Raw genomic sequence first — 63,574 nt, 5'->3', positions numbered from 1 at the left:
GCAAGATCTGGATGTGCTTTGTTCATTGAGGTTTTTTTTTATCACATATCGACTAATGACTTATGTTGCACTAGATAGTAAATCAGCACAGAAAATTGAAATGAGAGAAATGCATTGTGGGTCAATGTGGGAAGTCTGCTCTGGGCTGCTACCAAATTCAGTAACATCTTGCCATTTTTGAATACCAGTAAACAAAGTGACGCTCTGAGCTGTTTACATCTTTTGAAGTCTCTGACTTTTCTGTATTGTTGGTTTCCATTATTTAGATGCTTTTATCTCAAAAACCAGGTGCTTTATAAAAAAAAGCTATAAATAATTCTATAATTGATTCTCCTAATCTGAAGAAACAATGTAAATATGAAAGGAAACTATGATTGGTATTTTGTTCTTATTGTCATTCATTTGATAATATATAACATCACTTGAAACTAAGTTATATAATTGAAATCACTGTGATATAAATTATATTATTGGTCCTGCGTCATATACTGGGGTACCCAAGAGGGTGGTTTTGTTACAATTTTGATGTGCAGCATGGATTTCAAAACACTTTTAGAAGACTAATACTTGCTTAGAATGATTGTAAATGTGGGAAAAGGGGGGAGGGTAAATGCTCCCTACTTTGTGATTGTTTTTATCCCCGCACTCTCTCATTTTTAACCAATTTTCATTAAAAAAAAGGTGTCAAAATGCTCATGAACCACTTCAAATGAGGTAAAATGTTTGAAACATTTCACTTTTTTAATTTGTAACACAAAGATACCACAGTTTATGACACAGGACCAATTTTCAATGAATTATACAAATCCTTTTGTGTTTAAAAACACAAAATATACTTTGTTACAGACATGTGGTATCTAGTCAAACTGTTTTCCGTCTTGCAGAAAAAAAATGTTTTTCCATTTTTTCCCAAAAATTTGGCAATACCTGTTGTTGGATTTTGTGCAAGTTACCAAAATAAAACAAAATTACATGTTTTGACCCTGTTTAATGTGCAGATTTCAATTAGAAAATCAAGATGCAGTTCTTATGAAACTGAATTCAAACTGCTCCTTACAAAACAAAAACAATTAGGGCTATGATTTTTTTAATTAATTAATTACAGTATCATTATAATAATTCTTCTTGTCCAGATTTTTCTTCTTTTAATTACCGTAGTAGAGGACAGAAAAAAGCAGTGGTTCGTGCAATAGTTGTTCCATAGACACTTTCTATATTGTAACACATCTACAAATATGACTCCTGGCAGCTATTGCAGATGGGCCTTCTTGCACTAAGCTCTTAAGCCCGATCTTGACTCCACAACGCAGTGCGATGCGATGCTGTGATGCTATAAAAACTGTAATCTGAGCCAGGTTTTTACGAGCTCAGTGGTGAAAATTCTCATCGCGCAGTGGAAATTTCGGTCCACGATGGAGTTGAACAATGTTCAACTTTTTCGCATCACGCTGCTGGAAAATCAAGGTTGGTAGAATGACCTTAAAACGAGATGCAGACCCCACATGCTTTTAAAACATCGCAACATCGCGCGATGAAAATAAAATGTACATTTTAATTCCGTCGCGCGATGCTGCGATGTTTTAAAAGCATCGCATCGCGCTGCGAAGTGGAGTCAGGATCAGGCTTTATTCAGGGGTGTAGCCAGCATGCTTGGTCAGGGGGAGCAAAATAAAATTTCTGGGGCACAGACGAAAAAAAATTGGAGTTGCATCATACAATACATATACCGGTTTTGTATTTTAGAGAGACTACATGTCTTTGAGCTTCAAAAATGATAAATTGGGATGATGTGCATGCGTACCGGTAGCATTCAAAAATTTTATACTATTTTGGCCCATGATCTGGGTGAATTTTGGTGAAAAAAGGGCTCCTTGCTCCTTTTCTTTGCCTTCCAGATTTTCTCTTTCATTTTTTGTAAAAGGGGCACTTTTTTCTTTCATTTTTTGTCAGGGTGCACTTTGCCCCCTGTTGGCTACGCAAGTGTTGAAAAGTACAGAGATTCATATTTTGAACTGAAATCTGATGTTGATACTATAAAACCTCCAAATGAAGAAATCACTTGTGAAGAAAATTTTAAAGCTTCCATCAAATATTCAAATGACCAGCAAGTCTAGACTCCAACTAATAAATGCTTGGATTTTTCATGGTCTGTGGATTTCTCTAGATGTCTACCATTTTAAAAGTTTTTTTGTTTTTAAGCTTTTTGACTCCACAAGTACTTAACAAGTGCTTTCATCATGGGGTGCTCCCATCCACTATTCTTCAAAATAGAGACACTGAGATTTTATATCTGATCTTTAAACATTTTAACAAAGGAATAACTGCAGGATATAACACCAACTTTTCAGCAGGTGTAAAGCTCTTCAAAAAAGAGATCTTTTAAAAACCAAAAACTCAAACTACTTAAAAGTTGTTTGAGTTTTTGGCTCCAGAGTCCTTAAGTCAAGGATTACACATTGATGTCATTCTTTCTGAGCATTCTTCAACAGGATATGAACATTCAGATTTATCCCACAAACAAAATCATAATCAGTGAAACAAAATGTCAAAAATAATAATATTGCAAATTCTTCAGTTTGTGAAGTTTAAAAACTTTAGTTTGTGAAGTTGAAAAACTTTAGTTTGTGAAGTTTAAAAACTTTTAGTTTGTGAAGTTTAAAAACTTCAGTTTGTGAAGTTTAAAAACTTTCAGTTTGTGAAGTTTAAAAAGTTCAGTTTATGAAGTTTAAAAACTTTCAGTTTGTGAACTTTAAAACCTTTAGTTTGTAAAAAACTTCAGTTTGTGAAGTTTAAAAACTTTCAGATCGTGAAGTTAAAAAAACTTTGAGGCAAAACCCACAAAATTATGTATATTTCCACTTTTTGTTGCAATTCCCCCCCCAATTTACTTTTCCCCTAATGCCACCTCCCGAAAAAAATTCCTGGTGCTGCCACTGGTCAAAATGCCACAGGCCAGTCGGGTGTGTACTTTTTATTTACAGGCCATTACAGTTTGTCCACTCTGAAGTACAAGGTGACAACGCGCGTGTATACAGCGCGTAAACAGTGCGCAGTGCTGCGTCTCTGCTGAGGCATGCGTGCCTTCAAAGTCGGCATAATGTGTGCGTCTGCGTCGGTACTTTGTACTTCAGAGTGGACTGACTGTAGCATGCAAGTAACAAGTTACATGCCACTGGCATGCGTAAAAGTCCAGCCCTGGCAACTGCACGGATTGCATCCATTATTATGTAGATACATTTTTTGAATGCATAGTAGATTTCATATAATGTTAAATCTGTGATTATTTATTATTTGAAACAGCAAACCTGGTGAAAAATTATGTTTATTATAATTATAAGCTATTATATATACAAATTCCTGCCACTGTTTTTCTATGTTAAATCTCTGATATTATATCGAAATGCTCTCAAGCCTTTTTGACTCCAGAGTGCTTAGTATACTAGCATCACACAATGGGGGCACCATTCTTCACTGACTAGTTAAGATTATTGCGGATCAAAAGTCAGTGATGTGATCCTATGCTCCATGCCAAATCCTCAAGATCATACCAACTCAGATTTAAGTTGTATACTATCATGGACAGCACCCGCTGGTTATACCCCAATTAGTGCATATAATCAATTGGACCAACAATATATCCCAATTTGAAATCTCCTCCCTCATTTGTGAAATGCAAAAAACATTGGCGTCTTAAAATCGGGCTTAGACCTCTAATATTCCTTATTATAGGCTTATCATTTGTTATATAGCTGTTACCTGCTGTCTTTTCTCCAATTAGTGTGTATCATCTTAATTTGTAATCTCCTCTACATTTTTATTTTTCCTTGATTGGAAAAGATATTGACAGGTTGACACATTTGCACTTTTAAGCCATTTCAAAAAAAGATTTCAATTCAGAATCTTTTCCCCATTTTTATTATACTTAATTCTTAATTACTTCAGAAATTACCATCATGTAACATACTTAACACCCAATGTTTTTTCCACCATTATTCTTTCAGGGTGTCTCAAAGTGCAACAAAATTAAATCTACTGTCTTAAGGGATCTAGAATGAGCGTTTATGGCGTTTCGAGTATTTTTTGTGGGACATGAGAGCACCTCAGACGTATCGAATTGCATTCTGAAATTCACGATATAATACAAATTTTATGACAAATTATTAAAATTTGATATTTTTCAAATTTTTGATATATAACAGTCCTCGAAATAAATTTTATAAATCTAATGATATATTCTTAAAGTGTATGTAGCTGGGAGGAAAAGCCGACGATCAATTGAAAATTTTGACCTTTTATATTGAAAGACCTATTTTTTTTGGTGTTTTGGGAAAAAAAATCCATATCTTCAATACAAAAGGTCAAAATTTTCAATTGATCATGACGGCTTTTCATCCCACCTACATACACTTTAAGTATAAATCATCAGATTTATAAAGTTTACTTCAAGTACTGTTAAATATCAAAAATATCAATTTTAATGATTTGCCATAAAATGTGTATTACATTGCAATTTCAAAAATCAAAATTATTTGATATCAGAATGACATTCTTCATTATTCAGAATGCAATTCGATATGTCTGATGTGCTCTAATGTCCCGCAATAAATACTGTCCAAATGTTCATATCCCTTCCCTTAATTTCAAATATCTGTGATTCTCTGATCGATGAACAAGGTGTCCCATAAAAAGGTATTCTTAATAAATAATTTGTGCATTTACTTTGCCACCCAGAGTTGTTCTGCATGCTATACTACAGGGTGTCCCAAAAAAAAGAGGCCCCACATTGCACCCTCTTTTTCTCCTATTTCTGAAAAGTTGATCAAATATATTTTGGTACGTAAAGAAACCTTCAATCGTTAGCTTTAATAAACCAAAACAATTATTTCAATCGGCTCATAACTTTTGAAGATATGTCCTTTTTACCGGTGGGCTTATGGGTTATGGATTTTGTTAAGTGTCATTAATTTGGGCGAAATTGATGTGGGATGGGACTTCTTTTGCTATACTTGCAATTACTTATGTTTTTCTCGTTTCTTGCTTTCTTTTTATTGACAACATAAGTCATTTCTCTTTTTGGAATAAAAGGTAGCCTTGAAAAGGGCTGTTTAGTTTGTCTTTGGTTCTTTTGAAGTGAGTTTACTGTGCTGCTCTGCCCTCTACCTGGTTGCCTCTGTGACGAATACAGGTTATGGTAATATGGGGTTGCGAAGATGTTTGAAGCTAGCTGGTGATCCTCGCTTATAGTGAATGATTTCCCAAGAGTAATGCTATTATCTATCCATGTCATTAACCGTGTGTTTCGTTTAAATCTTTGATGTAGCCAAACCTCATCCGTGGACAGAGTGAAAAACGGGTACATTTCTTAAAGAGGGCATATCTTCAAAAATTGTGAGTCGATTGAAAGAATTGTTTTGGTTTATTAAAGCTAACGATTTAGGGTTTCTTTACATACCAAAATATATTTGATCAACGTTTCAAAAATAGGAGAAAAAGAGGGCGCAATGTGGGGCCTCTTTTTTTTTGGGACACCCTGTATTCTATGCGATTCTATTCATGTCATTTTATAATGTTAAAAAGTGAAAAAAAAAAAAAAATGATTTTACTGTGACTTTTATACGCAGAGAATTTCCAAACTTGGACTAAAATGTGCGATCTTTAATTGTCTGCCCTCAGAGTGGATCATTTATTCAATACACATATACCAATATTTCTACATAAATGTAATAGTTTGAAGTACTGATCATTTACATCACATAATTTGATAAACATCTTTAGACCTGAGAAAACTCCCCGGAAAACTCTCATAGCCACTACCTCCCGGTTACAGAACTACCACTGAAGGCTAATTTAACATAATATAACATAGGCCTTTATGATATACCCGAGTAATAATACCTGTACTTCCCGTAAACCTACCACTAGAAGCTAATTAACTGTATATAATATATTAGGGCTTGAATAAATAGACACCGAATAATGACAATGTACATGTGCAAATGGCACAACTGAACTATGTGTTACATGTATTTTGCCTCATACTGGAAATGACTCCATGGTTCATGCAGTTTACTTCTTTTCACGTGGTAACCAAGGAAACTTATCAAATTTCTCGCTATCAGATTGCATAACAAATTACATTCTGATATCAAATTTGATAGTATATGGTTTTGGTGCAAACGTCAGTCCGTATGTTCCTTTGAAGGTTATTGGTGGCGTATCGTCTGGTTTGACTAGTGAATAGCGGTGAAGAAGATGAGAGAAAAAGACAAACAACTCCATTTTTGCCAAGGTCTGACCAATGCAGATGCGGCGCCCTGTAAGGAAATGATATTCGTATTTTAAATGTTATATTTTGTATGTTTATCTTTAACTCTCCACATGATTTTTCGATTTAATGTTATAAAAGGTCAAAACTAAGAATTCTGGTTATTGAATAAGGATCATATGATATATTCAGATTTTAGAAGAAGCTTTTTGCATATTATGTCTGGTTTATGCAGGATAATAACTTCAGTAGAAGTGCTTTACGTCAAGATAATCGCAATTGACCGTGGAGTTATTGCATTTAGCTCTCGAGCCTACTGTCTTGTGCGATTATTTTGACTAATGCACTCTGGTCCGTAAATTATCCTTATCATACCATGCATGTAAGGTGGTATCGGTCAAATTATTTTTCGCTCAAATGAGCGCAAGAGATGGTGTGAGATTAGCCCCAGCGTTTTAGTGCACCTGGAGGAAAGTTAGCGGGTTCAGGTTCCCATATAAACACAGCCAAATTAAAAAGTCCCCACTAGTTCCATCCCCATTTAATCAGAATCTGATGAGTTTATGGCAAAATAATTAATATAATAATTTTCTATACATTTTCTTTCGAAGGTTGATACCAAATTTGATATCAAAAGTTTAATCATCGTGAGCATAGGAACCGTTGTTTGGAAATTTGTGCAATTTTAAAAATGACAAATTACGAATTGACCACGCAAAAGCTAATGCATGGTATCAGCTTATTACGTGGCCTGAAGCAACCCGTACAGGAATCATTGTACACTTGCCTGCGCACAATTAAAAGAGCGGGGTATTTGATTTGCATTTTGACATGCAAGGGTATACCTGTAATGAAAATGAAATTAGACCTCTCAGATGGGTAAACCTGCCGGCCTATTCAGGCGACGTAATTCTTGGCACTCACGCTAGCTCCCCCGCATGATACAACTCCCTATGTCAATTTTAAAATTGCAGGAATTTCCAAACAACGGTTCCTCACAATGACTAAACTTTTGATATAAAATTTGGTATCAACCTTCAAAGGGAAGTATATAGAAAATTATTATATAAATTATATCGAGAAAGTACAAATTTAAACAAAGTTCTCATGACTTACATTGTGTTATAATGCCGACTGATGTTGATTTTGTTGGTAGCGGGAGATTAGGTCATCTGATTTATATAAATTGTTTTGCCATAAAATGGGGATGGAACTAGTGGCGACTTTTTAATTTGGCTGTTTATATACACAACACTAGGGTTACTTTAGGGCTGTCATTTATTTTCGGAATGGGGGTGTCATGATTAGGCCTATACTGGGGTAATAAAATTTTGATACCAAAATTTGGGGGTCATAATTTTTTACACCAAAAATAGGGGGTTAGAAAATTCTTAAGAGCTTGTGACTATCTTCACACTTTTCATCCAAAGTTTTGTACAATCTTTAGTTATTTTCTTTTACAATCAAAATGTTCAAGCGCTGATAGGGGGTCATAAAAAATCAGCCCGCGAAAGGGGGTTATAAAAAATTGACTTCGGTCACCGACATATTCAAGACCCCCCTTTCGAACAAAGTTACAGCCCACTTATTGAATTTAAGCGGGCTTTAATTTAAACTATTTACTTACCGACTCCAAAAGGACAAACTTCCTCTCTTTCAAAATATTTTCCCTCATCATTGATGAACCTTTCAGGTTTAAATTGGTCAGGCTCTGGGAACATATTGGGATCTCTCATCACAGCATATAGATTTGAAACTATAGTTGCGCCCTTGAATACGGTATCCATGAAGAGAGGTATCATCACTGGCGGTATGAGAAAAGCCTAGTGGTAGCAAAGAAACATGTCGTTGTATCTCAAGAAGAGTTGCCCTGGTGTATGGCAGTTGCTCTTGATCAGAAACTTGTGGTCGTCGATTGCGGCCAACAGCTGCATCCATTTCCTTCTGAATTTTCTTCTGGATATCAGGATACGCCATCATGTACAAACAACACCAATCCAAAATCGTGGACATGGTGTCAGTTCCGGCATCAAACATCAGAAACAATAAAGCACGCATGTTATCCTCTTGGAGATATGAAAAGGGGTCATCTGGTTTCGGTGCAGCTCTCATTGCTTTCAGATACTCATCTATGAAATCCTTGGGGTTTTCGACATCGAAAATTGCCCGGTGTTCTTCAACACGTTTGTCAACGAAATCCAGAACATCTTTCATAAGATGTAGCATTTCTATAGAGTCTTTATTCGGATAGTATTTTGGAAGCAAGATAGACCACCCGCCCCCGCCAAGAAGGTGCACTACACGGAATTGGATTCACTAAGATAGCGGAAGTTTTCATCATCATAATCATGACGCTTTCCAAACACAACAGCAAATAATACATTTGTTGTACAGTTGACGAAGAACTGATGTGGGTTGAAAGGTTTGCCCGCGAGAGCATCCAACTCCTGCAAGAAGATCTCGGATTCCGCTGCGATGTTAGCCTCAAAGCTTCGCTTCCCGATGCCAAATCCTCGAAAAGTATGCAAAGCAAATTTCCTGTATTCGACCATGTGTTTATTCGAATGAACTGCAAGTAATTAAAAGTAATAATAATGGTGACATTTTAGGTTTCATATCACCTGCTTTATGATATTTGTAATATCATTAAAATAACAATCGATCAAATTACAAAACTGGTCCCTGGGGCAAGAGCCGGCTTTCTCGTTTCGTATTTAAGCATGGAGTAAAATAATTTGGGGAATTTGAAAAACAAGACAAAAACAAAAACTCGAATGACCCTGTAAGACCAAAACGCTCCTTTACCAAAACTTCAGAGAACTTTGAATGCACATTGATATATATGAAAAAGAACAATTACAAATGCACCATACATGCCCTTTAAAACCAGATTAAAGAATGCCCCTTTCACACCCCCTTACGACCCATTCTAGCAATCGCCAGTAATCAAACTCTGGTGGCGTTTTCACAATTGCTACCAGCGTCCAGTCATGGCTAGCGTGTCTGCCAAAAATATGTGCCCCCCCCCTCCTTTGCACAATTACTATATTTTCAGGAACCCAAGACCAGTGTAAGTCTTTTAAAAATTGTGTGGTTATATATACATAGTGCGAGCAGGAAATGTTGCATATTTGAATGTTGCCGTACTGTTTTCATGAGCCATAATAGAGCTTTTATTTTAAAGATTTGCTTGATCTCCCCTTTTGACTTTCCAAAAATGGCTTACCCCCTTCGGATTGGTCAGCCCCCCTTCCCAAATTTGCCCTCTCTCTGGGGCTCATAATTATTGCACAGTTACGTTCACTATTTTAGGTCATAACCTGGTAATATCAGCTGAAAATGGGTTTTAATTTTAAGACAATATAATCAATTTCATTTAAATAATTTTTATGTAAAACACCATTACGTTATGAACATAATAAATTACTTACATGTACTGCCAAATACTTTGTATTCAAACTCATTATTGTGCCCCTTGTTGCAATTTAGTGGATTATTGCTAGCTTCCTTTATGGTATCAAAATCATTGAGCACCACAAACACAAGTCCAAATAAGTCAAAACTGCAAATCTTTCCGTATTTCTGTCCCAGACGTGTTGCAAGCATATGTAACTCCTCTTTTTTGTAGACCATAGACCACATCAGCTGAGGAAGGAAGCCAATGATTGGGAAACGCCATGGTCCTGGTGGGAAATTGCGAGGTTGCTGCATCCACCAGACAACCAACAGAAACACAAACACAAACACCAAAACTGACTTCACATTCACCAAATCGTCATAGTAGTTAAAGACCATTTTGTTAAAGAAGCGTCAACAATTTTGTTTGAAAATTAAAATGTCCTTGTTAGAAGCTGCTAGTTTTCAGAAATATAGCAGATGCAGTGTTTGGAATTGGAAGGGATGTCGATATATTTGGCAATCACTTCCGGCAATCACTAGAACCACTATCCCCACTATCACTAGAACCACAGTATGTGAGCTCTGGTATCTGGCGATAGTTAACAATAATATGTACCTTCACCTTGCATTTTTCACACGATAATTGTATGACTTTAACATTAATAGAATGACGATGTTGGCCCACGCAAAGCCAATTTATTTAGAATAATTCTTCAACCATGGCATAGATTAATAAGCTCTAATGGTCTATAATAATACTTTCTTTAACCCAAATAACTGTTTTGAAAACATTTCAAAACCACTAAGGGAGCAGACATTATTTACACAGGGGGGAAGGATTTCAGGGGGAATGTAAAATTTTTTAATGAGCAAGAGGGGGTATTGTGAAATATTTTGCCAGAAAAGAGGGGGGAATGTTAAGTTTAAATGAAGAAATTTCATACAATATAGGGCGGATTTAGAGGGGTGCCCCTCTAGTTTTTTGCAGATCGGCACCTGGCTCTGTGTATTTTTGAAAATATAGCAGATGGAGCATTTGTAATTGGAAGGGATGTCCTTATATTTTGGCAATCACTCCCAACAATTACTAAAACCACTATCACTAGAACCACAGTATGTGAGCTCTGGTATCTGACGAAATAATAATATGCACCTTGGAATTGAACTTTCACACACTTGATTCCCGGACTTGATTGTATGACTTTGACATGAATAGAATGATGATGTATTCCCACACAAAGTGTGAAGTTTGAAAACGTTCAGTTTGTGAAGTTTAATAACTTTCAGTTTGTAAAGTTTAAAAACTTTAAGGTTCTGAAGTTTAAAATCTTTCAGTTTGTGAAGTTTAAAATCTTTCAGTTTGCGAAGTTTAAAAACATTCAGTTTGTGAAGTTTAAAAACGTTCAATTTGTGAAGTTTAAAAACGTTCAGTTTGTGAACTTTAAAAACTTTCAACAATTTACTACAAAACTGAATAGGCTGTATGAAATACCAAATGATTCCTCTGGCTCCAATGTTAATAAAATAAAACGAACATTTCAATTTTGAGAATTTGTCTGTGTTCTGGTCCTGCGAATCACTCAACAAATCTCGAGATGATTCTTGAAAAAGAAGTTTGCTTGCCAGTCTTACTTCCATCTAGATTTCACCTTTGAGTGTCAAAATGCCACACACCAGTCGGGTGTGTACTTTTTAGTTACAGCATGGAAGTACAAATAGACTACCTGTATGGGGGGGAATTTAACACAAATGACCATATAGGTATGCTCCCCCGGAAAGACCCCCCTTTTTGGATTTCGCAGCTCCGAAAGACTCCCTATATTTGACCAAAATAGAGCTCGAAAAGACCCTTGCTTTTGATAATTTCAGCTCTCAAAGACCCCAAAATTGCTTATTCCTCATATTTCTGTTTTTATCAGCCAACAGAGCTAGAGACCCTTGATTTTGACTGTTCGCAGCTCCAAAAGTCACCCATTTTACTTGTCCGCAAGTAAAAAAAAAACACCTTTTACCGGTAGGCAGTCAGCTCCCAAAGACCCACCACCTCAAAATTCCGGGGGAACATACCCACCAAAATTTTTTGATGTACCCCCCGGACTTGTACTTCCATGGTTACAGGTATGAAAGCTAAAGTACATGCCATTGGTATGCGTAAAAGTTCAGCCCTGGCTACAGCATACCACTGATTGCATCCATTATTATGTAGAATGCATAGATGATTTTAAATCTCTGATGTTACATCGAGATGCTCTTCAAGCCTTTTTGACTCCAGAGTGCTTAGTATACTAGCATCACACAATGGGGGCACCATTCTTCACTGACTAGTTAAGATTATTGCGGATCAAAAGTCAGTGATATGATCCTATGCTCCATGCCAAATCCTCCAGATCATACCAACTCAGATTTAAGTTGTATAGTATCATGGACAGCACCCGCTGGTTATACCCCAATTAGTGCATAATATCAAATGGACCAACAATATATCCCAATAATTTGAAATCTCCTCCCTCATTTTTGAATGCAAAAAAACATTGGCGTCTTAAAATCGGGCTTGAAATTTAAAGACCTCTATTGTATTCCTTCAATACTATTTGTTATATAGCTGCTACCTGCTGTGTATTCTCCAATTAGTGTGTATCATCTATATCTGAATTTGTAATCTCTTCCGTATTTTTATTTTTCCTTGATTGGAAAATATATTGACAGCTTGACACATTTGCACTTTTAAGCCATTTCAAAAAAGATTTCAATTCAGAATCTTTCCCCATTTTTATTATACTTCTGTTACTCCTTTCTTAATTACTTCAGAAATTACCATCATGTAACATACTTAACACCCAATGTTTTTTCCACCATTTAATATTGTTTCAGGGTGTTTCAAAGTGCAACTAAATTAAATCTACTGTCTTAATTTCAAATATTTGTGATTCTCTGATCGATATGAACAAGGTGTCCCATCAAAAGGTATTCTTAATAAATAATTGGTGTTTTTACTTTGCCACCCAGAGTTGTTCTGCATGCTATACTATTCTAGGCTATTCTATTCATGTGATTTTATAATGTTAAAAAGTGCAATACAGGGTGTCCCAGAAAAAATTACTGGGCGAACAAATTTGAACGTAAGTCGAGAAATAGACATCAGAATCCAAAAATCTAAACATCAGCGTGTAGCCCATCTTATTCTGCATCTCATACGCCAATTTCGCTGGAATCGGTTGACTGATCGCAAAGAAATGAGCGATTACATAACGCATGTGTCAATTCACTTCATTCCAAGTTTGAAAGAAAGATCATTCAACATAATACACACTAGTTGTTAACTGTCAATAGGCTTCATATTTTCTTCTGTGAAATCCTCGTTCTTTTTAAACAATCTGTTTCTTGCAAAACATTTAATTAGGTTTTGTTCAAATTTGAAAACCTGCACGATATTGAAAATGAAAGCTTGCATGTAAGATGATGCTCGGTACTTGTAAATATATAGTTTTCGTTAATGTTGCATAAAGAATTATTGCATAAAAGAATTCCAGCTGGCTTAAAATTTCTCACACACATTAATGTTTTTGGAATATTTCCAAGAAATTGTAATGCAAATTAGTTTAAATCTTATAAAACTTTAACAGTAATGATGTTGCATGGTATAAAAAATCACACGTAAAGCTGTAAGCACTTGACCATTATTATTCTTGTCTCAAATGTTCTTTGGAAAGTTAAAATATAACATATTTGCACAACATGAAGAATTGAAGTTGGAGAGCTTCCAGTTGCAGAAATCGAACAAACTGTTATTCATCATCAGTGAAAGCATGAATGACATAACACCGTCCGACTATAAAATAGATAATATGGACTAAATTTAATGAGGTACACACAATTTAGGCAGCGGGAGCGAGTATGAAAAAAGCGTCTGTTGATCAAACTTGGAATGAACTGAAATGATGCACACTTTATGTAATCGTTCATTTCTTCGCAACCAGTCAAACAAATCAAATAAAATTTTCGTATGTGATGCGCAACAAAATAAGCTATGCGCTACATTTTAAATTTTTTGATTTGATGTCTATTTCTTGACTTACGTTCAATTTTATTTGCTCGGTAATTTTTTCTGGGACACCCTGTATTCAAAAAAATGATTTTACTGTCCAAACTTGGACTAAAATCTGCGATCTTTGTCTGCCCTCAGAGTATCATTTATTCAATACACATATACCAATATTTCTACATAAATGCAATAGTTTGAAGTACTGATCATTTACATCACATAATTTGATAAATATCTTTAGACCTGAGAAAACTCTCATAGCCACTACCTCCCGTTAAAACAACATTGAAGCCCGGGGAGGGGGCCACTCAGCTATATTGGTGTACACATGCGTGAACAACGGTTTTAAAAACACCCCCTAAACAGGTTTTACCCTGTTTTTCAAAATCAGCCCCTTAACAGGTTTTTAGCATGCTTTCCCCTAAAAAAGTACCCCCTAAACAGGTTCTGGTTAAAATTGGACCCCTTAGCAGGTTTTTTTATTAATATCAACAATACGCTTTATCACAATGGCTAAAAAAGGAATTACAATGTACACATTCTTTTAAAATTCATCAGGTAAGAATTTATTTCAAATAGAAAGCAATATATCAAACTATGAACTTCCAAATGGCTTTCATACACAGTAATCATCAATTCTCCTTTTGAAAAAAAATCATACCCTGGAATTTGTATCATAGATAATAAAAAAAACCTTTAAAAGGGAGTGCTCAGGCATGATTGGAAAACATGGTTGTACAATGTAGGTCGGTGGTAATTCATGTAGGCCTACTAATAAACTTCTTGTTATAAAAAAGTGTACCATAGCTTTAATGTTATTCTATATATTTATACTATGATCAGCTCTTTAGTCTTAATAGGCGGGAATTATTCGTTTTTTGTTACTGCGCAAGTCAATAAAGTTCCAAATTACGCCGCACGTAAATTCACAAAAGCATGTGTCATTCACGCAATATGCAAAGCGCAGTTCGCATAGGTGCTGCGCCCAGCTGTGTGTGTATGCCATTCTACATGTTTATCAATCCACAATGTTATGAGTCCCGCCTATTATGAGCTGATCAGAGTATAACACAACATACATGAAGTGAGGTTTCATGGTATTGGATTTTTTAAACACTTCAACATGTACATGTAATATATACAAATGGTAATGAAAAGTAAACCCAAAGTTATACTAAAGTAATTTACAAACATGTATATAATTTCAATGATGTGCACTAATTTGGACATCAATTCAACACAATTTGAAAGGGGCATTCCGTGATCCAAACTTTGTACAGAAATATTCAGATTTTTATCATTTTTATACCACTGGAAAACTCTGGCAGAACTATTTCTGTATAAAATAATTCTTGCCGGTTAATTCGTTTAGCAAGCATATCGTCAAACTTGTTCGCCAAATTACAACACAGCAAGTGGCATATGGGGCATATAAATACACATAGAGGCTGTATCAAAATGATACCAGTACTCATCAATTTTGATGTTGATTGATAAGCGTACATGGTTATTTTATTCTTGCAAACAAAAAATCTGATCAACTGAAGTTGTGAGATTTAAGTTTTTGCTCCTGGATATCTACTGACAAATGTCATAAAAAGTGGATGCTATAGGATTGTGAAATACTCCTTTAACATATTGTGTCACATTTAGTGATATAGCCTATGCACTTGAATGTTACCCATGAAAATAAAAAGTAAAGTTTAAGTTGTACATGTTAACGATCTAAATAATACAATTTAAATATTACACCACTTTATCACCAATGCATCATTTTTACAAAAAAAAAAATAATTTAAGCCCGTAGCTCCAATGTGCTCTGTTCTATTTCAGATGCCATTTTACCCAAAATGGTTTAAACTTGATAAATTTGTGTTTGTGGGATATTTCAATCTGTTGGCGTTGAAGATGCTGCTGGATATAAATTTGTATCTGCGGAATATTCCAATTTCTGTTGGTCTTGATTCTTGAAGATGATGCTGTGGAAGGCTGTTGTGTGAATGAGATGACTACTGTGTATATAGTGTGGATGAGATGACCACTGTGAACTTCTGGCAAATCCAGAACAATCAGAACACCTTACTTATCTCTCATTGCAAATTTAAGAAGTTCATGGACATTTGGTAACTTGGTATAATTGACCATGCAGGCTGACCTAGCTAGCTGACTTTGTCCATAAAACAAAATCTGTTCATGGACAGTTTATAACTTCCAGACCACTACACTATCAATCTGTCAACACTCATAATATTGAAACTGATTATCATTCCCAGGTAACAAAACCCTCCACTATGGGCTACAGAACACAGTCTTAAAAATAATTTCATGTGGAATGAGGCTAATATCCTATCCCCACCTAAAACTAGAAATCTCACTGCTGCATATATTTATGAACTATGTCATGAGGAGTGAGGTTAATTTTGGAGCTGGCATTAGTCTGCATTTAGTGCATTTCTATTACTGAGATACCATGCATTATTCTACAAAATATTTTAGTGATTACAAAGCAAGAGCATTTGCAAAAGAAGCTCGACTTGGAGCTACTTAGGTTCAAGGGTCAAATTTTATTTCAAGGTCCAAACTGAATGTATATATTCACTCAGGTGTACCTGAGCGAAAAAAAAAAGCTAGTAGGTAGTACAATAACTTTAAGTACCTGCTGTCTTTTCTCCAATTAGTGTGTAGCATAATCTCTATCTTAATTTGTAATCTCCTCTACATTTTTATTTTTTCTTGATTGGAAAAGATATTGACAGGTTGACACATTTGCACTTTTAAGCCGTTTCAAAAAAAGATTTCAATTCAGAATCTTTCCCCATTTTTATTATACTTCTGTTACTCCTTTCTTAATTACTTCAGAAATTACCATCATGTAACATACTTAACACCCAATGTTTTTTTCCACCATTATTCTTTCAAGGTGTTTCAAAGTGCAACTAAATTAAATCTACTGTCTTAAGGGATCTAAAATGAGCATTTATTGCGTTTCGACAGTATTTTTTGTGCGACATGAGAGCACCTCAGACCTATCGAATTGCATTCTGAATACAGTATGTCTTTCTGATATCAAATAATTTTCATTTTTGAAAATCACAATATAATACAAATTTTATGACAAATTATAAAAATTTGATATTTTTCAATTTTTTTATATATAACAGTCCTCGAAGTAAATTAGATAAATCTAATGATATATTTTTAAAGTGTATGTAGTAGGGAGGAAAAGCCGACGGTCAATTGAAAATTTTGACCTTTCATATTGAAGATATGGATTTTTTTCCCAAAAAGACCTATTTTTTTTTTGTGTTTTGGGAAAAAAAATCCATAATTATATTCAATACGAAAGGTCAAAATTTTCAATTGATCGTCTGCTTTTCATCCCACCTACATACACTTTAAGTATCAATCATCAGATTATAAAGTTTACTTCAAGTACTGTTAAATATCAAAAATATCAATTTTTAATGATTTGCCATAAAATGTGTATCAAATTGCGAATTTCAAAAAATCAAAATTATTTGATATCAGAATGACATTCTTTGTATTCAGAATGCAATTCGATATGTCTGATGTGCTCTAATGTCCCAAAATAAATACTGTCCAAACGTTCATACCCCAGCCCTTAATTTCAAATATTTGTGATTCTCTGATCGATGAACAAGGTGTCCCATCAAAAGGTATTCTTAATAAATAATTGGTGTTTTTACTTTGCCACCCAGAGTTGTTCTGCATGCTATACATACTATTCTATGCTATTCTATTCATGTCATTTTATAATGTTAAAAAGTGTAATATTCAAAAAAATGATTTTACTGTCCAAACTTGGACTAAAATCTGCGATCTTTGTCTGCCCTCAGAGGATCATTTATTCAATACACATATACCAATATTTCTACATAAATGCAATAGTTTGAAGTACTGATCATTTACATCACATAATTTGATAAATATCTTTAGACCTGAGAAAACTCTCATAGCCACTACCTCCCGTTAAAACAACATTGAAGCCCGGGGAGGGGCCACTCAGCTATATTGGTGTACACATGCGTGAACAACGGTTTTAAAAACACCCCCTAAACATGTTCTACCTACCCTGTTTTTCAAAATCACCCCCTTAACAGGTTTTTAGCGCGCTTTCCCCTAAAAAAGTACCCCCTAAACAGGTTCTGGTCAAAATTATATATATGGTCTATACTTTGAATTTGTTATATATATATATATCACATCATTTATTGAGCGCTATATCAAAAATTACCACAGCGCTGTACAATCCCGGTGTACAATAGCAAATAACATGGTTAAAAACACAATAATATAGAATTATACAGCAAAAATAAATATCACTTACATGTACAACAATAATTATTAAAAAGCAACACGATAAATCATCAATAGACCATAATAACATGATTAAAATACAATTTTAAAAACCCCAAAGCAAATATAATGATAAAATAAATGTAGGCAAATACCAAGGATGCATATAAGGAACAAAACATTATTGAGATGGAAAAAGGTGAGTTTTAACAATTTCTTGAAAATATTGACTGAGGGTGAAAGGCGGATATGGAGGGGAGCAAGTTCCAAAGGCGTGGGGCAGCAACATTGAAGGCGTGGTCCCCTATTGACAGTCGAGTACGAGAAACTTGAAGTTGAAAATTACTACTGGAGCGCAAATTTTCCCTGCTTGGTTTGTACTGAATGAGTAATGCAACAGGTAACCAGGTGTGAGATTGTTGATACCTTTGAAGGTCAAAAGCAGCACTTTGAAGATAACCCTCTCATTAACAGGCAACCAATGTAATTCTCTCCGCAGGGGTGCTGAGGACTGAAGTCTATTGCATCTCGAGCTGCCCTGTTTTGCAGTACTTGCAGCTTTTTTTCTTTTCTTAGCTGAAATTCCAAACAACAGCGAGTTCGCATAATCCAGGCGGGATAGGATAAGCGAACGAACCAGGTGGTGGCAGCTTTCAACCGTGATATATCTCCTGATTCTATAGATGTTCCTCAAATGAAAGTTAACTGTTTTAACAACAGATTTCACATGGTCCTTCATAGACATAGTTTGGTCAAATACTACACCCAAATTTTTGATTGTAGAAGATGGGGTGATATTTATATCATCAATTTTGAGAGAGACATCTTGCAGCTTTTTCAAGTTATGTGAGGATGCCGCAACAAAAAACTCAGTCTTAGAATTGTTGAGCTTGAGCATATTTATTGTCATCCACTCATAAATGTCCTTAATACATGTCGACAATTTGGCTAATGCTAATTCGGCAGCTCCATCAGTTTTTGGATCAAATGCCAGATAAAGCTGAATGTCATCAGCATAAATGTGATGGCAATGCCATGCTGACGAATGATTGCGCCAATATAGTTGGTATATAACACAAAAAACAGCGGTCCGAGAACCGATCCTTGAGGTACTCCAAATTCCAGAGTATACTTGCTCGATGCTATGCATGCAGCATCACGGATTCCTCAGCCTCCTCCGACACGGAGAGATCACCACCGATGGAAACACGAAAACTACGCCCCTGGAGGTAAGATTTAATCCACCTCAGCGCCATACCAGTTATGTTAAAAGTGGTTGATAAACGATCGAGCAGGATTTGGTGATCCACCGTGTCGAAGGCTGCTGAAAGATCCAGTAGCACCACAAACACCGCATTGCCACGATCCATATCCGTCATGATGTCAGTTTTTACACGGAGCAATGCTGTTTCCGTGCTATGCTGCGCCCTATACGCCGATTGGAACTCCTCCTGAAGACCATGTGAGTGAAGGTGATCCTGTAATTGAACTGAGGCAATCTTCTTAATGATTTTTGAGTAGTACCTTATGTTGGAAACAGGGCGATAATTGCATGTTCAAGACATTTTTGTCAAGGGTGGACTTCTTTAAAACAGGGCATACCACTGCTTCGCGAAGCTTAGAAGGGAATTCACCACTACAAAAAGATTTGTTAACAACTACCTCCAGAGCTTGACACATAATCTTGATATTATCTTTACACAACCACATCGGAACACACATGACTTATTAGAAGAAGCAAGAACTGTCTTTTCAATGTCTTCTGCACTCACAGGTTTGAAAGTATGAAATTGTTCAACATCAATAACTACATTGGAGTCAATAACACAATTATCATGATTTCTATCAGAAACCGAGACAAGATCTTGTCTTATCTTAGCAACCTTGTTGATGAAAAACTGAGCAAAGGAGTTGCTCAGTTCAGACATTGAATCACAACTGGGTAAAGATTTGACATTTTTGTTCAACAGTTTGTTCATTATACCAAACATACAGTCAGAAAATTCAAGTTCATCATTGTAATATACCTCTTTCGCAGTTTGAATGAGTTTGTTAACAATATTGCACTGGTCGACATAAGCAACATGATTATCATTGGTTTTATTTTTGCGCCATTTACGTTCTAGTTTACGACGCTTACACCTTGCATCATTAATTTCCTCATTGTACCAAGGAAAGCGTGGTCTCAAGCTTCGAGAACGTGTCTGAGGAGGTGCATGAGCATCAAGAACACAAGTAATCGACGATTCAAGCTGCTCAAGCATCTCATCAACAGTACCTCGAAAGTCAATACCACCAACTGCTAAAGTTAAGTCACTAGAAAATACACATTTGTCCATTTTCTTAAAGTTCCTTACAGTAGATTTCAATTTTTGAGGAATGGGTTTAGCATAGTCAAAGACACAATCAACGATCTTATGATCAGAACCTAACGATGGTAATACACAGCAATTAGAAACCAATCTGTCCTCAATGCGCGATATGACTAAATCTAAAATATGTCCACTAATGTGCGTGGGTTCTTGAACATACTGGTGTAATCCATGTGCTGATAGGGTATCACAGAATCTGATGACTTCCGGTTTAGTAGGCTGATCTACATGGATGTTGAAATCTCCCAGAAATACAGTTTTGGCAGGAACAAATTGGACCCCTTAGCATTATTTTTTTATTAATATCAACAATACGCTTTATCACAATGGCTAAAAAAGGAATTACAATGTACACATTCTTTTAAAATTCATCAGGTAAGAATTTATTTCAAATAGAAAGCAATATATCAAACTATGAACTTCCAAATGGCTTTCATACACAGTAATCATCAATTCTCCTTTTGAAAAAAATTCATACCCTGGAATTTGTATCATAGATAAAAAAAAAGCTAGTAAGTAGTACAATAAGTATAGGATAATGGCCAAGGATTAGAACGTGAGTGGCTAAGAATGGCCTAGGGCCTCCACTCACGTTCTAATCCTTGGCCATTAACCGACTTAATACACACTTATGACGTCGCGCTATTGTTTTACCGCTCCATTATTTTTCACGAATGGAGTGTTATTGAAATAGGTTGCTCTTTACCAATTGATCAATTACTCATTGATGCCGGACAATGCACTATCAAATACACTAATATAATGATCGTACTAAATTTTAGGTGCGAGTGCAAAAATAGTCCGACTCAGCTTTATGTAAAATTTCTATAGAAATACCCATCATATCACGATCCAGGTGTTTAGTTCAAATCATCCGGAACCACCTTCTTGAATTATAAAGATTTAAAATGTTTGTTACACAAATTGAATAAACGTAGATTCGTAAAATCATCCAAGTGATTAGACAATCACTAGAGATTACGAAATTTACGTGAAAGCGTGACACGGAACGCGAACAGCAAGCAATTGTGAATTGGTCAATCGTGGAATTACCGTAAGGCGATTACGTTGCGGTTGGTAGCAAAAAATGACGTTCCAAAATGACAAAAAAACGCTTTATAAAATGCAGGAAAATGTTATGTTTATCATGTTATGAAACGAATCAAAGTATCCTAATAGAACAAGTAGAGTCCGACATGTAGTAAAATCCATTTTGGGGGTTAAAATTTGATCTCGTATAGACAAGAAGAAGCGAACAAATTTCGATTTTTTTCGACGCGAATTCGAACGGGCAGATTGCCTATTCATTTGTGTGTGGAAAATGAAGTCCAAAAATCAGCTTGCGAAAGAGGCGTTTTAGGCAAGATTGTGTCGTGTTACGGCATAAATGCGTATAATTGTCTGTTTGGGACGGGGAACAGAAGTTCGTACTGGCAACGCTATTTTTCGCTTTGCTTTTTCGCAGTGCATTAAACAGCTGTCAAAGTGTTTTGCTTATGGATACTATTCAGCAAACTCCAAAATGTTTTTAAAACATGATAATGCATCTGTTTTTGGTTTTAGTTTTTATATAAAAATCATGAAAACTCGTGTTATACTGAAAAAAATAATACAACATTTTAAGCCAAAATTGAAATGCTATAGTAAAATATCATTTGGCAAACATATTTAAGTGTCTATTGTGTTAGAACGTTTATCAGCAAGTTTAATAAGTTTTTAATGCCCTTGACCCTCACATAACCTTTAACCCGACATTTAACGTTTTCTGTAATATATTTGTGTTTGCTGGGTAGTAATCGAACTAGGCATATTAGATTATCTATTTTCATTTTGCTTTAGAAAGTAAACAGGGTATTATTTATATGATAATGGAGTTTGTTTCTTGTTATTCGAATAATATACACCAAGACTTCCCAGGCATCCAACACCAAATTCTGTTTAGATTTTTTAGACAAATAGCATACACGTTTGAACATAATAGGCCTATACTTATTTTCCAATAGCCCGCAAAACTCAAATATCGCTAATCTGGACTGAATGTTTAGAGCATTATAGATACAGCCAGTCGTATTTACATATCAATACCAAGGAAAGTAGTTCGATGAAAGAAGATAACCTTCTCTGGTTCGATGCACCCAAGGTGAATCAATGGGTGCTTTAGATTATTTGTCTCAGCATAGCGCCATCATGATTGCAATTGCGTTCAGACCCTATGCGGCTATCACGAACATACTAGGAACGACGAGCGTTAGGACCGACACAAACTGGCTGTGAAGGAGGCTAGTTTGGATGTGAACGGGACTATGACGTTCTACCGCAAAATGCAGAAATCCGTAACCCGTATGGCGTTTCCCGTGAAGGCCTCTCCGCAATCTCTCTAATAGTTCTTTATGCCCACTTCTAATGCGTAAAACTATTGAAGTAGTTGTGTTTAGGTCTCTATTTTGCATAATAAAGAAAATTGGCAAAAAGGTCATATAGGTTCATATGAAATGGTCATTACAGTTGTGTACCTCAAGAATGCTACACCTATCGCTATACCTGAGCAATGATACTCTTCTCTGTGAATCGAGTGTTCGATTTTGGAACAACCATGCAATTATGGACACTATTTTTTATCTTGGATACTTTTGTGATGGAATCATTCCGAGGATATATATCGTTGATTCGCAGCAGAAGGACCAAAATCAGGTACTGAAAAGGTACGAAAATTTTAAATGTATTACAACACATTTTACCTAGGCCTATTATGTCCCTGAACTTCGTCGGCAAAAAACAAAACAAACTTCGCTTGCCTTGACGCGAAATAAAAGCCACCTCAACTTCCAGTCCCCTTCCAAAATCAAATGGAGCGTCCCTAACATTGTAATATTTGATTACCGTAAAATGGGGTAACTTCGGTCAGCGGGTAACTTTGGTCGTTCAAATATTTTTTTTAAATGGTCATTTTTCCGTACGGCAATGTTGTTTTTAGTGATATTTGGTCTCAATGTGTTAAGAAAGATAGTAGGAAGGAGTCGCTCATGTCCAATTTCTTTGAAAGTTACTGAAAATATTGGCATTTTTGACCAAAAATTAGCATTTTTTTACATTTTTTTTCAGACAAAATAAAAATCGATATTTGTGAGCAAGGATGCGTGTTTGCTTAATTTTGCAAGGGGTCAAATGTCACAAAAAAACAAAACCTTGCCCATATACAGCGAAGATCAATTTTTTATATTTTTTTTCTTCATGGAATGTAATACTCTGACCAAATAAGTTGCCACAAATGCGGGGTAATTTTGGTCAGGCTATTTTCAACCCCTAGTGCACCCTTTCAAAATTATTCAAAAATCTTTTTCAACTTCAAGGTGTAGAAGGGAACCCTAATGTCATAAAAAAAAAAGATAATTAGAAATATATTTGGTTTTGTTTGGAAGCAGTGGTTTAAAAACTCTGAAAAGTGCCCAAAGTTATCCCATTTTACGGTATCGGATAGGCCTACTGATCGATGTAAGTAAATATTCAAGCATGCCAAAATACCATCAGATGAAACATCAGATATATACTAATGACAAATAAAAAATTATACAGAAAATAGACCTACTGTGGCTTTTATCATTATTAAACATGCCCAAAGAACAATTTAAAATAAACAGATTCATAGGCCTAAATACATTGATACAGAATGCGATTATGTATATGTAGCAATGTTGCCCAAAATATTATATGTAGGGCCTAAGCCACTGAAAACGTATAAAATATAAAGAAGAAAAAAAAAATGTTATAAAAAACAGTAAGCGTACATGTAGAAAGAAAGGTCTAAATAAATAAAAGTAAGGGCCTACTAAGTAAAGCCTAAATAAGCATTTTCCAAAGTGAGGGTAAAAACACATCTTGCATAATAAGTACAACTTAGCCAACAATTTAACCTGCCCGTTTGATCTTGCCTTGCTTTTCACAGATTGCATTGTAAGGGCTCGGATAGCGACGCTTTTTTACGTTTTTTTTTTGTGGCACCTGAGAGCAAATCAGACACATCCTTCTGATATCAAATAATTTAGATTTTTATTAAATTCGCGATACAATACACATTTTATGACCAATTATTAAAAATTGATATTTTTGAAATTTAACAGTCCTCAAAGTAAATTGTATAAATCTAACGATATGCAGTAAAGAGTATGAAGTTGGGTTGAACAGCTGTCAATCATATGGAAATTTTGACCTTCATTATTAAAGATATAGATTTTTTCCTCAAAACACTAAAAAGTGAAGGTCTTTTTGGAAAAAAATGTTTAAGTTCAATATGAAAAGTCAAATTTTCAATTGAGTCGGCTTTTCATCCCAGCTAAATAGGCCTATAGTTTAATTACATATCATAGATTTATAAAGTTTACTTCGAGGACTGTTAAATTTGGAAAAATATAAAATGTAAAATCAAAATTATTATAATTATTGGATATAGGGACAATCCTCGTAATCAGCATGCAATTCGGTATGTCTGATGTGCTCTCGGGTCCCATAACAATACTGTGCAAATGTTGCTATCCGCTTCCTCAATTTATTGTATTAATGAAAATCATTTTCTTCTTGTTTTTCGTATCATTGTTTTGCATAAATGAAGTGATGATAACAATACTGCACTTTTCGCAAATACTTGCTTTTCAAAAGTGCAATTGATATTAACACTACATTCGTAAATGCCAGTACTTTTTCCCTGAAAAGTATTTGCTTTTCAGAGAAAAGAGAAAGGCATTTACGAATGGCGTGTTAGTGTGATCATCGCTCCATTCGTGGAAAATAATGGAGCGGTAAAACAATAGCGCGACGTCATAGGTGTGTATTAACTTTAAGTACCTGCTGTCTTTTCTCCAATTAGTGTGTAGCATAATCTCTATCTTAATTTGTAATCTCCTTTACATTTTTATTTTTCCTTGATTGGAAAAGATATTGACAGGTTGACACATTTGCACTTTTAAAGCGATATTATAACATTTGCTGAGGAGAACGCCCTCAATTTTTTTTTTAAATTCTGGTTTTTACACGATTGTAATGTACTTTAGTCAATAAAGATACTCTGCAAAAATCAAGACTTAAGGGAAGGGAATGAACGTTTGGACAGTATTTATTGTGGGACATTAGAGCACATCAGACATATCGAATTGCATTCTGAATACGAAGAATGTCCTTCTGATATCAAATAATTTTGATTTTTGAAATTAGCAATGTGATACACATTTTATGGCAAATCATTAAAAATTGATATTTTTGATATATCTGATCTGATGATTTAAATCTGATGATTTATACTTAAAGTGTATGTAGGTGGGATGAAAAGCCGATGATCAATTGAAAATTTTGACCTTTCGTATTGAAGATATGGATTTTTTTCCCAAAACACTTTTCTTCCCAGCTACATACACTTTAAGAATATATCATTAGATTTATAAAATTTACTTCGAGGACTGTTATACATCAAAAATTTGAAAAATATCAAATTTTGATAATTTGTCATAAAATTTGTATTATATCGTGAATCTCAAAAAATGAACATTATTTGATATCAGAAAGACATGCTTCGTATTCAGAATGCAATTCGATACGTCTGAGGTGCTCTCATGTCCCACAAAAAATACTGTCGAAACGCCATAAACGCTCATTCTAGATCCCTTAAGGTGCTGTAGTTTTGTCAAAATCCGAGATTTTGAATAAAACGATGGAACCAGCGTTTTATTATTACGATGGAAATATTAGTCGAACACATATGCACAGTACGTACACGGCGTGCAGGGTACACATATACACACCCCCCCAATGATCCTACCGTATTACAACTATGGGAGTAACATGCATGGGCGCTAGTAGTAAATTCCAATTTTCTATACTTTACCTCACTTGTTTGGCTCAAAATTAAAAGGGGACATATCTGACAGTAAAAGCTAACATTTTATGGAAAATAAATACTAATCTATTTTTACAGAAATGTTATAATATGGCTTTAAGCCATTTAAAAAAACATTTCAATTCAGAACCTTTTACCCTTTACAACAACAACAACACACTTATATAGCGCCCAACACCAAAAAGGCCTCTAGGCGCTTTACAAAAGATAAAAACTTACAATTACAACCTAAAAGTACACCTTAAAACTACCAATTAAAAGCCACGAAATTATACACAAAAAGTGGCAAAAATATTTACAATGGATTGTTAAACAAATAAGTCTTTAAAAGTCTCTTGAAGATGGCGAGACTGCCCGCTTTCTGGATGTGTGCAGACAGCTTGTTCCATAAAGTTGGCTGGGCGATGGAGATTGCCCTTTCACCGTAGGGGTAAAGGTATTTTGCGAGTTGCGATTTCGAGTTGCGAGTTGGAAATCTGCGAGTTGCGAGTTGAAATTTGCGAGTTGCCAATGGTAGTTGCGAGTTGATTTGTGAGTTGCGAGTTGGTATTTGCGAGTTGCCAAGGGTAGTTGCGAGTTGATTTGCGAGTTGCGATTTGCGAGTTGAAATTTGCGAGTTGCGAGCTGAAATTTACGAGTTGTGAGTTTACATTTGTGAGTTCTTCTGAGTTGCGAGCTGATAATTTGTCAAAATATACAGACATTGTTTTACCCCCTATTGGAATTAGACCTTCATTACCAATTAAAATCAGATCATTTTAACATACACATGTGTGAGTTTTACATGCAAAATTATCCGGCTTATCGCAATGTAAGAGACCCCATGTCACATGGGAAAACATGGTAAATCGCACAATATATTTGCATAATTTATTAATCATTAATCTCCATTTTGTAGATTTTAAGCGATTTTGGGCAATGTTTGCTGTTTGATAAAAATTTGTAAAATTTATCTCAATTGGCATGCGAGGGGTCTCGGGTTCGAATCCCACCCACAGCAAACAACTTCTTTCCTTCTTTTCTCTCTTTATTCTTTCCTTCTTTCCCTTCCCATCGCCGAAAAGCCCTTAGGGGGTTAGGGTTAAGGTGATTTCATTTCAGAAGTACAGTACAATGTATTGTGGGATGTGTGTAATTCATAAACAATTGTGACACCCAGATTGAATGCCCGGGATTGAATGCTTGCCCTGCATTGCCTTTGCATATTCCTGTATACTTAATTTTCATGTAGTCCAAGTGTTAACCATAAATTAATCATAGCAGATAATAAATTGTTCTACTTCTAAGGGCTCATATTGAAATTCCCTTACACAGGAAGGTGTAAACCATCCTGCAGCTTTCCTGTGCTAGCCTTCTTTTGTTAAAATCCTGTGTGATTATATAACACTGCAATTATCCCACTTTTACACCATATTTCATCAATTTAGCTTCAAAATGGCAAAATTTTTTGCGCGCATTTGTTCAAGGAACTTAATCTGTCACCAAAAAGTGCTGCTTTTTTCCAACCCCATCCCCCCAATGTCAAAAAGAAATCTACGCCACTGATTTTTAGAGTGTAACATTTGACACTTCTAATAAAACCAATTTTCTTGGAAACCTTTGAATTGATGTTGTTAATATGTGAAGTCAAGTCCATCATAGGCGAGGATCTAACATGACACCAAGATACTTAAATTCTTTAACGTGTTCAAGAACATCATCAACATAATTAATACATATCACTAAATCTATTTACAATATGAGCTGAACCAAAAACCATATAATGTTTAATGTTAATTCATTATTAAAGAACCAATTTTTGTTATTAAGCATAGTTTCTAAGTCATTAGGATCATTAGATTTACAGAGAAAAGATGTGTCATCTGCATACATTATGACTTTACAATCAACAGAGCTAGGGAGGGAATTCATGTATATCAAGAAAAGTAAGGGTCCTAATATACTTCCTTGTGGAACACCAATTTCAATATTTCTAAAACCACATAAAGAAGATTCAATACATACAAACTGTTTTCTATGAGTAAGGTATGACTAAAAACCATTTTAGTTCTTTACCATTTATACCACAATCCTTAAGTTTATTAATTAAGAGGTTGTGGTTTATTGTATCAAATGCTTTTTTCAAATCCAAAAAGATAAGACCTGTAGCAAATCCTTCATCAATATTCTTAAGAATGCAATCTTGAAAATCAAGCAAGTGGAATGGATTGCACAAAAACAAGATTGACAATCAGTTAAAATATTTTTTGATGTTAAGAAATTATATAATTGATTATGAACACATCTCTCAAGAATCTTTGATACAACAGTACAGAAATAGGTCTATAATTTTCTACATTACAAGTACCCATACAAATATCACCAGATTTAAACATTTTCATGTGGTAACCATGGTAAGTTGGTAACCAAGGGAAGTATCAAATTTCTTGATATCAGATTACAATACAAATTACATTCTAAGATCAAATTTGATAATATATGGTTTTGGTGCAAACGTCAGTCCATACGCTCCATTGAAGGTTATTGGTGGCGCATCGTCTGGTTTGACTAGTGAATAGCGGTGAAGAAGATGAGTGAAAAACACAAACAACTCCATTTTTGCCAAACTCTGACCAACGCAGTTTCGGCGCCCTGTAAGAAAACGATGTACATATTTTAAATCTTGTTTTTGGTTGTTTACCTTTTTTGTTCAGACTGTGTCAAAATAATGGCCAACAGTTTCCAGTGATTTTGGACCATGGTTGTTTGACGGCATGTAAAACTGAGTCATTTTAAATAAAAGTTGAACAATGATGGCGCTACCCAGCAAACACAAAAACGTTTTAAATAAGTTATATTTTGGCTTTTGGTTTAGGTAAAAACGTTTTAATAACATTAAATTGTTGGGTTATATGAAAGTCATGAAAACGCGTTTTAAAACGCTTTTGTATGAAAACACACTACAACAATATTTTTAAAATGTTTTCAAAATATTATTGTAAACTATTTTTGCAAACATTGTCTGCCTACTCTGCCAAATATTTTGTCAACACTTAAATAACATTATGTTAAAATATTTGTACCCAGCAAACACAGAAACATTCTTAAAATGTGTTTTTCAAAACGTTTTAATAACATTTAAATGTCGGGTTATATGAAGGTCATGAAAACGTTTTTAAAACGTTATTGCAAATATTTTGGGCAAACATTTTTCCCCAAAATATTTTTTCAACCCCAAAATAACATCATTCTGTTTAGAATGATTTGTATCAAGTTTTCAAAAATGTTTTTGGAATGTTATTGAAACGTTTTTACACCCTCTATATAACCCGACATTTAAACGTTTTGTGTTTGCTAGCAGTAGATTATCAAAAAATGTTTTTTAATGTTATGAAAACGTTTTATACCCTTAATATACCATTTATATAACCCGACATTTAGACGCTTCTGACAACCTTTTATAACCTTTTGCGAATGATGTCGAAAACGTTTTGTGTTTGCTGGGTATTTACCTAAAACCTTGTTTGTATCTTTACAAGGGTAGACACTGTAAAATGGTATTGGAACATCAGCAGACAAACAAATGACACAGTAATTTTCAAAAACTCTTTATCATGAAATGTTGGGTATAACTCATATTATTTGGCTAATTTAAATTAAAACTGATGTAAATAGCGCCCTCAATTTGCACATAAATGTACAGTTTATAGAATTAAAATTACCACCAAAAAAAGAAGAAGAAATAGATGAATAATTTGATATAGAAACAATAATCTATGTTTAAAATTGCTATAAAATTATATGTATACTATTTACTATTGTGATAGCTTTTGGCATTATCTAGGTCTAGAATTGAACATTTAATATAATAGCTTATAATGTTTTGTTAGAAAAATTTATAAATGATCACATCAAACAACTGTGGGACAAGACTGTCTCATTAAAATATATTTTAAGATCCATCTGATATTTAGATTTAATGTTATAAAAGGTCAAAACTAAGAATTCTGGTTACAAGGTTTATTAATGTTTTGAGTCATCTAGTAATATAAAATAGACAATAATATGAATCATATTATGGATTCACCAATGATTTTTTAGTAACATTGCGTCCCATTCACCGGGTCTTCATCAGACTACGCTGAGACATGACTAATGCCATGGTTTGGTCAACTGATGGTAATCAGCGAGGAAATAGCTCACAGTATATTCAAGCTCGCTTTAATCAGCAACAAAAACCAGGACTCTGCAGTCTTCACCCACTCAAAACGCTTCGGGCCACCAATTCAAACCCGACGACATCATAATCTTTGACAAGGAGGAGAGGTGATATTGAGAGGAGAGTGAAAGCATCCCATCCGGGAAAAGGCCGATCAGCCAGCACTAGATCAATAAGAAGGTGGTCTCCGCTTCCTGCTATCGTATATGCCTGGGACCCCACTGTGAAACTAATTCCTCGCAGATAACCATCACATGACCAAACCATCAGTCAAGTCTCTGCGCAGTCTAATGAAGACCTGGTGATTGGGTCGCAACTTTACTAAAAAATTGTTGGTGAGTCAGAATTTGATTAATATTATTTGTATTCGGAATAAGGTTTTTTTACACATTTTGTCAGCGGTTCCCAAACTTCCAAAAGAGGTCGTGGGACATGCTGGAAAAAAATGTAAAAAGTACATCTTGGAGCATTAAAGTGCCGGGTATCTTCGAGCAATAACATGCAGGGTACCATCTTATTGGTCATATAACCCCATTTTGACATTTTAAATTGTCGCGTGCTTCCCGCGCATTTGTGCCAGTAAAGTAATTCTGCCAGCCGGTCAATGGGACGAATTGGAAATTGTACACCTTTGGAAATTATGACCGGTATGCCGTTGAGAAGGTTTGGAAAGCAACAGCATTTGTATTATGCTATGGGTCTCACCATATTGTCGGGACACAGGAAAAAAATTTTGGGAAGCCCTGCAACCCAGGGAGGGGTAGGGTTCTTCTAAAAAATTTGTACGGGAATGTGCAAAGCAGAGTTTTGGATGCTGACTTTCTTTATGTTACTGTTTTTACAACCCATCAATATTAGCTAATATTCAATACACCAATTGTTCACACTTCACAGGAAGCACCTAAAAAGCACCCAAATGTGCCCAATTGGGTGCTTTTAAGGGTACTTTTGCCCAATTTCACCGAATTGGTCTCCACTGAAAACCCAACCATCGATATACCAAAATCGATGAAAAGGTGCCCCAAAACCATGGCACCTCCCATTACACCTTCAACCAGGAAGACCACCCCCCCCGACCCTGTAATATGTGATTTTCCCCATCTTTTTAATGAAAGGAAATTGCCAATCCAGTTTGAATTCAATATCACTTTTGTAAGAGTATATCAGTGGGCTTCACTAACCTGTACCATGCATAGCCACAAAGTTTGATTGTCGGCCTCCGGGTAGCGGGGTCAGGTGGTATCGGTCAAATTATTTTTTTGCTAAAATGTGCGCAAGAGATGGTGTGAAATTAGTCATCTGCTCGCTTCTTTGAGTGTTTTATTTCACCTGGAGGAAAGCTATTAGGGGGCTCAGGTTCCCACAACACTAGGGTTACCTTAGGGAGGTTTATTTTCTTTGTAAGGCACTTGAAACTTGATTCTGAGTTTAGCGTCCACCACCCTGCGTTATGAATTTTGTGCTGCATTTGAGATGATAAATCCTGAAAATAATTCATTATTGTGCAAATTACTACTAAACCAGAAAGAAAATTTGTTCTGTAAAATTTTTAACCCCTTTTTTTTGTATTTGAACCCTTCAAAAACTATAGAAAGCCTTGACAACTATAGAAGAATTCATCTAAATATTTGAGCATTAAAAATATACAGATTTTTGACCCTTGCTCTATCCAATTATTTCAGTTATACCTTTGGGATACCAGGCTAGAAAGAGAAATTTACCTAGCCAAAATGTTTTTACCAGATGGACATTGTTTATGTTGTAAATAATTTAACTAGGAGATACTATAACCCCCCCCCCCCATATTTCCCCCTATCCTCAAATGTATATGGAGAGGTTAGTACAAACTTGGAGTGAAGAAGACTGCAAAAAGCAAGATAATAATAATTTAATAAACATTTATGTGTGTTCGTGACATTATATTGGGACTAGCGATACCCAATTAGAATAAACAAAAGCGCATAAGCATTGGTAAAAAGGTCGCTGATAATGAAACCTTGAAAATAATGAATAATGAATAATGAAATAGTTGCCTCATTATGAGCTGGAAAAAAATGGGACGCTAAACTCAACATCAAGTTTCAATAGCCTAATAGGGTGTCATGAATATACTGACAGTAGCGGCGGAAGCATTAAAGTGGGACGATCATAATTTGTTGCGGTGTTACTGGTACTTTTTTTAAGTGAAAAAGGGGTGTGTTTTGCTATCTTATAAATTGTGCAATTGTACTCTATTTGGGTCTAAAACCCGGTGTTTTTTTTGTACTAAAAAAGCAAATGTACAGGGCAATTATTGCTTTATTTTTTCTTCTGTTATGATATTTAGGAATGACGTTGCACACATTTAGATGGGATCGTACCCCCCTTCTACACCAAAAATAGAGGGTTGTCAAATTATTAAGGGCTTGTGACTATCTTTACACTTTCCATCAAAATATTTGCGCAATATTTAGTAACAATCAACATTTTCACACGCTGATAGGGGGGGTCACAAAAAATCAGCCCGCGATAGTAGGTTATAAAAAATTGACTGTGGTCACCGACATATTCATGACCCCCTTCTGAAGAAAATTACAACCCACTTATGTCTGAATTTGAGCATAATATTAATACAAACTGTTTAGCCTACTTACCGATTCCAAAAGGACAAACTTCCTTTCTCTCAAAATATTTTCCCTCATCATTGATGAACCTTTCAGGTTTAAACTGGTCAGGCTCTGTGAACGTATTGGGATTTCTCATCACAGCATATAGATTTGAAACTATTGTAGCGCCTTTCGGAATATGGTATCCATGAAGTGAGGTCTCATCATTGGCCGTATGAAAAGTACTTAGTGGTGCCAAAGAAACATGACGTTGTATCTCAAAAAGGGCTGCTCTGGTGTATGGCAGCTGCTCTTGATCAGAAACTTGTGGTAGTCGATTGCGGCCAACAACGGAATCCAGTTCCTCTTGAATTTTCTTCTGGATATCTGGATATGCCATCATGTACAAACAACACCATTCTAGAGTCTCAGAGATGTTGCCCACTCCGGCCATGAACATCAGGTACAATGCAGCATGCATGTTATATTCTTGGAGATATGAAAAGGGGTCATCTGGTTTCGGCGCCTCTTCCATTGCTTTCAGATACACATCTATGAAATCCTTGGTATTCTGGGCATCGAAAATTTCCCGGTGTTCCTCGATACATTTGTCAACGAAACCATGAACATCTTTTATAAGACGTAGCATTTCTCTAGTGTCATTATTTGGATAGTACATGTATTTTGGAAGCATGATACTCCACAAGCCCGGGCCAGCAAGGTGCATAAAACCAAAATTGGAATCAGTAATATAGCGGAAGTTTTCATCATCATAATCATGACGCTTTCCAAACACAACAGCAAATAATATATTTGTTGTACAATTGACGAAGAACTGGTGTGGGTTAAAAGGTATGCCAAATAGCATCCAACTCCTGTAAGAGGAGCTCGGATTCGCTGTGATATTGGCCTCAAAGCTGCGCGTCCCGATGCCAAATCCTCGAAATGTTTGCGTAAAAAATTTTCTGTATTCGACAAAGTGTTTACCTGAATGATCTGCAAGAAATCAAAAATAAATATAATGATGACATTTTAGTTTTTTATATCCCCTGCTTTATGATTTTTGCAATAAATCAAATAATAAGGGCGGTTCTCAAATTATTACAAAGGTAGACCATGGGACATGAACCGGCTTTCGCATTTTGTATAAGCATGGAGTAAAATAATGTGGGGAAATTGAAAAACAAGACAAAAACAAAATGAAAAAAAAGCCGAATTCCCCTTTCAAAGCAACGTAATGAAGTGCCCTTTGATCAAAACTTTAGAATTTATTTTAAAAAGGAAAAAATAGGAATGTACCACTCAGACCCGTACCCCTTAAGACGAAATTAATGAATGCCCCTTCACACCTAAAGGTAATTATTATACTATTGTCTGTCCAAATAACTTAGACACCCGGTTTTTAGGATATATTTCGAAAAGTTTTCACTTTGGCAAAAAGTCATGAAAGAAAAGTTGCTAAACACGGTTAGACCTAACAGAAATTATTAGTAAAGCGATGAAAAAATATTCTTCCTTATCTACTTTTATTCAATTTTGACCGATTTACAGCAAGATATCTGGGTCCAGCCGAATATTCCTAATGACTTGAAACTTTTGATGGGATAATCTATTTACAGTAAGGGGTGTTTGAACATTGTAATCATGCATATTGATCATTGATTCCACCCTTTTTACTTTAAGCCTTTTACTAATTCACAATAATGGCGGTCTACTCAAATGCATTCAACAAAAGCATGTTTGCAATCTACCGCGAGAGGTCGTCTCACACGCAGGGTTCGAAATTTTGGTTGTCCGGTAGACTACCCTGTAGTCCACTTGCCCATTGTGCATACTCTGGATATTGTATTTAAGCTTAAAACTCTGATTTAATTAATGTGTGCACAATTGATAGATTTTCACATCTGATCAGTCACCCTACTCCCTCTGTTTGTTAGCTTCCCAAGTGGACTACTGACATTGCCTTGCGGTTAAGATTTTTAACAAGGGACTCTATGGAGAGTTAGGCCAATTTCTGGCCTAACTAAAATTGGGCATGATGTAATGCATCTTTAAATGGATCTGCCTTGTGATTGGTCGCCCATACCTCGATATGGTTTAAATCGTCTGGGCCCGCGTCATTACACCGTAAACAACTGTCTGTGGTATTAGCGGCGCTTTTTGTGTTGACGCGAAAGTTAATCTCTCATCAAACATCTAGCGCGTACTTGTGGTTAATGGACTGATAAACAAGTATGCTTGACAGTGTGTTTTTAGAGAGCAAAGTCTAGGGGGTAAAGTTCTGCTTACAATTCAAAGTTCATAGTCGAAATTTCAGGGTTCGCTATCAATAAAGTGGTAGATTCCAAAATCAGAATTGTTCAGTATTAAAGTGAGCCGTTATAATTATGCAAGATAATGTTGCATTCAATTACTTTTATTGTCACTAATCGTCTGATATTTTTAACTCTTTATGACCATTTTACTATTGAATACTTTAATTTTAAAAAACATCAGTATAATTTTGAGTTCAACGAAATGGGTTCATCATGACTAATAATAACATATTTTTAATAAATTTCGACTATGGCATAGTCTAGTTGTCCGGTTGCCCGGGACAACTAAAAAAGTCACCGGACAACCAAAATTACTGATTCGGTTGTCCGCCGGACAACCATAAATCTGTAGCCAAAGTGGACCTTTGTACATACGGACAACCAAAAACTTAGACGGACAACCAGAAATTGTAACCTGGTTGTTCGTGGGACAACCATTTATTTTTCCTTAATTCGAACACTGCTCACACGCATAACAAATACACTACGATCAAATAGGTTGATGACAATATTTGATTGAATGGACTACACTGTGACATGATTCCGGTGAAAGACTCCGGTTCAAATCCTTTGTTAATAGCAGATCAATAATTTCATGCACAACCTCTATAACTCAAAAGATGTCACAGTTGGTGCATTATAACAAATGATAGTGCAAGTTACTATGCGTCTGGAGTGTATTCTGAATTATACTCCTCACCAATAACATCAGAACATTCATATGGCATACAATTTGTATTTTCTTAGAATTAGACCAAGCCAAAAGCATGCACAGAAGAAGATTCAAATACCGCGCCGAATTGTTGTAATTGGTTGAGGGACAGCTGGGATCACTGAGTTAATACACTAAGAATAAATATGCCAATCAGAAACACTGTCTGCATTTTATGAACTGAATTATATTTTTCATTTTTATAAAAATGTTTTTGGTGAGGAGTATAATTGATTTACTATGCATCCATTCACTATCCAAAATCACCATACCTACAAATCTGTATAATGAGACCTTCCAAAATAATGGTACCCAACTTCTACCGGATTATTTTTAAAGTGTTGAGAAAAACCTTCCAATTTCAATAGAATTTCTGGTAAACTCTCACTCAATGCTTTGGAAACACGAAAATCCCGTTAGGTCTCGGCGAATGTTAACACTTTTCTTTCATGACTTTTTTTGTAAGTGGATATTTTTTCAAATAAGTAATAAAAACTGGGTGTCTAAGTTAATTGGACAGACAATAGCAGTCGAAGCATGTGATTAAAAACTTAAGTAATTAAATGTTGGTAGCGTTTTCACAATCGCTACTAGTGTCCAGTCATGGCTATCATCTAGTCCGACGAGTAGGACCTGTTTTTTTCTTAGTTTACCAACTATACTCTAACTCTGATCGCTCAAGAAAGATTAACCACAAAAGTCCACTAATTGCCCCTTTATTTTGGGGGGCGCGGTCACTGGACTTTCGCGATTAAATCTTTCTTGCGCCATGTGAGATAGTGATCATAGTGTGAAATGTGTATAGTCTGGTACACTCTGGTAACTTAGAAATAAAAGGTCCTACTCGTCGGACTACTATCATCGTAGCAACAAAGTTGCCTGTGAGTCAACTCCTTGCAACTCGACGCTAGGGCATACTATAGCAATTTATCGATCAGATAAGCAATGCAAGTTATGTCACCAAAAAACCCGGGGTGGGTCACTCCCATTGTGGCCTGTACACCATCCGCGATAATCAACTTTTGAAAAGCACCCTAAAAAAGGATTTAACCCTTGGCTAAAACGATACCCTAAACAGGTAACACGCACGTGTTTTCTCGCCCTAAACAGGAATTTTATTCCTTGCAGCAAATTTCATACCCTAAATTTCATTTCCGAGTATTAGCAAATTGCAATTTTGCTACCCTTTCCAATTTTTTATGTTTTTGACACCCTAAACACGATACGTGCGTATCATGCCGACCAACGAATAAACTACCCTTTTTACGTGTTTTTATTATTGCGGATGGTGTACAGGCCACAATGGAAGTGAACCCCCGGGCAAAAAACGCTACGGTCCTAGCGATTGCCCAGTATGGTATATCCTTTGTGCAATAATTATGAGCACCACCCTTTCCAAACGGCATGCCAAAAAATGTTTGCTTCCACCTCTCGGCCTGCCAACATTTACTTATACGGTCCCTCTCTGCCTAACAAAATTTGCCCCCCCTGGTCTGCCAAAACAATGTGCCCCCTTTTGTTTGCACATGCCACATTTTGGGAATCCAAATTGCAAACCTTGAATTATGTGTATAATACTGAGTGCAGAATTTTGCCATACTGTTTTACTGTGCTATTTTTTTTTATAAGATTCACTTAACCCGGTGGGTTCAGTTTGTATTTAAAGGTAGGTCGTATGACCGTTCCAGGATTTGAAAATGAGCCCTTTTTCACGGGGAATCGAGGACATTTGCAGCAATTTTACCCCCTATTTTGCACGAAATCAAGGAAAACTTGCCCCCAAATACCTCCCCTATTTTTATCATTTTGAGGACGCATTTTCATTTCACCCCCTTATTACGAGGAATCGAGGACATTTTTCCGAAATAAATACCCCTATTTTTACCATTTCAAGGACGCTTTTGAATTTTCCCCCTATTTCACGGGGAAATGAGGACAATAACAAAAACTGTAGCAGTAAAACGCGGATGAAAGTCCTAGAAATACACCCTATTTTCCATTTCAAGGACAATTTTACTCCAAAACACCACTAATTTGGACAATCGCAAACAATTTTGTCCTCAAAAATTCCGCGGACATTTCTTGAAAAGTACCCTAATTGGAACCATCATGCGTACACATTGTCAGTGAAGATTGAACCCACCGGGCACTTAACCCCCCTTCCAGCTTGACAAAAACAACAATCACCCCGCTCATAATTATTGCACAGCCCCTCAGTGGTGAGTAACTACTGTAAGTAAGTTAGTAAGTAAGTTACGTTCACTCTTTTTGGCTAGTCCATGATTGCTGCCTCGTCCCAGTTGATAACATGGGACGAGGCAGCAATCATAGATCAAGAGGCAGACAAAACCACGCGTTGGCTAAAAGAAGCCATATGGATCAGGAGCAGGGGCAAAAACACTATGAACAAGGATGAGGGGGCATACAAATTGGACAGAATCTTTCCTCTGCGTTTTACTGCTACAGTTTTAGTTTTTTTTGTATTTTTTCTGTCTGTTTGATTGATAGGGTATTTTTTTCCAAAAAAATTGTCCTCATGTCCTCGTGCAAAAGGGGAACAATTCAAAAGCGTCCTTGAAGTGGTCAAAATAGGGGTATTTATTTCGGAAAAATGTCCTTGATTCCTTGTGATAAGGGGGTGAAATAAAAACGCGTCCTCATACGTCCTACCTTTAAATACAAACTGAAGCCACCGGGCGGTTACCGCAAAATAGCTGAACCATGGGGCTTCAGCAGTATATTGTGGTATACCTCTGTCACCTGTTTCGGACTTTTTCTCTTTCATGTGACACCACCCGGGGGTCACATTTTTGTTTTGTTTTTGAGATACTTAATGTATAAAAGACCCAAAATGTGAACATTGACCTGGGTCTTTTAAGGAATATTATTGACCTGCATCTTATGAGGAGTATCACCCCTGGTGGATTATATCTTGGTGTAGATTATTAGTCATCCAGTAAATAATATATAAGGTAAAGTTAAATCGAATTCTGGAAATAAAATTACCAACTTACATGCGACGGGGACAGTTGCGTCCGGTAACTCCAAACTACATCAGGCATCAGGACAAGCAGAGTAATTTGGTTTATGGCATAACCTGTGCGGCTACTGACTGTGGTGAAGCCTACGTAGGAGAGACCAAACAGTCTCTCAGGGCTAGGATAAACCAATATCGGAGACCTAGCTCCAGCGAAGCTCAGAACTCTGCAGTTTTCAATCAATGCAAACCAACGGAACACTTCTTTAAGCCAGAGGAGGTTGTGATCCTCGACAAAGAAGAAAAGTGGTTTGAGCGTGGTGTAGGGAAGCCATTTGGGAGAGAGTGGAGCAGCCAGCCATCAACAAAAAAGGGGGACTCCGCTTTCAACTGCCACACGCCTGGGACCAAGCTTTGCAAGATCTTCCCCGTTGTTTGTCACATGACCAATCAGATGCCTGATGAAGTTCAGAGTTACCGGACGCAAATGTCGCATGTAAGTTGCAAATTTTATTTCCAGAATTCAATTTAACTTTACCTTACCTGGTGGATTATATTCATTACTTTTTTCTCTTTCATTTTACACCACTCAGGGAGTCATACCTTCTTTGCATTTCGAGGTATGAAAAGGACCCAAAATATAAATATTGACCCGCGTCTTATGATGAGTGTCACCCTTGGGTGGGGACATATTTGTATTACATTCTTTACTTTTTTTTATTTTTCATTTAACACCACTCGGGAGATCATACCTTCTTGGCATTTCGAAATATGAAAAGGACACATGAATATTGACCCAGGTCTTATGAGGAGTGTCAGCCCTGGTGGGGAAATTATTTTGATTGTATTCTTTACTTTGTCCTCTTTTATTTGATACCACTCGCAGTGGCGTGCACAAAGGGAGGGGCCAGGGGGGCCACAACCCCCCACTTTTGTTGGTCATTCGTCATTCGGGGGGAATCAGTCATTTCCCACGAAATGACTGATTAGCCCGCACGTGAACTCCCAATCAGACTCCATTTGAGGGAACTGAACAAACTGCCCCCACTGACCACTCGGGGGGGGGGGGGGCATACCATTTAGAGATATGTCCATTTCAAACCAAAAGGGTAGTCAGTATGTAACTTAGTAGGCCCTAAGTAAGCAAGGAAGCTAGTAAACTCCCGGAGTAAACTAGTAACATACACTATTAATAAGGCACTATATTGTTGGGGGATTAAATTTTTATCTTGTTTAATTGCCAAATGAAAAAATGTCTAGATCTTAATACTTTAGTTAAACGGGCCAAAAAATGCAATTTTGAATGATTTCTTACATTTTCAGTCACAAAATTTAAAGACTTGGCACAAGTCTAAGCATTTAGAATTTGGATTGTAGGATATGAGTTTGCTCATAAAATTGTATGTTAATTTTGATTATTGGTTATAAAAGATATTAGAAAATGTATTTTCCAAAATTAGAATGCATAACCTGAAAATAATTAGTCTTAGTCAAACCTTTAGTGCTTGATTGTCACAACATAAATACACACCAAAAATGTATGTTTTGGCCCTTATTTCCAAAAATTGGCCAAATATTAAAATTTGACTTTTATTGCCAGTTAAAACTAGAGGATTAGGGTGTCGTTACTTTTCATTTGTCAAAACAGGATAATCAAAAAATATTAGTGCTGTATATTTCTAGAATCAGGGGTAGGTATGGTATACATGAAAATGGATTTTAATTTTAATTACCACCTTCAAGTAAAGTCCCACCCCCAAATTTTCGAAAAATTTCAGAAATTAAAAAAGTTTTTTTTTATTTTTTAAAGTTATTTATTTTTTTTGGCTTTGGAGGGGCGTAGCAAGAGCCTCGGGGGCCCATGGACAAGGAGCAGCACGGGGCCCTTTTAACATATCCTTTATCAGCCGTATCTTTAACCCCATATAACATGTATATTAAATAATAACTATAATACTAATAAGTTGTCGTCAAAAATGTGGTGTTTTGGTGTTTTTTTTAAAAATGCCCACTGTTTCAAAGCTGAAGCATCATTTTATTTGTTTTCCAGTCTCATAAATCATCTAGATTTTCGAATGTTGTGCATAATTGCATAAATTATAATCTTATATATACTTACAAAAAGTTACAAGGCAATTATTGCTTTACTTTTTCTTCTATTAAGATTTTTAGGGAGAGACATCCCCATGGAAAAATATGGAGGTGATGAAGACAATTTATACTAAATCGTTTTTTATTAATTATTATTTTGTCGGTGCATGGAATAATTTTCATAAATTTTCCGACATACTAGGGGCCCTTATGCGTCTGTTAATATCACAAAGATGGAAATGTTAAATATTGGATTACTTACATATACTGCCAAACAATTTGTATTCAAATTCATGGTTGTGTCCCTTGTTGGTATGTAGTGGATTATTGTTTGATTCCTTCATGATTCCAAAATCGTTGATCACCACAAACACATGTCCAAATAAGTCAAAACTGCAAATCTTCCCGTACTTCAGTCCCAGTCGTGTTGCAAGCATATGCATTTCTTCTCTTTTGTAAAACATAGACCACATCAGCTGAGGAACGAAACCAATGATTGGGAAACGCCATGGTCCTGGTGGCAAATTGCGAAGTTGCTGCCTCCACCAGACAACCAACAGATACATCAACACAAACACCAAAACTGACTTCACATTCACCAAATCATCATAGTAGTTAAAGACCATTTTGTTAAAGAAGCGTCAACAATTTTGTTTGAAAATTAAAATGTCCTTGTTAGTGTTAGAAGCTGCTAGTTTTCAGAAATATAGCAGATGCAGTGTTTGTAATTGCAAGGATGTCGATATTTTGTGGCAATCACTAGAACCGCTAACCCTGCACTAAGACTAGAACCACAGTATCTGAGCTCTGGTCCCGGCTCTGGTATCTGAGCTCTGGTATCTGATGATAGTTAATACTAATGTACATCCGGGGGGGTCACTCCCATTGTGGCCTGTACACCATCCGCGATAATGAAAACATGTCAAAAGGGTAGTTTTTCGTGGGTAAGCACAATACGCACGTAACACGTTTAGGGTGTCAAAAACGTGAAATATTGGAAAAAAGGGTAGCAAAATTGCAATTGCTAATACACGGAAATGAAATTTAGGGTATGAAATTTGATGCAAGGAATAAAATCCTTGTTTAGGGTATTGTTTTAGCCAAGGGTTAAATCCTTGTTTAGGGTGCTTTTCAAAAGTTGATTATCGCGGATGGTGTACAGGCCACAATGGGAGTGACCCCCGGTGTACACCTTCACCTTGGAATATCTTGCGATATTTTGCACATTCACCTTGGATTTTTCACACAATAATTGTATGACTTTAACATGAATAGAATAGAATTCAACCATGGCATAGATTAATAAGCTCTAATGGTCTATAATAATACTTTCTTTAACTTTAACCCAAATAACTGTTTTGAAAATATTTCCAAAGGGAACAGTCATTATTTACATGGGAGGAATTTAAGGGGGAATGCAAAAATATTTGGTGAGCAAGAGGGGGTATTGCGAAATTTTTTGCCGGAAAAGAGGGGGAATGTTAAGTTTTAAATGGAGAAATTTCATAAGGGGGAAATGTGGAATTTTTGAACAGAAGCGAAGGGGAAGCATAAAATTTTTCTTCAAACAAATTTTAATCCTCCATTCCCCCCTGGTGGAAATAGTGATCAGTCTCTAATCAAACTATCACACCATATTAGCTTGGTATGACATGAATATCACATGCTTAGCCTATGTTACTTAAAGGAACACTCCAGCAATCAGAGCATGCAGCTTCCAAGTTCATGGCCAGCATACAAGGGTGATTCTCTGAAAAGGGGAACTTTTAAGTCCCGCGACTTTCGGCGCTCATAAAAGTTTTAAAAGCGGATTTTTTTTTCTTTTTTGGCTTAGTCATGGACTTTTGTATGTATAAAAATAGTTAAGAACATCCAAGTGGGGAAAAATTAATTTCTTGGAGCCAAAAAATTCTTCAATATCTGACGACCCCCCTGAAAACCCCATGTCCCGATGTCACGCACCGAATTTTAGTGATTTTGTAGTATTTTTGTGAGCAAGTGTGGGAAGTGAAAATTACCACTGACTGGGGTAAATATCATGTCTAAGAAGGTTCAAATGCTTAAAACCACTTCTAAAGTCAATTTTATGGAATAATTCAAAAATTTGTGTCAACAAATTGCTGTCCCTTGGTTTTGCATCATTGCCGTCACATTGGCATCAAAACGGCTAGAGGTGAAGACCAAATATCAGAGGTCAATAATTTGACCCTGTACGCTGCCTTTTACAGACGACGAAAAACATCAACCCGGAGTAGGTGCACATTGGCACTCTCTTCCTGCCAATTTTAAGGGTATCTTCAAGTATACACGCGCGTACCTTTATTCAACATCATCTCCAAACGTTTCTGATCAATTTGATATAAGTCTTATTGTTGAATTTTTCCGGAAAATAATGATGGTTGAATATGTCTCGAAAGCTGTTGTGGTGATATGTAACACGTGGGTAAGCTTAAACCTGCTATTAATAATAAGCAATGTCTGAACCATCATCTCCGCTACATCAGTTGGCGTCACAATTTGCCGTGGCGGAGATGATTCTCTATAGGAATTCGTGTAGAAATATCATCTCCGTCACATCACCATCATCTCCATCACATCACCGGATCTTGAGACACAGCGAAGTCCAGTTTAGTTTATCAGAAAACGTTCTCATCTGTATGAATTTCATTTTCAAGTAGTGTGAAAACATTACTGAAATCAAATGTCTGTGACGGAGATGATTCTCTATAGGAATTTGTGTAGAAATATCATCTCCGTCACATCACTATCATCTCCATCACAGCATTGTCATCTCCATCACAATTGTTGTTGGCCTTTATTTGACCTTTGACCCAGACAACATGGAATTTACTATTTGGAAATGTAATTGATATTGTATGTGTTTACTATGTCAATAGAAATTTATTTAGTTATTTCAAGCAAAATTATGAATATACTTAAGTTTGTATAAAAAAAATACTAATAGACATGACATTTTCCGTACAGCCTGCCTCTCATTGTCCCAACTAAATGACGAAAGTACAAAATCATATTTTTTTTAAATGAAAAAAGCAAACATGAATAAAGCAACTTACAAGTTATCCATAAAACTCATAATTAAGAGTTTTAACAATTTGTTTGTCCTTTTTTCCTTTTTGGCCTAAATGTGACGGAGATGATGCTCACCTGGCACAACCTGCAGATTACGCCCTCTATAATATAGAGGGCGCCCTAAAGATTGCGCCAAATATTGTTTTCATGCACTAGAGACTTACATCCTTACAGATATGTAAAGGAAACATTTTTATAATTATTTTCAAATTCATATTTGCCAATCTTCCAATAGTACACCTTTTCAGAGAAATACCCACATACATTCTGTGCAGCTGCAATATTTGAAGGACTTACAGCTACTTACTGTACCCATGCTAGAAACAGAGACTAGAGACTGACACAGGCACTTAAATACTAGGACTTGGGCTTAGGCTTAAGACTGGGCTTGGGCTTATATTCAGGCTTTGACATTGTATGATTCAGTCTCTATTCAGACTGTTGAAATGATAGCCATGCGCGAAAGCATAGCCTCAGTCAAGACTACACCTACGTGTAGGCCTATACATGCCTAGGACCTACATGTAGGTGAAAGCAAAGGCCTAGCTAATGAATGAGTTATAATATTCAAGAGTTATAATTGCTCCCTGCACAGTCAGCTAGCATAGGCTAGCAGGCTCTGCTAGCAGTTATAGCACTAGCATGACTAGCAGAGACATTGGACTGATGAAGGCCTTCAAGGCTAAGCCTTGAGGCTGAGGCTAAGCTTGTTTGTATCTAATCATCTCTAGAAATAGCCTAGTATATACAAATACTACCGTACATGGTTTGAAGGCAAATAGGGGAAACTATTTTTCCCGAGGTACTGGCTTCGGATCCGGGTAGGCCTGTAGCCAGTACCGAGGGAAAAGTAGTGACTATATTTCCCTGAAAATACCATGTAGTATTTGTTTTATTACACCTCATATATATTTATGAGATAATGATATGACACCAATTCAAAACATTTAATAAGAAAATAGGCGCTAGGCCCCCCGGCTAGGCCCGGGGGCCTAAATGGTCTTCATGCTTACCTGTCATGCCTGCATGTTAACTTGAAGTTAAGCTTTAGATTTGAGAGCTCCTCTAGGCTCTGCACACAGGATTCCCTTCTCAGCTTCATGGCTTTATGAATCATAGGCCTAAATTGTGTTTCGAGAATCCTTTTGCAGAATTAGTTCCATAATATCTGCTTGAAGCAGCTCTTTCCATAGACGCTGCCATTTTTGCTGTTGCTATAATAAATTAGTTAATTCCCGTTTTATCATACGGAGAACCATGATACAATATGAAATGTCAAGTCCTACCTTCGCGGATCGAAAAACATGTTTACGAACAAACTTTTGTCACTAAGGATGATAATATTGTAAATAGGGGGAAAACTATTGCCCGGTAAGATAGGTCATACTGTAGATAGGTAAATCTACTTGGGTTGTGTCAAGTTGTGATTGACCAATGAATTGGTGTATTGGTGTCATTCTCTAAATACCAATAAATTGGCAGTAGGGGAGAGCGGGGAGTGTTCGCCCTATTTTTTTCTGACCAGCCTAGTGATGTCAATTTTAAGGTTAGGGATGACCTGATTAGCTCATGTGAAAGCCCTATGTCTTAGCTATATACGACCACAATCCCAGAACTATAGGCCTTACAATAACAACAGGATAGAGCAAACAAAAAAGTTTTGCAAAGTGGCGAACTTGCCCCATATTGGGGCAGGTTCGCCCATATGGTGGGGGTAAATTCACCCTAATCACAAAAAAGGGTTTAAACATTGCATAACAATAACATATTCAATGCAAACATTTAGCAAGAGTAAACAGGGCATTCATTCTCTTCTGGGGTGTCACTAAATTTGTTTGCAGGGGTCGGTTCAGGGTAAAATGTAGGGGTCCAAAGTGAGCTTAAACGTATCATGTTTACAACTTCGGGGAGATTATGGATTAGGACAATAACGGTGGTATGAGTAATACTGACACCACATAACTTTAAAAAACATGCTTTTCAGTAGTTTTACCTTGTTAAATGGTATAATTATCGATATTTTGCATAATACGCTGATGGGGCAGGTCCGCCCTCCAGTTTGGGGTAAGTCCGCCCGGGGAAGCTATAGGGCGAACATGCCCCATCCTCAAAAGGACGAACGTGCCCCTTGTGCACATTTTTATATTTTCTTCAGGGTATGCAAAATACCAATCGAATAAGGAGTTTATAACTGCATTAAATCTTTGACAAATCTCATATGTTCCCAATACAGATATCCATTAAAACCATCTATATTTATGTATCAATGATAATACAACATTATGAATGCAAGAAAAAATTACGTTTTGGTGTAATTTTTTTGTTTTTGCTGCAGTTCGATGAACACGTCCCTATATGTCGCATAGTTAATATGAGAAGTTTATAATGACCTATGTCACCTAATTTTGCCATCACCAAATTCCCCGATAGCCGTAGTGCTGAGAAACAAGGGGTGGGCGAACCTGCCCCTAGGGCGAACACTCCCCGCTCTCCCCTACTTGGAAAAAATTGTGTTGCACACATTGTTATTCTATTTTTCACAAATGCTTTAACTTCCACTGCGAATACCAACACGAGCACCAAAACTGACTTCACATTCACCAAATCACCATAGTAGTTAAAGACCATTTTGTTAAAAGGCTTCGACAATTTTGTTTGAAAATTAATAATTATGTTCTTGACAGAAGCTGCTAGTTTTCAGAAATATAGTCAATGCAGCATTTGTAATTGGAAGGATGTCGATATTTTTTGGTAATCACTCCTGGCAATCACTAGAACCACTATCACTAGAACCACAGTATATAGTATGTGAGCTCTGGTATCTGACGAAATAATAATATGCACCTTGGAATTGAACTTCCACACACTTATGATTGTATGACGTTTACATGAATAGAATGATGATGTATTCCTACCAAAACCAATTTATTTAGAATAATTGGTGTGAACGCATATATGTGTGTTATTGACCCTGTTCACATTAGAAGATTTCTTCATTCGACGAAGATAAGTTAATCTTGATTAACTAATTAAGCATCTTGTACACATTACGCTGAACGAAGACATTGCACTCAGTACACATTTCATGAAAATTAACGGCTCGAGCGAAGCTATTAATGCCCGGCTATTATTTAAGCGGCGAAGGTCACTGTCACATGATCACTTTCCTTCATCGAGCGAAGCGGCGTACACATTACAAAATTAGCCGTCGAACAAAGTATTCCTTCGTCAAACAATGAACGACACAATTTTAATCTACGTCGAAGGATGAAAAGTGCGTATACATTAGGAAAAAACAATTTTTAATCTTCGTTCGAGGTTCGTCGAAAGAAGAAAATTTTCTAATGTGAACAGGGTCAAAGAAAACCCTGCTCATCTCACATTGAACCTTTCACAAAAATCATATGACATATGCCATTACTTGTCTTACTCCATGCATGTACACTCCCCAAAGGCAACCCTTTTGTTTTACCATTTAGCATGTTTGGTTGGAAACAAGAACCTTTATTATTGAACACCATAAGTCAATATTTGGCCCATTTCACCAACTCTGTCATGTTCAAGATGATGTTTTTGAGAGTTAGAAGTGAGAGAATCTGTCAATAACGGAGTAATGTGGTTTGACATGAAAACATTGTCATTGTTTTGTGAGAGATATTCAGAAGGAGATTGTTTGGGGATGTGTCACTTGGGGTTGATGTAGTTTAAAGTTGTCAAATGTGCAACTATGCTGGTTTGGGATGAAATAGTTTTATGTTTGAAGTGGAGGAGAAGGCACAGGCCTAGCGAACAATAACATACATGATGCCCAGATTACTTGCATAAAGCTGCATAACAAGCATGCTTTTTAAGAAACTCATGGTCTCTGCTGCCCTGAGCCTGAGGAAGTGTGTGTGTGTGTGGGGGGGGGGGGTCAGTGTAGACAGGACTATTTCAGAGGAGGGGGGCAAAGCAACGGGCAAATCTTGACGAATGGCCACAAATGGGCTTATAGAAGTACAAAAAAGCCTAAAGATCTTATCAGAGCAGCCGGCATCCCATGGTCATAAATGGAGGGGGGGGGCTTTTCACAGGGGGCATCTGAGCATACCAGGGCACACCAGGAAAATTTGCTGGTTAATTTCCCCTGTATGTTTAATGGATGCCCATATGTGTATAAATATTAAAGTCATAATGTGTGATTTGCTCTACAGTGACGCCCTCAATTTTTCTTGAATTTGCATGATTCTAATGACCAGTGGTGTAATAAATCACCCTGTGAAAGACTATTTAAAGCCTGAAGTGCTTTGATTACAATAAAATTTTGAGTTTTTTACAATAAATCCGGAGATCTCCGGTTTCATTCAGCATTCACCGATCATGTGATGGCTATAAACATCGCGTGTGTGCATATCATTGAATCAGTGACGTATAAACTGTGTGCATATCGCTATTCATCTTACATCTTGACGTATAAACTGTGTGTATATCACTATCAGTCTTACGTCTTGTTTGTACATCCCAGTTGCGTGAAGCTCTGGCAATAATCATGGTAATAAAACGATTAGCGAGCTAATACATGCTTTGTAGGAGCTGGGATGAAATTGCAATTTTCTTCATTTTACCTCATTTGTTTGGCTTTTGTTTGGCTTAAAATTCAAAGGGGACAATGTGATCAGGGAAAGCTAACATTTAAATAGGAATTTACTCTTTATGCAAATCACACATTATGGCTTTCAGTTTTGGTCAGAGCTAGTAACATCACACACACCCAGAAAAAGACACTTCATCTCTGCGAATATAGATATCTTCTTTTGTATGTCTTTGTTTTGAACTTCCCTTATCACTCACATTGTCCCCTTCCTCAATGATATTTGTCCACATGACTTCAAACAGGTTGCTCCCCAAGTTCAATATCATTGTTTGGCCTATTTTAATGAGTTGTTTTTGAGAATAATATTTTCACAATCCCAGAATACAAAACAGCCCCTACCCACCCCAGCTGTCCGCACCAAATCCTGTCCATATTGTTTTATCATTTACCCCCCTCCTCAACTCCGCTAGACCATCACATACCCCTTCCTCAAGAGTGTTGTTCTTCTAACAAGTTTATTTATATTGGCTAACCCTATTATTTCCTCAGCGATGGGATGACTGACATCCCCAGCCAGGTCTCAATCATCCCCTACCTCATCCATTTCAGGGGGTGCTCAGTATATGTAGGGTTGGGTGAGAAGATGCAGGATTCCTGAGAAGTCAACAATTATTTTCAGTTCTATGAAGTAAGTCAGAGGGCTAGCTTTTCTTATAAATTAGACCAATCTTGTCCTGTACATGCTCCAATCAATTCAATGTAAAACTGGCATTATTTTGACAAGAAAATCATTATATTTGTATGGAGAGGGTACTTGATTTTTTTTGCATCATATTATTATTTTTGTTAATCTTTTTTTAAGTCTTATTTTAAGATGGATAAATCATTCACTGTTGAAACACTGCTCTCCCTTGATTGCCATGATCATGGCAGGGTGTACTATGAACAGCCAGAAACTGGATGCAAAATCTTTGTTACAATTCAAATGCATGCAGTAATGGAGAGAGTGGATAATTGAATACGAATTTTGCTTGCACCTGGGATCGAACCAGGGACCTCTAGCCCCAGAATCAAAGACCTTAACTACTGTACCATGGTACCACTCTCTCAATCATACTTTTCATCCTCCAAAATTTTTCTGAAGCAAAGCAAGCCTACAACACAATACCATACACATGATACGGGCCTAGCATATCAAGCTAAATACCTACCCTAGTTTTCACAAGGCAACCACCCCTATGACAAACCCCATCCCTTCCTCACTCATCCCCTTCTCACTCCACTTGTTACCCCCTTCCCCAGTTGTGTTCCTCTCAACAAAAGTTATTTGTATAAACCCTAGTCTACTGTTTCCACAGCTATCATGATATTGATTCTTGCCCCAGGGTAGGGGAAGGCAGAAGCAAGCGTGCCTTACGCACTTAATTTGGTTAACTTTTGTGTCAGAGTACTTACGACTTAACCACCACTTGGAATTAAGGATATATTCAGCCTGGGTATTCAGTTGAGTTTATTCTTCCCTATATCTACTCCCGTATCTACTACAGCAGTTATTTTGTGAAACCTATTCCATGGAGCATTCTTAAACACTTGAGAACCTTCCTGCATGCAATCTTATTGGTTCTTACCTGTGTGATATGACACGATATCACACACCATACTCGTACGCGCTATTTTATCCTAGAACTAGCCCCGTTCACAAACCGCGACGCCTCTCGAATAGCGAGCACCGAGCATAGCGGGATTGGTGGAATATCTTGGATCGTCATAGGCAGTGTTCGAATTTAGGAAAAATAAATGGTTGTCCCACGGACAACCAGATTACAATTTCTGGTTGTCCGTCTAAGTTTTTGGTTGTCCGTGAGGCCTACAAATGTGACTTTTGGCTAGATTTATGGTTGTCCGGCGGACAACCGAATCAATATTTTTGGTTGTCCGGCGACTTTTTTAGTTGTCCCGCAAGGGGTTGAACTAATGCTAACCCCAGTGGCCATCTTTGGTCACTCTTCAGGCCAGTGTCACTGAGGAAGATCATGGCATTTCATATCAGTTGTTCTTCTTTTTTATTGTATGGAAAAATATGTCAGCTTTCAGGGTCGGATCCAGGAACTTTCAATCGAGGGGGCGCCAAGCCAACACCACCGCCGCCACGGCTCGGCGCCCACACAAAGTCAGGCGCCGCTCTGCAAAAATACACAGAGTCAGGCGCCGCTCTGCAAAAAATAGAGGGGCGCGCGCCGGGTGCGCCCCCCTCTAAATACGCCACTGGCTTGGGAGCTGAGCACAGCAAAATCAGTAATGTGTGCTGTCCAAACCCTAATCAGAATCGCAAGTTTGCCATCCATCAAGATCAATTCTTAGTCAGCGGGAGTGGTCTAGTTCGTAGACACGTTTCTGATTGGACAATCGAATGATTTCGGTGCCGTCTATCAGGCCGTGAGACGACCCCACGCCATCATGCGTCTTGATAATGCGCCACACGCGTGTAGAGGTGCGCGTGGGTATCGCGCTGGATGCGTGAGACTAGTGCGAAATCTGAGCGCGAACGTGCTGGCAGTACGCAACAGAATACGTGAAGTTGTAAACAAGTTTCGTTCATTTTATAATGAGGGAGTTTTTATGGCGGTAACTTAGTTTTTGCTTTAAAAAAATTGTTTACAGTTATTAAAATAATATTTAACTGACTAAGAATGAGAATAAACGATAGGAATTTTTATTTTGCCTATCCTCTACCTATGATAGACGACTGCGCCGGCATCAACTACTCAAAGTATTGGACCTGCCTGTCGGCTATCACACTGTAGAGGATAGGCAAAATAAAAATTCCTATCGTTTATTCTCTAAACATCATGTGAACATGCCAAACTTATGTTGAACACATTTTCTTTCTATTGTATTAGCTTTGTGACACAAAACATAGCAAACTTTTAAGGGGGTAATACACCCCTGGCCAATTTTGTGCCTATTTTTTTCATTTTTCTCAAAAATTATTGCGCATTGGTGACAAGTGAGATATGTATATTATAGGGCAAGGACTACAATTACTGCACTGGGAATTTTATTTCAGCACAGACAATAGTTGTGGAGTTACAGTCAAAAATGAGGGAAAACCAATATTTGATCAATAAATCAATAACTACTTGTCTTGAGTCAGTGAAATTCCAGTATAGTAACTGGATTCCATGCCCCTATAATGTACATAACTTTTGTTACCAGTGTTTCATTAGTTTTTGAGAAAAATGCAAAAATAGTCACAAAATTATCAAGAGGTGTAGTACCCCCTTAAAGCCATGAAAATGTGCCAAACATATTGACAAATTCCCCCAGCACTGATTTGCAACATACCAATTGATCAATAAATTGATCACAACAATTGATTACTGTTTTCTACCTTTAAAACTTCAGAATAAGTAGAATAGAATGAAGTACATTGTACAACATGCCCTGGGTTATTGCACACGACCATATTGACATGATCTTTGATTTTATTCTACTTTTGAAAAGTAAATATTGAGAATGTGAAAAGATGAAAAAATGTACAAAAGTTGCCATCTTGAGGAGATTGATTATCAATTAGTTGGTAAATACTTGTGCTTTTGTTAACGATACAAACTTCTTTTGTCATTTGGTTGTTTGTCACACCCTAGTGTGGATGGTAATTATAGAACTAAAAATGTTTATTTGTTTCAATAATAAAGAAAAACAAGGACCTCACAAAAAAAAGCTGAACAAAGAAAATTGCAGACTAAAATTGTCATCAGAAAGACCATGCTGGTAACTGAATACAGAATTCAATTAAAACAGTAAATAGAATGTTTATGTTTTTCAACTTCAATCATTTTCCCCATACTAGCTTGATTTTAATTAAGAATACTCCTACCAAAATACTAAATAAATTGGAAACTATTGTTGTGTGCATATCTATAATTAAGTTGATTATATTAAACTAAATAATGCTTTCAAAACCTTGTTCTATATTCCTCATCAAAATGAACAATACTATTTGGTGACCTAAAAGCAGTATCACCTGTAACTGATACTCAAAAATAAAAAAATGTGAAAAGATTCAAAAAGTAATAAAAAGCTAATAATAAAAGACACAATTAAAGCAATATTACTTAATGCACTTATTTTGCACTTAAAAGACACAGATAACAATCTCATTTAGCTCAAATTACAAAACACACACAAAAGTGGAATACTTCAAAAGATCAGTCCAAATTTGCTTTTATGCAACTAAACTCGTCTACAAAGTTGAGCAAAAGCGTGGCACCAGAGTGCGGCATAGAGATTTAAAGTACAACCTAGTCATAGGGACCGCCCAAAGCCTAACAATACAGATACGATTTTGTTCATATTACATACATACACACAGCATCAGACAAGAAAAAAGAAGAAAAAACAGCCTTTAGAAATGAAATTTGCTCAAAAGTTTCTAAATCCGGCATAAAAAAACTTTTGACGAGGGAAGAGGTCAGGATGTCAGAACTCAGCTTTAAGCTTAACTATACCTGACACCTATACTATGGTGCTTAAGTATCAATAAACAATAGATCTTAGTACTTAATTCATAATTAATCCTGACCAATCCCTCGGCAAGCCCAGTTCACACAAACATCCTCAAGAAATCTAACATCAGTTGTTTCGGCGCGTCCCATTTCTTTCCTATTTCTTGTACTCTTTCAATAATTGTATAATAATAACCATGAGCAATTTTGGCTACTTTTATAAAGTTTTGCGTTTTCATAAAGCAGCTGATTTTGTAGATTTGAAGTTTTTTCTACTATTGATACAATTTCATTTTAATTTCATTTGGTGTATTTCTGATTTTCGGATATACTGTAATACTGTTATCGTTCATATCAGATGTATGTACTATGTACTTCCATCTTATAAGTCTACAAACTTTGATAAATAAGATAAAGCATTTACAAAACTTGTACAATTATATTTGTATTTTCTGAGCTGCTGAACAATCAACAATTCATACCAGAATGAATAAATATTATTTCTCTGTAATGCTTGGTGCTAAATCAGATTGAAATCTTGGGCAGAACATCTACTGTACTTTGCACAAGCTAGAGTGCTGGCCTAGAGACCCAAAGGTCCCAGGTTCAAATCATAGAAAGGGACAATATTTTCATTCCTGGGCCATCTCTGGAGGAAAAGAATATTTGTGGTTATCACATTACCTTTTGAGAACACAGACAAATCAATTTCAATCAATTTATGAATGTTTGTCTTATTTTTTGGACTTATTTTTATGAATTTGAACAAGCATGAATTAGCTACATCTAAAAATGAAAGAAACTGTTTTTTGAAAAGGATAAAAGAATGTCTGTTTGTCTTATTTGAATAAAATTTGCAGATATTTTAATCTTAAATTTAGCATTTTGTTAGTTTTCTATGATGTGTCGTGTGAAGTTTTGATTTTTCATTAGTAGGTTACCATATCATTTTCAGAATTCATTGAAACACTGTACCGTGTATACACATGAGTGAAACAACATGATCTGGAATTAAATATAATAATGGGAAAATTCACCAGAGACTTAATCATGCAACTGAATTACTGCAAATACATTTGCTGATTTGCATTTCAAAGCAAAATATACTATTTCATTTCCAATTGTAAAGAATATCTTTCAGTTTCACTTTAAAAATTCATTTTTCACTTTCAAATTCAACCACTCATATAATACTAAAGCAATATCAATTTGTATAAGAAATCTTGTATCCATCTTTGATGTAGTCCTCGCCACGCCTATAGGCAAAACCAATAGTGCTTTATTAGCCCGCCACATTTTAAGCTAAATTATCGCCCATAGGTGGCCCTCAAAAACTTTAGATGATATCAGTGTTATATCCCTTCTAGAAGCTATTAGTGTATTCGCTACAAGTGCAGAACGGAATGAGACAATACCATGAAGAAAAGCCTCACAAGTGCTACAATTACTTCTCGTTCCTTTTTGGTGGCCGATTTGAAACTTTTACATCCAGTGAACTTGTTTTTGTTGAAAAGTAACGGAAATGTAAGGGCACAACTTCTGACTTTTTAACAATTACTTCTCGGTCCTTTTGTGGCTGATTTGCAGCCATCAAACACAGAAAAAGTGGTAAAACGTTTTTATGAGTCAGTGGAAATGCTTGGGTAAAACTTCTTTATTGTTTGACAGTTACTATGCCACAAGTTTTGATTTTTGAAGATTTTCCATGAGTTCTTTGTCAAATCCACCCCAATTTTACTAAACTGGGATAGTTGCATTGCAAGCTAAAACTAGTGGCAAATGGTGGTCATAGACCACAAACCTAGCTGGAGCATGTTGGTGTTGTGGAGGTATCTGACCCCTACAAAATGTTCCAAAAATGCTCCCCTGGTCATGGGGTTTGTTTTCACCGAGTTTGAGTCCCGTACTCTAACAGATGTCCAAAAATTCAATTCTAAGATTTGACCCCAGATGACCTTTGACCTGACCTATGCATGATGTTCCATAATGTTCCCCTGGTCTTGAGGTTTGTTGTCACCATGTTTGAGCCCCTTACCTCTTACAGATATCCAGAAAATGAAATTCTACTGATTTGACCCCAGATGACCTTTGACATGACCCTTGCACAGTGTTCCAAAATGTTCCCCAGGTCAGTAAGTTTGTTGTTGTGGAGTTTGAGCCCGCACCCTAACAGATGTCCAGAAAATGCATTTAGAAAATTTGACCTCTACATGACCTTTGACCTGACCCCTGCAAAATGTTCCCCTGGTCATGAGATTTATTGTCACTGAGTTTGAGCCCCATACTCCTTACAGATGTCCAGATAATGCAATTGTAAGATTTTACCCCTTAATGACCTTTGACCCCAATTCTGTGTGCAAGGTATGGGCACTGGGTAAAGCCGATGCACATGTGTAAGTAACGTCATTGTAATATGTAATATGTGGCAGAAGAAGCATTTTGAAGATATTTGGTTATATACCGAAAATGCCCCTTTAATGACCTTTGATCCCAATTCTGTTTGCACCATATGGGCACTGGATATAGGCGGTACATATGTGCAAGTTACGTAATTGTAGGGTGTAACATGTAGGAGGAGAAGCATTTGAAGTTTGTTGCCAGAAGAAGAAGAAAGAAAGAAAGAACTAGATCTGGTTACAGATCTGGACCTAGCCGGGCCGGAAATGCCAGTCTTAACTTAAAGTTTGACCTTTGACCGGCTATTACGGACATCTCACACCATTAATGGTGCTTCACTGTAGCATGTAGGGGCTTTATCCGTCTTCCATAGGCTGAGATACAGCTACTGTTCCGTAATTTTAAAATTTTTTTTGCAAATTTGACGTTTTGACCTCCTTAATGACCTTTGACCCCAATATAAAAAAAACCTCATATACACCGCGAAAATGCATTGTTACAGTTTAAATTAAAAAAATCTACTATGCTTAGTTATGGAGATAAAAATTCTTGAAGTTATTTAGCTTAAAACCGGAAATGACGTCTAAATGACCTTTGACAAAAAAAAATAAAAATACCGTGCATACATTGGGTAACACTAATGCATATATGAAGTTTATGTCACTCTGGTCTGTTTACATTTTGAGATAAAATTTTTTGAACATTTTGATAATTTTGGTTTTTGACCGGAAGTAACCCCTTAATGACCTTTGACCCCAGAACTGTAGGCATCCTAAAGACCCTGGCTAGTAGCGATGCATGTGTGCTAATGGCGACTCTCTGCTATATAATTTGTAAAGACAGTGATTTTTTGAATATTTTTACACATTTTCAGACTTTTACCGGAAATGACCACTTAATGACCTTTGACCTCAATTTTTAAAAATAAGTTTTAAGCACTGCCACATGTTGATTCATATGCATGAGTCACATGATCATTGCATGTAATTTGTGGAAAGAGAAGCATTTTTTGTGAAATCAACATTTTGACCATAAGGTCAAGGTCAAAGGTCACAGTCAGGTTAAAGTCAAATGTAAGGTTTGGCCTAGTCCAGTGGTCATTTGGCTCAAGTATGGTTGAAATCTGTCAAAGCATAAGAGAGCTAGGGCGAAACGTGGCAAGTCACGCAAAATGTCACGCTTTGTTGCCAGAAGAAGAAAGAAAGATCCGATAGCATCACAAGACCTAGCCGGTGTCCCGGCTAGGTAAGAATCGGAGAGCATTACAGTACCTAGCTGGGGGGTGTAAACCCCCCAGCTAGGTAAGAATCGGAGAGCATTACAGTACCTAGCTGGGGGGTGTAAACCCCCCAGCTAGGTAATCATTTTAGCTTATAAAAGAAATGATTTAATGTTGCAAAATTGTTCAGTACTAGAAAGTGAATTTATAGCTGCCAAAAACAAATAAACAAACAACCAAATAAACAAACAAACACACACATAAACAAAAATCAATCAAGATGAAATTATTTAATATTTTAACTGAGTGACATGTTCTTATTTATTAATTCGGTAGAAATAACATCAGACCTCCTGGGCTATCTCCAGCTGATATGTTACACTTAAAAAACCCCAATTTTCTTTTTCTGACAAAAACTTTTTACATACAGATCTTAAACTACAGTTTGATCCAAAAGTGATATAATCTTAATATTAATCCCGCATATTAATTTTAAGTTTAAACAGTAACATTTTACAAAGTCATTCCGCTTCTTTTTATCCTTTCACCTCGCCGCATTTATCATTCTAGCGTCCTAAATGTTAATGTCCCCTGATCAACCTGTTATGCTTTCAGGATCAGATCCCTTATCAGTAAGATCAGTTCCACTGGATTGTTCTTCTGGCACAAACGCTACACACCGCACCGACAATGTTCAAATTCATTTGACAGCATAAGTACTCCAGAAGTAAGTGCTCCTTGAAAGCGCCAAGATTTAGTTCCAGATATCGATCTACACTTGAGGGGGATGTTGTTTTATGCAACTTTGATGTTGCATTTTTGTGACATTTTTTTGCTCTTTAAAGCATCATTTGTTAAGACTGTTACCATAGTAACTGAGGCAGGTGTGGGTAGGTTTGGTATCTATCTGAATATAAAGAACATAATTCTTAATTTTCAATTGTTGACCAAAATGGATACTTGAAGATCAAGGAAAACGGGGGTTTCTCAGAAACCTGCTTGTACAGTTCTTTGTGATTGCCCGCCATTTTTTCATTGTCAGAAAAGAAATGACAATTTATCTACCAGAAGTGGGTAAAAAAGTGATAAAGAAAGAAATTCTGCAGTCTGAATGCATAGCATAGAATCAAAATGAGAAACAATACCTCACATGACTTTTTGTCAAATGTTCTTAAGACAAGCTCCCCACCCCTAAAAGACAAAGTGCTGACACAAGAGACACTAATGGCATTTTGTCTAAACAACTTAAATGAAAAAAGAATATATGGAGCATTGATGGAGCATTTGAATCTGAAAATTTGCCTAAACTTTGGCAATTTTTACCCAAAAAGCAATGGGAATTTTCAGCGATATTTGTCCTGAATGGGAGGGCAACTGAAGGGCATAGCCCAAGTTTAGGGGCAAATGTTCTGCCCGACCCCCTGTGGCATTACTGATATTGTAATATTTTGCAGAAAAGTCGCTAAAGGTGAGTCTTTCTTTGAAGAGTGTTTTTTTTAATGTTGTTAATTGGCAAATCTTATAATTTTAATTATTTTAAGAAGTGATTACTGTCAATTTGAATATCAAAGTCCAAATGAAAAACATTAAATAAACATATCAAAACTATTAAAAAAAACAAAAACATTTTATTATATTTTATCATAAAACAAATGAACAAAAAATATGCATATGATATGGTAAAATCCTGATGAAGCACATTAAAATAGATATATAAAATCTATTAAAAAATATTTTACAACAATATACAGGTCTATAAACGAAAACTATGCATTTATTAAACCAAATGCAGTGTCAATAGGAAAATTATGATAAATATGACTTGTCACAACACAAAATTATATTCTACCTGTATGAATGATTATCCCCAAACAAAATAATATAGAACCAGGTTTTCAAAAGAATTTCATTTCCGTTTCCCCCCTCCCTGTAGCTACCATCACCCTTCCTGCCAAACCAAATGCTGTGCCGCCAAAACCAATCCATTGTTTCACAAAGAATAGCACTTCCCTATCCAAAAGCTAGCCCTTGTGCATCTTTTCTTCAATGCTGGTCAGTGGTCACTACTTCATTTACCCCCTTCCTATTATGACTACACCTCCAGGACTTCAAAATGGACCTTCCATTCATTAGGATCAAGCCCAAGGTCTCCAGGTGAAAATTTCTATAGGCATCCTCTTGAAGATGTCACAGCAAATATGCTGCCTATGAACCAGTTCATTGACTGAAAGAATAGAACTTCCCTAACCAAAAGCAACCCCTTGTGCAGCTAATCTTAAATGCTGGTCAATGGTCACTATACCCCCTCCTATTATGATTAATCCCCAAGGACCCAACATTGACCTTCCTAGCAATGTTGCCATTTAACCCCCTGGACACTACTGGTCATATAACAGCAGTTGTGATTGGTTGATAACTTTAAATGGTCATTTCATTTGCCAATTATGACTAGGCTTTAAACTATTTATGGTCAAACTTGCATTTGCAGATGATCTTATTATAAAATACCCTCCTTGATTGGTTCAAAATTGAACACAATATTCATTTTAGCCAATCGGCAGGTAGTTCTCATGGGGTTAATTAAGTGGTAGGTTCAAGCCCCAGGTCTCCAGGTGTAAACTTCTATGGCCATTATCTTGAAGATGTCAAAGAAAATCTGTTGAAAGAATAGTAATTCCCTAACTAAACCAAACCATTGTGCAGCTAATCTAACCTTCAATGCTGGTCATCAGTGGTCACTATTTCATTTACCCCCTTCCTGTAAGGACAAACCCCCTGGCCCTCAAAATGGATTTGCCTAACAACTTTTTAATATCCCATTAAGTCTTGGGTTCAAGCCTCAGGTCTAGATCTCCAGGTGGAAATGTCTAAAGCCATCATCTTGAAGATGTCAAAGAAAAATAGTTTGTTGATTGAAAGAGTAGTATTTCCCTTATCCAGAATGACCCATAGCTTGTACAGCTATACTCTTCACTGCTGGTCAACACTCCATTTCCACCTGTTCCTATTATGACCAAACCTCCAGGAACTCAGATGGGACCTCAGAATGGACTGTCACAACTTTTCCATTCCATCTTGGGTTTAAGCTGTACACCCCCATCCCAGTGAGATATAACCTTGAAGATGCCAAAGGTATAATAGTGGAACTTCGTTGTACAAAAGCAACCCCTCAACTTGCACATCAGTTTTATGACCACCCCTAGCCTTGGACCATGAGAAACTCCAGGCTATAGAACTTCAGATAGATTAGTCCTTTCATCTACAATCCATCTAACGCGGGGCTCAAGCCTCAGGTCCACAGGTGAACGGACTTCATCTTCGCAAGGTCAAAAATGAATCTGTAATTACCTACCAGCATTGCCATAAGAAAAAACTGGACAAGGCATCTACAAAGCAGGTGTTCATTGAAAAAGCCCCCTCCCTGGACCCAGGACAGAATCCTCTCCTCCAGGCATCTGCCAGTTTTGGAGAGTAACCTATGTCTGTCGGGTGATGTTTGATCACATTAACAAATGTCAGTATCGTGCATCTGAGATGAACAGATACATAACTTATTTGCCTTATTTTCCTACAGATCCGAGAGATAACATCAGATCTAACGGCAATGAAAGAATTCTTTGTCGCAAACTCTTAAAATGCACCTTCTTGACAGAGTGTCGTGTGAACATCGTGAAAGTTTGTGCACAATTTCTTTGACATAGCACCAGTTTTAGTAAACTGACTATGAGATTAGATCAGTGGTTACCCGTGTTGGCTGGGGGCGCTGGCTGGGGGCGCTGGATGAGACGTCAGGTTAGGTCTTTGACCCCTTCACCTGCATGGGCAGTGAGAATTCCCAACATTTAAATGAAGAAAGTTTAGCCACAGGTTTAATATCAAGCAAATTGAATACCGTACCAAAGTAGGAAATTTTGAAAATTGAACTAATTTGATCATTAAACTGTATCCCAGTGAAAGTGTACAGAAGTTAAAAATGTGTATAAATTGCTTAAAAGTGAAGGAGTAGTCATCAAAATTGTCATACATTTTTGTTAAATGAACCATTTTGGCACAAAACAAGGAATATAGCAATATTGACAAAGTTAAAGCTCCATTCAAATACATGCAGGTAATTTCTCTACCTATGTAGAGTTGAACATTTTCATATAAAATGTCTTAATTTGTCTTTCAGGTTTCAGCTTAAGCAAGCTAGATTTTTACAATCCTCCAGATGAGCAAATTACTTAATAGGTCATATATCAAAGATCAGCACCCTGACTTACTTGGTTGTAAAGTTATGTTTTATGTCCATCTTTTAGAATTATATTTTGCTCCTTATATTTGCCTGTATCTCAATTGTAGCGCTTGTTCATTGCGGACGGGATCATGACAGGCCCTCTCTGACATTCAAACGCCGCTTCGCAGTATGCACATACCAGATCCTGCCTGTATCAGATCCTGTCACATTCCTTTTGCAATGTAGTTCAATGTAAGAAAATTTAGAATCACAAATAAAGTGTGAAAAATTATGCTCACAGAAATTTTAACTTTTACAGTAATGTATTCTGTAACCAAAGATTCTAGAAGGAACAGAATCTATGCTGTAACATGAAAACAACCATTTGTTTCTTCTAGAATCTGTGGTAGGAACCATTTCCAATATCACTGATCAATGACATTTTTATACATTGTAACCATGACCATGCCAGCCTGATAATGTGGTCTAGACTAAATGAAAACAGACTGATATTGATTTCAGTGATTGACAAACAAAATCGTTTTATTTTATTTATATGTTGCATAATTTCACATAAGCCTCAAATTATACACTACAAGATTCCTATACACAGGTTCACAGTCGCCAAGGTACCTGACTGGTATACACACAGTACCTACATATTACCAATGCTGCTACTGCAGAGGACCCACCAGCAGTAGTACTGTACTGGTACTACACTAGTACTCCCTGCACAGTAACAGCCAAGTACCTTAGTGCTGGTGAACCTATGTAGGAATCTTGTATGTAGTGTACTTCAACAGATTACAAATTTACATTTTCTCATTATCAACCCATTTCATGAATGTAGATGATCTAGAACAGCGAAAAGTTCATGTATGAGGATACCTGCAGTCCTGCACCCCTCCCCAAGGTCCAATATTTTGGGGAATATTATGCCGTTGCACAAAATGGGTTCACCCCCCCCCCCCCTCAAAAGTCTGCTTTTTAATTCCACTATACAAAAGTCCACTTTTTGATGCTGAACCAACACAAAATCACTTTTGTGACAAATAAATGACTACTTTTGGACAATAGTCCTAAAATGTTTTAATGTTGCTGTACAAAATGTCCACATTTTCAGATCCTATAGAGCAAAATAGTATACTTTTTAGTGCTAAACAAAAAGTCCATTCTGCAACATTTCTAGTGTTTCCATTGCATATTAATACATGTTTTTTTTGTATGTTAGTCATTGAGAGCTATTGAGTGAATAGCTAATATCAAGGGTTCAATGCAACACTTACTTAATATACCTCCATTTTTGGCCATTTTGAGATTAATTGCACTTGAGTCTGTGTTGCGCTAACAACTTAGACCTGTTGGAGATAAGGCTATGTGTCACTGGTCTGTAGCATTATTGGGGCTAGAAGTGGATAATAAGTCTTTGTTAACACTGGGAAAACCATTGTTTTTGAAATTTTGGTAATAAAATCTGCTTTTCTCTAAATCTCACCAATCTATATTTGACAAAACTCTCTGCAATCATTTCACTTTTTCTATCTACCTACTAATCTATGACACAGGATAATTGTGTTTCAAATCTGGAAGAGTGGCATGGTGAAAAGGTCTTAGCATTATTTTTAATCATTTTATTCATCTATGAATTTTAAAAAAATGGACAAATTTTAATTCATTTTAATTCAAAAAGAATGTTGGCGTCATCTAGCAGATGATGCCAAAGTTTCAGTTTTCATGACGCCAAAAAGTTTCTGTTTTTCGAAAGAATTACAAAGATTTTACAAATGATTTCATCAGGTCTTTGACTGTATCATAAGAGGTCAAAAAACAGCAAAATAAGAGTTAAATGTGTGGGAATTTTCTCCCTCCCATTGTCTTGTAACTTCTAGCAGCCGATTAGAGAGGCTTTCTAAAAGATTTGCAACTGTAAAACAGAAAGATTTTGTTAATGAATAGAACTTGACCACTAGGCATTTCTTGTGGTCGGCCATTCATGAGGAGCAAAAATTAGAAAAGGCTGTTAATTACAAATCACAGGTCAACACCGTACCGCTATGTACCTCACCTTGCTAATCATCAAGAGATAAACAAGAAAGTGTAGTCAAAATTAGCTAATCTTTAAGCTTTTCTTTAAAAAGTGCACTTTTATAAGTATTATAATAGTCTTAACGATTTCAACTTGAATGAGGCTTGATTGATGGTAGCGGAGTCAATCGGCAAACTTTCTTTCTGATTTATGTTATTGTAACATGTTAATTACAACTCACTACACATCTTAAGATGCTTTTACGATTTGTTTCTTTTTTATCGTTCTTTTTGTACAGTTTCAAGTCTCTTGAGGAGGAACGCAACAACTTGAGGGCATCCGCCATCCCATAATACTCACACATGTTATTGTATCTTGTTAATTACAA

The 63,574-nt window shown here is 36.4% G+C and overlaps 3 protein-coding genes across 3 annotated transcripts; all 3 read right to left on the bottom strand.

The window, feature by feature from the left end:
- Nucleotides 1–4,560: 4,560 nt before the first annotated feature.
- Nucleotides 4,561–10,283, bottom strand: LOC140156863 (cytochrome P450 2J6-like). Its single transcript, XM_072179860.1, has 3 exons — nucleotides 9,697–10,283; nucleotides 7,893–8,834; nucleotides 4,561–6,314 (listed from the first exon to the last, which is right to left on the bottom strand). The coding sequence occupies exons 1-2, from the start codon at nucleotides 10,058–10,060 to the stop codon at nucleotides 8,563–8,565; spliced, it is 636 nt and encodes a 211-aa protein (XP_072035961.1). The 5' UTR covers nucleotides 10,061–10,283; the 3' UTR covers nucleotides 4,561–6,314; nucleotides 7,893–8,562.
- Nucleotides 7,970–8,491, bottom strand: LOC140157704 (cytochrome P450 2L1-like). Its single transcript, XM_072180944.1, has one exon. The coding sequence runs from the start codon at nucleotides 8,489–8,491 to the stop codon at nucleotides 7,970–7,972; it is 522 nt and encodes a 173-aa protein (XP_072037045.1).
- Nucleotides 10,284–27,686: 17,403 nt separating the features above from the next.
- On the bottom strand, nucleotides 27,687–41,920 carry LOC140156304 (cytochrome P450 2U1-like). The gene is made up of 3 exons (XM_072179286.1): nucleotides 41,420–41,920; nucleotides 33,111–34,058; nucleotides 27,687–28,910 (listed from the first exon to the last, which is right to left on the bottom strand). The coding sequence occupies exons 1-3, from the start codon at nucleotides 41,781–41,783 to the stop codon at nucleotides 28,729–28,731; spliced, it is 1,494 nt and encodes a 497-aa protein (XP_072035387.1). The 5' UTR covers nucleotides 41,784–41,920; the 3' UTR covers nucleotides 27,687–28,728.
- Nucleotides 41,921–63,574: the final 21,654 nt, after the last annotated feature.

This window comes from Amphiura filiformis, chromosome 7, assembly GCF_039555335.1.
Source record: "Amphiura filiformis chromosome 7, Afil_fr2py, whole genome shotgun sequence".
NCBI lineage: Eukaryota > Metazoa > Echinodermata > Ophiuroidea > Amphilepidida > Amphiuridae > Amphiura > Amphiura filiformis.
This window is presented reverse-complemented; position numbering and strand designations above follow the sequence as displayed.

What these genes read in the sequence shown, in the direction of transcription:
- LOC140156863 (XM_072179860.1), bottom strand. Translation starts at nt 10,060, where the DNA reads ATGGTCTTTAACTACTATGACGATTTGGTGAATGTGAAGTCAGTTTTG. An exon ending in CAAAGTATTTGGCAGTACAT is followed by an intron (nt 8,835 to 9,696) that starts GTAAGTAATTTA and finishes AATTACTTGCAG; the next exon opens with TTCATTCGAATAAACACATG.
- LOC140156304 (XM_072179286.1), bottom strand. Translation starts at nt 41,783, where the DNA reads ATGGTCTTTAACTACTATGATGATTTGGTGAATGTGAAGTCAGTTTTG. An exon ending in CAAATTGTTTGGCAGTATAT is followed by an intron (nt 34,059 to 41,419) that starts GTAAGTAATCCA and finishes GATTTCTTGCAG; the next exon opens with ATCATTCAGGTAAACACTTT. An exon ending in AGTTTGTCCTTTTGGAATCG is followed by an intron (nt 28,911 to 33,110) that starts GTAAGTAGGCTA and finishes GTTTTCTTACAG; the next exon opens with GGCGCCGAAACTGCGTTGGT.
- LOC140157704 (XM_072180944.1), bottom strand. Translation starts at nt 8,491, where the DNA reads ATGCTACATCTTATGAAAGATGTTCTGGATTTCGTTGACAAACGTGTT.